At 41.3% G+C, this 58,183-nt stretch overlaps 9 protein-coding genes and 1 long non-coding RNA gene across 11 annotated transcripts; 8 read left to right on the top strand and 2 right to left on the bottom strand.

The window, feature by feature from the left end:
• The first annotated feature begins 2,195 nt into the window (after window positions 1-2,195).
• Window positions 2,196-9,036, top strand: LOC309700752 (protein boule-like). 2 transcript variants are annotated; one of them, XM_082524545.1, is made up of 11 exons: window positions 2,196-2,440; window positions 4,300-4,428; window positions 4,520-4,611; window positions 4,767-4,821; window positions 4,925-5,000; window positions 5,188-5,348; window positions 5,731-5,802; window positions 5,910-5,945; window positions 6,028-6,144; window positions 6,390-6,482; window positions 7,782-9,036. In XM_082524545.1, exons 1-11 carry the CDS (start codon window positions 2,414-2,416, stop codon window positions 7,926-7,928), a joined length of 1,005 nt encoding a protein of 334 aa, XP_082380671.1. In that variant the 5' UTR covers window positions 2,196-2,413; the 3' UTR covers window positions 7,929-9,036. The 2 variants fall into 2 exon arrangements, with proteins under 2 accessions (XP_082380671.1, XP_082380672.1); XM_082524546.1 differs by lacking the exon at window positions 6,028-6,144 and having other exon boundaries at window positions 2,202-2,440.
• A 657-nt stretch (window positions 9,037-9,693) lies between these two features.
• LOC309700760 (gamma-crystallin M2-like) lies at window positions 9,694-12,336 on the top strand. The gene is made up of 4 exons (XM_082524561.1): window positions 9,694-9,726; window positions 11,080-11,160; window positions 11,283-11,525; window positions 12,039-12,336. Exons 2-4 carry the CDS (start codon window positions 11,152-11,154, stop codon window positions 12,312-12,314), a joined length of 528 nt encoding a protein of 175 aa, XP_082380687.1. The 5' UTR covers window positions 9,694-9,726; window positions 11,080-11,151; the 3' UTR covers window positions 12,315-12,336.
• A 288-nt stretch (window positions 12,337-12,624) lies between these two features.
• On the bottom strand, window positions 12,625-13,473 carry LOC309700765 (gamma-crystallin M2-like). Its single transcript, XM_082524566.1, has 3 exons — window positions 13,463-13,473; window positions 13,031-13,273; window positions 12,625-12,954 (listed from the first exon to the last, which is right to left on the bottom strand). Exons 2-3 carry the CDS (start codon window positions 13,151-13,153, stop codon window positions 12,685-12,687), a joined length of 393 nt encoding a protein of 130 aa, XP_082380692.1. The 5' UTR covers window positions 13,154-13,273; window positions 13,463-13,473; the 3' UTR covers window positions 12,625-12,684.
• Window positions 13,474-15,064: 1,591 nt separating this feature from the next.
• On the bottom strand, window positions 15,065-20,106 carry LOC309701274 (uncharacterized protein; the record flags this gene model as incomplete). Its single annotated transcript, XM_082525366.1, has 5 exons — window positions 15,065-15,534; window positions 16,212-16,454; window positions 18,291-18,318; window positions 19,350-19,621; window positions 19,774-20,106. The coding sequence occupies 5 exons, from the start codon at window positions 20,104-20,106 to the stop codon at window positions 15,262-15,264; spliced, it is 1,149 nt and encodes a 382-aa protein (XP_082381492.1). The 3' UTR covers window positions 15,065-15,261.
• A 523-nt stretch (window positions 20,107-20,629) lies between these two features.
• On the top strand, window positions 20,630-21,979 carry LOC309700762 (gamma-crystallin M3-like). The gene is made up of 3 exons (XM_082524563.1): window positions 20,630-20,678; window positions 20,812-21,060; window positions 21,664-21,979. Exons 1-3 carry the CDS (start codon window positions 20,664-20,666, stop codon window positions 21,937-21,939), a joined length of 540 nt encoding a protein of 179 aa, XP_082380689.1. The 5' UTR covers window positions 20,630-20,663; the 3' UTR covers window positions 21,940-21,979.
• Window positions 21,980-23,519: 1,540 nt separating this feature from the next.
• LOC309700764 (gamma-crystallin M2-like) lies at window positions 23,520-24,769 on the top strand. Its single transcript, XM_082524565.1, has 3 exons — window positions 23,520-23,558; window positions 23,642-23,884; window positions 24,438-24,769. Exons 1-3 carry the CDS (start codon window positions 23,550-23,552, stop codon window positions 24,711-24,713), a joined length of 528 nt encoding a protein of 175 aa, XP_082380691.1. The 5' UTR covers window positions 23,520-23,549; the 3' UTR covers window positions 24,714-24,769.
• Window positions 24,770-26,074: 1,305 nt separating this feature from the next.
• On the top strand, window positions 26,075-26,968 carry LOC309700761 (gamma-crystallin S-1-like). Its single transcript, XM_082524562.1, has 3 exons — window positions 26,075-26,164; window positions 26,322-26,564; window positions 26,667-26,968. The coding sequence occupies exons 1-3, from the start codon at window positions 26,120-26,122 to the stop codon at window positions 26,937-26,939; spliced, it is 561 nt and encodes a 186-aa protein (XP_082380688.1). The 5' UTR covers window positions 26,075-26,119; the 3' UTR covers window positions 26,940-26,968.
• A 1,191-nt stretch (window positions 26,969-28,159) lies between these two features.
• LOC309700763 (gamma-crystallin M2-like) lies at window positions 28,160-29,612 on the top strand. The gene is made up of 3 exons (XM_082524564.1): window positions 28,160-28,300; window positions 28,745-28,987; window positions 29,179-29,612. Exons 1-3 carry the CDS (start codon window positions 28,283-28,285, stop codon window positions 29,449-29,451), a joined length of 534 nt encoding a protein of 177 aa, XP_082380690.1. The 5' UTR covers window positions 28,160-28,282; the 3' UTR covers window positions 29,452-29,612.
• Window positions 29,613-31,737: 2,125 nt separating this feature from the next.
• LOC309701294 lies at window positions 31,738-36,739 on the top strand. Its single transcript, XR_014274936.1, has 2 exons — window positions 31,738-31,890; window positions 36,174-36,739. It is a non-coding gene; the product is annotated as an uncharacterized lncRNA (long non-coding RNA).
• A 12,556-nt stretch (window positions 36,740-49,295) lies between these two features.
• LOC309700745 (ETS translocation variant 5-like) lies at window positions 49,296-57,885 on the top strand. The gene is made up of 13 exons (XM_082524532.1): window positions 49,296-49,410; window positions 51,388-51,453; window positions 51,545-51,629; window positions 51,935-51,982; window positions 52,065-52,115; window positions 53,877-53,985; window positions 54,095-54,355; window positions 54,478-54,755; window positions 54,925-54,987; window positions 55,063-55,131; window positions 55,473-55,624; window positions 55,740-55,841; window positions 56,386-57,885. The coding sequence occupies exons 2-13, from the start codon at window positions 51,406-51,408 to the stop codon at window positions 56,617-56,619; spliced, it is 1,500 nt and encodes a 499-aa protein (XP_082380658.1). The 5' UTR covers window positions 49,296-49,410; window positions 51,388-51,405; the 3' UTR covers window positions 56,620-57,885.
• The last annotated feature ends 298 nt before the right edge of the window (window positions 57,886-58,183 follow it).

The following is a 58,183-nucleotide window of genomic DNA, read 5'->3' as shown; positions in this document are numbered from 1 at the left end:
ATGGCATGCAAATAACTCATGTTCAGTCCAGCAGTGCAATATAACGTCCCAATCTAACTGAGTATGTATATATATATCTATATATCTATCTATATATATATAGATAGATAGATAGATAGATAGATAGATAGATAGATAGATAGATAGATAGATAGATAGATAGATAGATAGATATGGGTGTATGTATGAGCAGATATATATGTGGGTATGTATGTGTATATATGTATATATATTTATTTATGTTATTCAAGTCCTTTTTTGGAACCCTGTGTTGGAGAATTGTCCTAATTTGTCGGTCTGATGACAATAAAAAGTCTTGAATCTTGAAACGCAGTGATAGAAAGGCTTCTGACGCACAACATTCCCTATCAATGACAGGGTGGGGGGAAAAATAATGTATAACATGGAAAATTTATATTAAGAGGAAATGAAGGTAGTCAATACAAAGCGACAAACTAAAACAGTCAAAGAATAAAACCTTCACTCTCCTTTGTTTCCAGAGAAAACTCAAACAGCCAGGCGAGTTGCCCTGACAGCACTTGTGTCTTAAATGATCTTTGTGGAGTATAAAAGGACTTTTAGCTCGTAAATTGCTGTAATTATCAAACATGCCCTTCTCATTTTGCACAGTCAGACTTCGTTGGCAAATTCACCCCAGCAATTAAGGAAAGCTGGAAATGAATGACAAGTAATGGTGTGGCCCACATTACTCAGATGAGGGCAAGCAATCCAGAGACAGAAGGGTGTAATGGTGGGAAATGTGCAACACAGACTGAGAAGAATTACACACTGAGTGGATTATAAACTGTGTTTGCACATTTATTCATAATAATATGGATGTGTTCAAGGCAAATCCTGTTCCTGCTTGTGTGTTTTTCATTCACTATTAGTATTACTAGGTATGAATTGGTTGCCCCCCCCCCCCTCCCCCACACCACCACCACCCTCCAGCTCTTGAAGACTTTGTGCAGTGTTCAGTGTCACTTTGTTGTGGTCCCAGGGAGGAGCATAAAAAGGTGGTGGTGGGGGGGCACGAGATGCAAATGATGGCGTTTCAGAACACTTTGCAGCCAATCATAGACAAATTATGGCTCCGTGAGGATTTTGCTCAACATCTGAAGTGGCTCCTGAAGCATCAAGAGAGGAAAGAAATGTGGAAATGTGGAAAAGTCACTCTATTCTAGTTTTTCCTGCAGCTCTTAATGGCGAGGAACATAATATTAAAACACATTAAAACAAAAACAAAAAAAGATTTTTAAGTGGAAATATAAGCTGTGTGTGTTTAATCAGCACAAAGGGATTCAGTCAGTGATGAGATATTTGTGAACTTTGTAGACAGATTTCTTTGGCAATATTTCACATTTAACAAAATTTTCACTTTCATAGTTCAAATAGAAAGAAAAGAGAAGAACATGCTTGATTCCGATGCGCCCTGGGTCTCTGTGACTACCTATGCCTTTTTTAGCAACAGAGAAATGGCGCCTCTATGTGGCCACGTTTTAGTACTGTACTTTTTAATACAACAAACGTGGACTGAAGTAGGACAGCAAAATTGTTCCATGCCCATTATTTTATTTTATTTTTTTTAAATCAGGAAAGGATTCAGCAGTTAAGCACATTTTAGGTTTAAAATGAGCACATTTCCCCACCTAAAACCAAACAGGACATTGTGGCTATTCTTTCTCTATAAAAGGTGAGAAAGAAGCCGGGAAAGGATTTCTTTTATTATTATGAAAATTATATTGTCTGGAATTATTAAGACGTAAAAGAAAAATTAAAACTTGTTTTAACGTCTCTTTTTTTAAATTAAATTATATGACTTATTATTGTAGTTAAAATAAGAGCGTACATTAGAGGTGGGCGTATCATTATCATTAAATATCGATACCAGTGTCGATATTGGTACTAGATTTGACTGATAGTAGCACAACAGGATGTGGGTTTCTAAGTTCAGTATGTAGCCCACTGAATTCTGTTAATGCTTTTTTTTTCTTAACCTTTTTGTGTTGACTGTTTCAAAATACATGAAAATTTGATACCTTGAAATTTTGAGTTATTAAGTGGTTTTTTTTTTAGATAATATCCCACAATGTTGACTTAAGACAAAAATAAATAAATAATTAAATAAAAAATAATAATCTGTGGTGAAAACACGCCTTCATACATAGTTTAATGGGAGACAATAAAAAAAACTTTTAGAGTAAGTAATAAAAATGTTACGTATTCACCCGTTGCTTTCCGAGATACACAAACCAACTGATGAGGTCATAGTTCGTGTGAGTGGTGAAGGCTAACCTAACCTAACGGTCGGAGGGGAGCAATGAAGCTGTGTAACAACCATTAGCCAAATCGTGAATAGGCCACCGTTAATCAGAGCAGTAACGTGCATTTATCTTTTTAGCTTCAGAATAATATGGCTATGGAAGCGGAGAGCCAAAAGGTGAGTGCACTGCCAAGTTTGCCCTTGCCGCTTTGCGAGCAATTATTTTAGCTAACAGCTAACGGAGCTAAGGTAAGTAAGTAATGCTGGGTTATGTTATGTGATATAAACTTTATCACAGTTAGTTTTCGATACTTTTGAGCTACTTTATTTCCAATAAATTGTTGGTTATAATCTTAGTTTACGTGAAAAATACATTAAGAAAAATGCTAATTAACTTGGAATTAACTTGTGCAATATATATAACTTGGCAACATGCTAGCTAAATAGGTTAGTTCAAAGTAGCTAAGACGTTAACTACACTTTAATGGGGCATGCTGTTTACACGATTTAAACCATTTTTACCTGAGAAATATTAATGCTCGTTGAAGATAATTTTAAAAAGTTCGTGTTGTTTGAGTAACTTTTTTTTCTCAATTTGCACACAATCCTTTAAACTATAGGGAAATATACTGATTAAGTTAATTGCTAATCATTTTTCACTGTGTTGTATCTTCCTGACAATTTTTCTCCATATTCTTTGGACATTTGAAGTGAATCTTTAAAGGAATTGAATTGTTACCCAGCCCAGAGGCTGTTTCTTGTATATAAAGGTTGAAGGTACATCTACTTTGGTTTAAGAACCTGCTGTTTAATTATTTATTTTGTTAGTTTTGATTAAGTGTTAAGTTTTAGAGCAGAATTTCCTTGTGAACATGGCTACATTCATTTTACGAGTCAGGTTGTGTAAATAGAAGTGGGATTCATAATCTCTGGCCACTTTAAGTAAAGCTAGTTACCTATTCCTTAAGACACATATGTAATCAGCCAATCACAGAGCAAGTAAGTGACTCAAAGTCACTGAACAAGTAATCCTGTTGCTGTACCTCTTGGTCTCAGTGTGTCAGAAACTGCTAATCTTCTGGGATTTTCCCACAAAACCATGTTTAGGATTTAGAGAAAATGGTCTGGAAAAGATAAAATATTCTGTGAGGGGGAATCTCTGAGTGAAAATGCCTTTTTGAGGTGAGGGGACATAGGAGAATGAGCAGACTGCTTTGAGCCGAGAGAAGGCAACAGTAACTCAAATAAACACTCGTTATAAGCAAAGTATACAGAAGATCAGCTCTGAAGGAGCACCACTTTGAGCCTTAAAGCAGATGAGGTTCAGAAGCAGAAGACCACACACGGTGACACTCTTGTCTGCTGAGAACAGGAAGCTGAGGTTGCAGTGTGCAGGGGCTCAAGAAAACTGGAAAACCTTTGCCTGGGCTGAGGACTGTCCCAATGCCTTTCTCTTGACACTTCAGGTCCCTTAGTACCAGGTGACCATTGTTTAAACACCACAGCCTGCCTGACTCAATACTATAATGATCTCCACACTCACCATATCTCAATCTAAAAGAGCATCTTTGGGATGTTGTGGAATGAGAGAATCACATCATGGATGTGTGTGATGCTGTCATGTCAATATGGACCATAACCTCTGAGGAGTGTTTCCAGCACTTTGTCGAATCTGTGCCATGAATGCAAAAAGGGGCCCAACCCAGTACTGGCAAGGTGTACCTAATAAACTGTCCAGTAAGTGTAGCACTTAAGTTTTAATACTCATAATCTTGACTACTTTCTGGGAAAGAAATTAAAAAATCAGGCCAACCTCATTACGTGTAAAGCTTCTTACTGGCCCAGAGTAAGACCAGTACACGCTGTCTTTGGGCCTGAGTGAACAGAGATATGTATTTTCCACTTTACATTTGCACAATAATGTACACATAAATACAGAAATTTTGGTAGGAGAAATAAAATAATTGCTCTTGGCTTGAAAGCTGGACATGAAACTTTTCACACAAAATTATATTTGGTGTTTGTTTTTTTCCCAGAGCGGGGGCAGTTCCTCCCTAAGTGATGTGCTACTTCCAGATGATTATGCTGACAGCCTGACAGACCACAGCACCACCTTTGGCAACGTGATCCCTAACAGGATTTTTGTTGGGGGACTTGACTACAGGGTGAGGGCTGCTGAAATAATGTAGAGCAAATGATTCAGACCATGATTTAAAAGCTCTTTTGCAATGATGAACCAAACTAATGTGTTTCAAGGTCAATGAGCGTGACCTGCGGCACATTTTTTCTCAACACGGCACAGTGAAAGAGGTGAAGATTGTCTTAGATCATTCAGGAGTGTCGAGGGGGTGAGTTCATTGTCTTTTTCCTCTCATACACAGAGTGCGACTGAATGATAAAGTATGCACAGCTGATTTTCTCAGCTTTGACTTTAAGAGTTATAAGCGTTATTTACACATTTACTGTCACAGTAAAACACGCTCTGCCTTTTGTTTTTTAACAGATATGGGTTTGTTACATTTGAAACCCAAGAAAATGCTCTGAAAATCATCAACAATGTAAGTAGTTTAGTGTCTTGCTTTGGAATATTTCATGCATATAATCATGCAAGTAATCTGACTAGAATTTGTTGTCTGTACGTTTGTTTATGTGCTGTTACAGACTAATGGAGTCACTTTCAAAGACAAGAAACTCAGTGTTGGTCCGGCTTTTCGAAAGCATCAACCTTCAAGTCAAAGTAGGTTGACGGTCCAGTAGTGCAGGTGTTTGAACATGTAGATTAATTGTTATCAGCAGTTCTAAAATAATTGTGATAACTGGAGTACTAAATTTCAGGCTTACGGTCGGTCCAGCTTTTACAGGCACATTTCTTGTGATGGCTAAAGACACCAGATCATGGTTCTGTGGTTTCATTCTTTTCTCAGCAAAGAGCACCTCTACAGCCAGCCTTGAACCTGCCATGTCTCAGCAAACATCCTATGGGACCTTCTACCTGACCACATCCACAGGCTCTCCCTACACTTACCATAATGGAGTTGCCTACTTCCACTGCTCCAACATAAATACTCCTTCCTACCAGTGGCTTGTAAGTGCTCATATAACACCCATTTAACACTTTCAGTACTATGCAGAAGGCTTGATTTTATGCTCAGTTTGCCTCAGCTGGTAGTAGTTTGTGGTGTAGCTCCCTCTAGTGGCCAAACTAAGCAATGCAAAACTAACAACATAATAACATACACCACCACCACCCTAATCAGCTGTTATAAATGCCAATTTGGTTTTAACCAGTTTATCCAAGGGAGCTGGTCTAATAAGAGCTCATGCGTTTGTGGTGTCTTTTCTAAAAGAGACAAATTTATACCCACAAAGACCAAACTTGCATCTCCAGTTATAGTTGCAGTAACGCAGATGAATCAGAAGCTCTTTTCTAACTTTAAATATTTGCATGATTGATGACTTTCTTCCAGCCGCCATCTTCGCCAATGGGCCCCCATCCTTATCAGCCTGTGTATGAGCAACTATCCAGTCACCACTACCAGGTCAGCTCAGCCTTTCAGGGATCCAATCATTTCTCCCATTGGTGCCATTTAACAAGCACAGCAAGTTATTTAACAGCAAACTTTCTTTCTGCCTACTCTCACTGCAGTGCATGCCAAACCAGTATCAGTGGAATACACCCCAGGTAGGCAAAATGCAGCTTGACTTTAGCTTCAGTTCAGGAGCGTTTGGCCAGTTTTGACCTGTTCTTGATGTCTGTTCTCCAGTGGCAGATGCCATCCTATGCAGTCTTGTACCCCCAGCAGTCACAATATGTTTACCTGCCTGCTGATGGAGTTTCTGTTCAGCCACCTGTGTTGTTCATGGAGGACTCCACAGTGGAGGTGCAGATTCATCAAGGAAGACCAAAATGTTGCACATTTATTTAACTGTATCTATTCCCTTGAGTATGTTTTATTTTGTTAGATAAGACATGATACATGACTGTAAAATGCCTTCGATCTTTCTGCTATATTTGTAGCTTGTGTGCAAAATGAAGTAACGTACCATATTATAATTCTGTCATGACTATTGAGGAAACATGCTGTTCAGGAGGCACTTACTCTGTCCTTTTCTTCTACGCTTGCAGTTTCTTGAGCCAACAGTGCAGCATGTTTACCCAGTGTATCCTCAGAGAGCAGAAGAAATGGCACCTGCTGTTCTGCAGCATGACCCTGGAAAGGTAAGAAATGGATATCCCTCCTGTAAGCCAGCTCATAAATAAAAGGTCCTCGCAGCAGGTGGGTAGAGCGTCTGTGCTCTCGTTGACATCATAAAGAGCCAAGAGGCAAAAAAAAACCCCTGCACAACCAGTATTTAGACCAGTCTGAAGCCTTAGCATCTGGTTCAGAGGGTTTAACTTGTATACTAACATGATTATTTTAAACTTTGGCCATGTTTAATGTGAACATCCATCATTACAGCAAATTATATATGACAGTAAGTAAAGAAAATAATAATAGGTCTCTGTGTCTGAGTAGGGGAGGGCTCAGGTGCAGGTGATAAGTAAGAGTGTCTTTATAGCTAGCACTCTTATATATCACCAGATTGCTTTCTCTGTATGGTGTTTCTTGGATGGTCCCAAGTTATAAAGATGCCAAAGTTAACATCTGCAGGAAGCTCCTGAGGATGTTTTACCAGTCGGTGGTTGCTGGAGTACTTTTCTATGCTGTGGTGTGCTGGGGGAGCAGCACAGCAAAGACGGACTCATCCAGGCTGGAGAAACTGATCAGGGGGGCTAGCTCTGTGGTCGGCATGAAGCTGGACACTCTGGTGACAGTGGCAGAGAAAAGGACATTAAAGAAACTGATGGACATTATGGACAATGCCAGGCATCCTCTGCACACGGCCATTAACAACCAGAAGAGTCTGTTCAGTGACAGGTTGCTTCTCCCAAAGACAAGAACTAACAGACTTAAAAACTCCTTTGTCCCACACGCCATCAAACTGTTTAACTCCTCTCTGGAGGGGAGAGGGAGGGGAAACAGGAGGACAAAGGAGGGAACAACTAAGCTGTAGTGCCTCTTCACCTCACTGTGCAATACCTTTTGTGCAATACTTTTGTAAATAGTCAACAGTGCAATAGACTCAATACTTGAAATGTGCAATTCACTTGTATTTTTATTTTTATTCCTATTTATTCTATTTATCCCCTTCGTATATTTTATTTATATTGTCTCTGTATTTATATATATGTGTGTGTGTATAACTCTGTAACTTCTGTCGGTGCTGTGCTTTTTTGGAAATCGAATTTCCCAGAGGAACCCACCCGAGGGATTAATAAAGTTCTATCTTATCTTATCTTATCTTATCTTAAGTAAGAGTACAAGTTAGATAGATGGAGTCTAAATGAGGAAATTATTTTCTTGCACACCCAGTGTCAGACTGTACCACTGCTTCTCCTCTGACTCTGTCATGGTTAGTGTAATAGTGTTCACTGAGTCATAGTGTGTTATTTTTATTTTTTTTCCTCCCTCTGCAGAATCTAAAGTTTTCACCCTCGTGGGTCCATCACAAGCCAAGACACCGCCGCCACATCCACCACAAGGAATACCACCATCTGCCAGAATCAATAGAGCCTCCAGACGCCTCCATGTTTCACACTCCCCAAATGTCAAATGTAGGCTAAATCCACCGAGGGCTTTACAAGAGAAACGAGTTACACATCTAATTTTAGTCACTTCCTTTTTGCCCTATGGGTAGCTGATAAACCTCAGCCTTACAACACAATAAAGGTAAGCTTTCATCTAGTTGTGCAGTCAGATGACTGAGATTTACTGTTACAGTGGGGTTCTTTTCTTACGCTGTATTGTTTGTTGTTGTTTTTTTGTTTTTTTTACATTTAGGCACAAATAGTAGCAGTGGTGAAGTATCCCAGTAACAAGTATTTACTTTAGTGTGAAAACACATAAGTATTCATAGCATATCTTGACTTGATCAAAATAAAAGCTGAAGATGTTCATGTGCAGTAATAAGTTGTACCCTCAAGATTACAGTCATTACAGTCCAGTCATGACCTTCATGGACTGAAATTTGGACTTCAACTTAAATATGAATTATATCAAATCTAACAGTCAATTTTATAGTAATTTGTTCAATTCCAGCTATTTGTGCTTAGTCATTTAAAATAGACAAATTAGTTTTTATACATTTAAAATTGTCTGTGTGGTTTTATGACGTTGCTGATCGTCTTTGTTCATTTTCTTTGCTTTTGTTCTGTATTTTGCTTGAGGTTTTCAAGCTTAAAGCAAACTGTAAAACTGAGAAATAATAAAAAAAAATAGCTCTGTAATGTCACATGACCACCAAAGCTTGTTTTGTTCTCACATAATTTTAAGTTCTTCAGTGGTAATAAATGTTTCCTGTGGTGTAGTCGCCATGTTGTTTCCATTTGTAGGCAGCGATTCTGAAGTGGTGCCTGAAAGGATGGAAAATGGGAATATTTAACAGTTTAAAATAACAGCATGTTTTAAATGTGCAGATTTAAAGTAAATGGGTCAAAAAATCAAGTAAAGCCAGACTGATTTATCGGTAGATTAATGTTATTGGCTTGTAATCGCTATTTGCATATATGTATCTGTGTCAGGATTTAGAACAGCCAATAAGTGAAAATGATAAAAGTAAAGAAGAGTTGGGGGGGGAAACACCCTTCAACTGTGTTATCATTGCTGACATTGCACAGTTTGTCCACAAGAGGGCACTCTGTAACTTCCCTGTTTGCCACAAACAAAACAACCAGTTGCTCCAAGCAGTCAGGCAAAGTGTACTTAAAGTGTAAATAAACAACTACACATAACAAATGTGGGACATGTTTTTTATATTTTAAGAAGCAAGAAGAAAAAATATCAGACAAAGTTTCAGATTATCTGGTCTTAAAAATCCTTTATTGGGTCTGTGATTTGAAATGTACAATATCAAATTAAAATGTTTTGAAGTTGTAGATGACTTAATATTAATTTTCCATTTCTAAAGCAATGATCACAGTGCAAAGGATTTGTGCCTTTTAGAGCAAATCTTTCAAATTGAGTGTGTAACACAGGATTTGCATTATGAATATGAAATCTGCATACATCAGTTTAGCACAGATGGGATGAATATAGTTTTTTAAATGCTCGGAAGGATTTGTAAACTCTAGACATTATATGTGTGGCCACCGTATGGGATAATTGCAGCTGAATAAGTCTGGCACTGATGAATCAGGGATTTTATGTGTATGAATGGGATAAAGGCCTTGGCAGAGTGGCAAAGCCAACAAAATGCCAGCTTATTAGAATAACAAGAGATGGAGTCTCGTGAACTTAGGTTGAAGTTTTTAAAAAAAAAAAAAAAGTTGTGTGTCTATGCATAAGTAGCATTATACTGTTTTTATGTCATTTTCAGAGTTTTTCCAGTTTTCAAGATCTGCTTTACCTGCTGTAAAACTGAAAGTAAGCTTTCACATATGTGTAATACACATATTACAACACATTAAAATAGATTCTGTGACCCAGAAGTGGCAAACAGCATCATATTTAAGGTCTCCTGTTCAAGCTTAGTGTAAGGGAGCAAACTACACTACACAGTCTCCCAGGCTCTTAATCAATAATTATTATTTTTTTAACTGCTTCATACTTTATAATGTCACTTTTAGGCCTTACATGGACAATAGTGAAATTGGCATACTGAAGCTTTGGCTTGGATTTCCCTCCATTATATAGATAAATAAACAATGTAAACAAACTGTTGTCAATACTGTGTATCATGTGTATATACAATGCTGTAATCTTTATTAATAATATCAACTGACAAATAATACTGGATGAATAACAGGTTTACATGAAAAAAATGTCAAATGTCAATAGAAAATACAGGCAGTAATGTAAATTTCTGCTTTACTGAAGTTTTCTTTCTAAAGCTGCCCCAACACGAACCATTTCATGGAAACGGAGTGGGACCCATACCATAAAAATGCTAGGATTTGGATTTAGTGTTTCTGTTATCATCACGTACAGGCATGCGTTATCATAGGCCCTAAATGGGGGTGTACACGGCAGCGCTTACTTTGCGAAGCCTCCATTCAAAAACCCACAGTAAACATCAGCAAACCTAAAAATTGAATAATTAATTCAACAACAGTGTAGCCTGTTTCCATAAATGATTGAAATATATGCAAAGATGACATAATGTCCAAGCTAAACACTATACTTGGGCACTGTAGCAATGCTGATGTCAATACAAACACAAATACTGATGTTCACAATTTCAGTAGAGGCTTTAGTGTATCTATATTTGCTATTTAGCTCTAACATTTGTTACATTACACTCAGGGCCACAGCAGTTCTGTGATTATGGCTAGATAAAAAAAAAAATCAATTAAAAAACGGTAAAGGTAGATTTAATTATCCCTTAAACAAGTTTATGACAAGATTTAATCATTTTTCGTTGTAGAAATTATTGATTATCCAAAACAGCCTGAGGTACAAACAAAAAACTGTAGCCTTCAGCCCCTCAAAGCCGTCCAGGATCCCTGAATGACAAAATTCAGGAAAAATACTTGCTCCGACCCTGGCATTTGTACAGTTAGGAATCTATTTGAATGAGAAGGACGCAGTTGTTTTGCACATAATGTGATCACTGACCCGTGGGGCACTAGCAAACTATGGTGTTTTGATCAATAGTGATGAACGTGTGAAAAGTGGACAACAATAACTCATCATCACACTGTGCGTCGCTATACATAACCAGATTTGTTTTATAAAACCTATTTGGATGACAATACTTTATGCTGTGCCATCACACAGCTACTTTATATAAAAGGACAGCAGCACAGAGGGCATCTATTGAGCATCAGTCGGGCCCCCACTAAAATAACAATGGGAAAGGTAAGTTTATTATGTTACTGAAAATACAGAATTAAAAACCAAAGCAAAACATTAACCTTGAGCTAGGAGCTTGAATGAAAAAGGAGCTAAAAATTTGCGAATGCTGTGAAATACATTTGCAGATCATATTCTACGAGGACAGAAATTTCCAGGGTCGGCACCATGAGTGCATGAGCGACTGTGCTGACCTGCACCCCTATTTCAACCGCTGCAACTCCATCCGGGTGGAGAGCGGCTGTTTCATGGTTTATGACAGACCTCACTATCTTGGCCACCAGTACTTCCTGCGCAGGGGGGAGTACTCCGACAACCAGCGCATGATCGGAATCAATGACTGCATTCGCTCCTGTCGCATGATTCCCATGGTAAGCATAAGATTGTATTAAAGATGCAATGAGTTAATATTATTTAGAAGTGGGCATGTTGAATTGTTGAATTATTGGAGTACAAAGCAAGGTCAAAGAAAGAAGACATGTATGTGCTCAATAAATTATTAATAAAACTCAAAGTAACAAAATGAAGAAGCTAAAGTAAAATAAAGGCTGACTTGGATCAACAGGTAGAAACTCTAACACAAACTTTGTAAAGGAACTGTCATTATTATTAGACAACTTGGAATAAAATTGATATAAATTTAGTTTTGGGGAACATTTCAGAATATAAATCCTTGACAGCTAATGTTTGACCAAAACCTTCATCATATTTGGTTCCCCACATCCAGTTGGCTCAGATGCTGGGACCATCTGGTCGTCCCTGCTCCACAAAAGAAACATAAACTGAAGAAGAACTTTTTGGTTAAGGATGTTTTTCCATTAGATTGTCTTAGATGGACTGTTTTACTCTTCCATAGTGTCTGACTAATAAACATTGTTCTGCAGCACCGGGGCTCCTACAAAATCAAGTTGTATGAGCGTCCAGATATGGCCGGCCAAATGCAGGAGGTGAGCGACGATTGCCCCAACGTCCAGGACCGCTTCCGTATGTCTGACATTAACTCGTGCAATGTGGTAGACGGCCACTGGCTGCTGTACGACCAGCCCAACTACAGGGGGAGGACCTACTACCTGAGACCTGGCGAATACCGCAGATACAGTGACTGGGGCGGTGCGAGTCCAAGGATCGGCTCTCTCAGGCGAATCACCGACTTTAATTAAAACCTTCTGAACCTTGTTCCTTTGTCTCTTCTCAATAAATATGCTGGGCTTAAACTGCTTGTGTTTATGTCTTTATCCAAAAGAAGACAGCCTTGATGTTTAAACATTTTTTTGCTGTAACATTTAAACTTCTTGTAAAACAATAGTTTGTTAGACAAGAAATGTTTGTGTTGACTTAGACCATTTCATGCCGCTTTCTTCAGAGGTAACGAGAAGCAATCAGTCCTTAAATATTCCAGACAACTCTAAAAAGTTTAAGCAACCAGGAAAAAAACAAACAAAAAGCAGCTGACACCACTCTGGTCTTTTGTTTGGTTTATTGGTAGTACTTTTTAAAATATTTCACATGAAATATCTCACATCGGCATTCTCACATAATGATGCGTCTGATGGATCCAACCCTGGGACTCATGCCTCCCCACTCATGAAACCTCCTGTATTCACCAGGATGTATCAGGTACTGCCGTCCCCTGTAGTGAGGATGCTCGTAGAAGATCCAGTAGCCATCCATTACGTTGCAGGAGTAGATGTCATTGAAATGGAAGCGTTCATACAGGGAGGGGCAGTCATCTGTCAGCTCCATCATCTGTCCTCCAAGTTCTGGGCGCTCGTAGATCATCAGTCTGTGAGTGCCTTGGTGCTGCAGAAATGATGATTACAATCATCAGTGTAGATCAGTGAAACCTTTAATACAAAAATGCCCAACTGAGACTTACCATAGGGATCATACGGCAGGATCTCACGCAGTCGTTGAATCCCATCCAGCGCTGGTAGTCTGGATATTCGCCCTTCCTCAGGAAGTACTGGTAGCCCATGTAGTTGGGTCTCTCATAGACCATCCAGTTACCACTGTCCACTCTGATGGAGTTGCAGCGACTAAAGTGGGAATGTAGGTCAGCGCACTCGCTGCTGCACTCATAAGAGCGACCATCGAAGTTCCTGTCCTCGTAGAAAATGATCTGAAAGAAGTTTATTCAGGGATTTTCGGTAAATTGGATGCATGCTTGATTAAATTAAAGACATTTTGCTAAAAATACCACACGTGAAGTGGTTCTGCATCACTGGTTTTCGATGAATAGTCCATGCAGGTATGCAGAAGCACAAAAGGAACAGGATTTTTTTTTTTTAAAAAGGTATCCTTACCTTACCCATTGTGTCGGCTAACTTTTGTCACACTGTAGCAGCAGCCGTGGGCTCCAGGCTGCCTTTATAACCCATGGATGACCTGTGTCATTGTGATTGAGAACAATGACTGGGCTGGTCAGCTTTTTCACACAGAACATATTTTTTTCTTGTGCTTTGTTTGGTGAGGTCTGCAGTGCAAATCAGCTGTTTTTTTTTCTGAGCCGAAGCTGCCCCTTGCATTTGTTTAATGGCCTACACATAAAATCCACAACTAAACTAAAAATACCAACAACTATTGTCAACAAATCCCTAAACATATACAGTATTTACACTGGAATGGTGAAAGATGGTATATAGACATATCACCAAATTACATTCACGTGTGTTAGGGTACACATTTTACACATTGCGTATAATTAAATGTATTAATGTTAATGCTAATAGCAAAGATGATGCATTTGTAAAAGTGATAAAAGCTGCAGTGAACATCTTTCACATGGTACTGCTTTCAGCTGCCACTGCTGCACCCTTGTGCAAAGTGGCAGCAGCCTTTTATAGGTCCAACAATTCAACCGCTTTTTTTATGTCAGCAAACAAGTTGTTTTAAATAACCTCTTGTCTGTTGTGCTTTAGTTTGGTTCTTATCAGCTTTTTCTGATACGATGTTTAATACACTCTGTGATTATTTAATGCAATGGAGATACAGCAAGTATAACGTGCTATTATTAATGCATCAATACATTTCAATCTGTATTGTTAGGATTATTTGATTTCTTTGCTTGTCATATGACAATTAAATCATTACTAATTTATTTACATATGAATCAGTGTCGATACTGTGGATTAGGAGCATCGTGTCAAAGTAGTATTGCCTAATTTAAAGCATGATTATAGTCTTAATCATGATTATAGTCATCTATAAATATATATATGGTGTACAGCATGCATTTTAACTGCAAGAGGCTTATTGTGACATTGTAATTATTCATATCTCAGAACCTTGCAAAGTTGTAAAGTCTATAAAACATATTTCTGTAAAGTTTTATTGCAGTAAAAACCCACATTTGCCAGAAGTGCAACACTTGATCTTTTTCATACAGGGGTTAGCTTGTTCAGGCAGTTTGTTTTACTATACTAATATTACTGGTGTAACTTAGTCAGTGAACAATGGGTCTATCAGAATTCAACCCTTATAAAATACTTTCCCTTCTATCAAACAAAAACTTAAGGACATTAAGAAGAACCATTCATGTAATCCTAATACAGTTATCCAGTATAGTGAAAACTGAAAAATAGATGATAGATGGTTAATAAAGTAGGGAATGTAAGTATTGTATGTAAAGTTGTATATTATGCAAATGAGAGCAATTGTTCTACCGGAAATATCAAAAAAGATTGCCAAAATGTGTTAGTTACTGATTATTCAAAATATAAAACTGGTTTGCCCTTGTTTTTAGCAAAGTTGTGTTAAATAAAAAAAATATAGAAAATTATAATGTATTTATTTAAGTGGGTTTAAAGATTTAGAACCATCAATATGTGAACTGTGAATATACATATATGATTGGGTAAATCAGCTATTTATTTTGATTGAGGACTGAGTTGAAAAACAACTTACCCAGATCTGTGTCCAGTCTATTTATTATGTGCACCACACAATAAAAGTAAATTATACATTACAGCTGAAACTACATTCAAACAATGCACAAATCACAGTTTCAGGATAAAACAAAGCTTTCTCTTTTTGCCTTTGACAATTTGTTAATATTAATACAACAAACCATCTGCAAAACCTTTTAGCCAAATAAAAGTCATGGGACAGTTAAGATTCTGTGATGCGTCTGAGGGAATTGAATTTCATGTCATTACTGCCGACTCCTTTGAAGTCCCTGTACTCTCCTGGCTTCAGAAAAAACATCCGGCCCTCATAATTTGGTTGTTCAAACATCAACCAGTAGCCCTCCATCACCTTGCAGGACTGCATGCTCGACATGTGATAGTTATCCTGGATGGAGTTGCAGTCATCTGTCAGTTCGTGCATCTGGCCTTCAAAGTTTGGTCTTTCATAGATCCTCATATTAAAAAGTCCCTTGTGCTGTAAAAGTTATAAAAAGTATATATTTTAAAGGAATGAAATCATAGTTTTGCAGTTGAAAACAAATGTACCCAGCTAATGCTAATGCAGAGGTACCGAAAAATTGCTTTAGGCCTGGAAAGGAAATGGGAATAAGCTATATGCTAACTTTTGTTGAAGAATGTGTGTGCTGCTGTGTCACGTGGGAATCTTAATAGTAGTTCTGGAAAGTTGTCTTTTGAAAAATGTAAGTCCTTAAGCTCTTGCTAGGTAGCATGCTAACAGGTAGCAGATCTTATAGGCTAGATATATAAGATCTATACATAAAACAGCTTTGATACAAAATGTTCATTCATGACTAATAAGTGTAACAAGAACGATCAATTTTTTAGCTCAAGTTTAGACTGTTTGGTTACTTTATGCACTTTTTCTATGGTTTTAAGGACTGTGGTAGGCTACATTCACATTTGTGGCAAATTGCTTTATAGAAACATAAATTATGTTTCTGGAAAGAGAGATAAAAAAAGAGATAAAAATGCGTGATAGAAGCTATATGCTGGACATATATAGAACACATATCCTCTGCTTCAGACAACGAAGTTGAGCTTCTCATCTAATGGGTTACACATGAATTCAACAAACTGATCCTTTACATTGCTGACTGTCCTCGTCTTTACAAATGATTATATTATATTTACCGCAGGGACAATGCGGCAGGACTGAATGCAGTCGTTGAAGCCAAAGGTATTCGTGCATTCGGGATATTCTCCCCTGGTCAGGAGGTACTGCTGGCCCATGAAGTCGGGCTGGTTATAGACTATGAATGTCCCGCTCTCCACCCTGCAGGAGTTGCATTGGCTCAAGTGAGAGGCAATCTCAGAGCAGTCGCTGACGCACTCAAAAGAGCGGCCTTGGAAGTTACTCTCCTCGAAGAAGATGATCTAGAGAAAAAGACACAAATTGTGTTTGTGTGAGACTATTTCCAGAGAAAGTGTTCAGAGTGTCTGAGATTATCGTAAGAGTAAGTCATATCAGACAGTGCTGCACGGCAGAAGTTACAGAATAAAAATACTATTGAGTTTGACACAGTATATATAGAGTTCAATGTCCTACACCAGCTGCTGCAGGGATCTGTACCCTGCATTACCTTTCCACTCATGGTCGCACGATTTGATTTCTGTTGTTTTTCTCACTGGCGCGCTGCCTTTTATGCATCATGTGACATCCAAAGAATCTGCCTCAATTGTACGGAATGACTGAGTCAGCTCATCAGTATGGAAGTCTCTACTGTACTACACATCAAACTGTGAACACTGCAATTACTGAGATTTAACTTGTGCAGATTTAATGGCGGCAAAGCAAACATCTTTTTCATTATAGGACACATTTATATTTGTAGAGCATTGAATAATAGTGTTTAAAGATGAAAAAAAGCTTTGATTTTCGGATAAATATACAATATTTGAAAGACGAAATGGTGCAGTTCTCAACTCACTTGACGCTGCATTTTTTAATTTCTTTTTTTTCCACACCATAAACAGGACAGACTTTGCATTTAGTTTTATGGCAAGACTGAAACAATAGAATCCATCCACTCTTTTAACTGCCTATTCAATCCAGGGTGACTGTTCACTGAAAGTGTGAGCACTTATGCAAAAGCAGAGATTTTGATAGGTCGCTGGTCTGGAGCATTCAGGTGTGTGTTAACACAATGCCACCGTTTCCCAGGAGTGGACCCAAATTCACCCCCAGGTCAGACCGTGCAATGCTCAGAGAAACTGCAAAAAGCCAAGCAGCTACATCTCAGACTCTACAGGCTTCGGTTAGCATGTCAAATGTAAAGTTCAATTAGACAAACGCTGAACAAGTATGGCTTAAGCATCTCCCAAAGTGGAAATGTTTAAGCCATAATGCACACATGTGACAAAAACCAAACATAGTATATCAGCACAAACATCTCAAACCAACAGTCAAGATTTGGGTGTTTTGCAGCTACAGGAACTGGCCAACTTGCAGTCACTGAATTGAAAGCATTTCAGTCAAAGGTGAGCTCATGTGTCTGACAGCTAAAACTGTCAAAGTTCATTAGCCTTCATGTATTAACAGTGCATATGCACAGGTGTGAGTGTAAATCATCAGTGATTTATCAGGACTGAACCTTTTTAATTTAAATATCTGGTATTCTTTATCTAATTTTATCTTTATTAAAAATAGCGTCTATCATTACTGGATGCATCTCTTACCCTTGTATTTCTTACAACATCTGACTGATGTTGGCAAATCTGATTTTTTTTTTTTTGTCTCTGCAACTGACAGCTCACATGCTCACGTGCTCTCCCTCCTCCTCCTTTCTTCTTATTTTTCTTGTAAATTATTTTGTCTTTATTCATGTTAACTTTGAATCCAAAGGTTTTTCATTTTTTCATTGTTGTATGTTTTCACTTGAGCCACGTTGACTGTCTCAGGGAAACAATCATCACCATCCCTGCTATTTCAACCCAAACCCAATGTTTTCTATTTATTCATAAATGATCATCACTCCTATGGAAACACTTTGGAAAGATTTCCCATTTCTGTATTACTCATTGGACCTCTGAACCATTGGACCATTGGACACTAATATTTTAGGTTTCTCTCCCTTCCCTCCTACATCATAGTCACCACTCTCTTCACTTCATCTCCAGGTAAACTCATAGTCACCAGTGCATATGTGTCCTAAATCTGACAGTAATTTTACATGGAAACTCTTTTTTGCACAGGATTTAACATATTAGTACACGAGGACCAGCGATCTGAAGCACACCCCTAAATGTACAAAGGAATGACTGAAAAAGAAAAGAATGCAGGTGTTGCAAGACCCAAAGTTCAGACCTTAACCTGATGAAAATGTTGTGGTGTGACACTGAGAGAACGATGCGTAACCAAATGCATAAACAAAGGAACTAAAGCAACACTAAAAAGAAGAGTGGGCCACAATTCCTCCACAATGATGCCAGAGACTGATAAAGTCATACATTAATTACTTCAAGTTATTGCCGCTGAATCATGGGGTGTACTTCATTTTTAAAATGATTGTATAGAGTCCTGTGGAACGTTTATTTTTCTCATAGCTGTAATAATATTTTGATTGATATGTTGATTATAGCCAATACGGAGCATTAAAGTAGCTCGGTGATGCTGTGATGTGCTGTATTACAAATGGCGTTTACATTAGACCATCATGGTCATTTTTGTATGTTATCTTTGTGTCCATGTCAATTATCTATAACTGAGATAACAACAGAGCAACAGCGGCGCTTTGCTACATAAGTATTTAAGTAGAAACTGTTTAAGTGATGATGCTGAATCGAGGGATCCAACCTCTAACTCAGGGGTGTTGAACTCCAGGTCTCGAGGGCCGGTGTCCTGCAGGTTTTAGATGTGATCCATCACAGCTGATTTAAATGACTAAATTACCTCCTCAACATGTCCTGAAGTTCTCCAGAGACCTGGTAATGAACTAATCATTTGATTCAGGTGTGTTGACCCAGGGTGAGATCTAAAACCTGCAGGACACCGGCCCTCGAGGCCTGGAGTTCGACACCCCTGCTCTAACACAGCTGGTGTGAAAGTTGTGATGGCATTTAGTATTTTGTTGAATGTGCACAAATGCCATGGGAAATATTCCTGATTAAGGCTGTAAGGTTATGATAAACTTAGAAGTTTATCTTAAAGGATATAAAGCATGACGTTTGCATCTTTGACTCCACACATGAAGCGAAAGAGATACTTCAAAAATATTTCATTTTTTTTATTTTTCTCCCAGAGTTTCTTGTGAACGGACAGACAATCAGCACATTTCCATGATGCGTCTGATGGAGCTGATTTTCATTATGTTGCTCACTCCCATGTCTCTGAGGTTCCTGTACTCTCCTGGCCTCACGTATATCATGCGCCCTCTGAAATTGGGCTGTTCGAACATCAGCCAGTGGCCGTCCAGCACGTTGCAGGACTGGCAGTCAGACATATAAAATTGTTCCTGGAGGGACTCGCAGTCATCCATCAGCTCGTGCATCTGGCCTCCAAAGTTCTCTCTTTCATAGATCCTCATCCTGAACTGTCCCCTGTGCTAATGGAGCGGGGGGGAAAGACACGAATCATGAGAAATGCAGTCTGTCCCAGGTCCAGCTGACCTAGCAGCTACCTCTTTGGACTTTGGAGTGTCTGTGCAATCCCCACATGAAATGGTACAGACCATCTACAACCACCAAAATGTCTTACCATGGGGATCATGCGACAGGAGCGAATGGTATCCATCATCGTCATGCCTCCCATGCGCTGGAAATCAGAGTACTCTCCTCTCCTCAAGAAGACCTGATTACCCATGAAGTTGGGGTTGTCGTACACCACAAAGCACCCACTGTCCACTCTGCAGGAGTTGCAGCGGTTCAGGTGCATGTGGATGTCGGAGCAGTCACTGCTGCACTCATAGGAGCGACCCTGGAAGTTCCTCTCCTCATAAAAAATGATCTGCAAAAAATAAACAGGAAAGAGGTGGTAAGCTGACAGCGCCACAGAGTAGTGATTTAATATTTGGATGGACTTGCTTTGCATTTCTAACCCTCTTGCGATGTTTCCACAAGTCTTAATTGTTCAGTATTGTCAGATTTTTCTTTAGCACTATACAAGCAAATGAGAAGTATTACCCTGCCCATGGTGACGGTTTGGTTTTTTTTCCAACTGATGCCAACCCGTGCCACTTTTATATACAGTATGAGCCCGAGACCACCTTCCTCACCTTTGTGTGAAACAATCCTGACTCATCATGAGGTTCACGTGGCACAGCATTCACATTTCACAGTATACCTCAATAGAGTTTGTTTAATACTGTTATTGTTACCACAACATTCAGTCTCATCTACAGATCTGATGTTCATACTACATAGATTTTTACAGAAGAGAGATGAATGCAATAGTAGAAGTTGCTGGAAGGGAGCATAAATCCCAAATTTCTATCACAATACCTATTTGCAGAATCGGACATGCAGTCTGCCACGCTATAGTGCTGCTGTGCCACAATATAGAGTGATGACTCAAAGGTTTCAGCACAAGCTGTGCAATGTATAAAAAGGGAAAAGGGTCGATGTTGATGAGATGTATCTGAGATAACCATGACCATGGGGAGGGTAAGTGAAACTTAGCCAATAACAGTAGGAAGTTTTAAAGTTAAACTTCACAAGTTCATAATAACAAATATGCAAAATAGCTGTTTACAGGTTGCTTATTTATATATACTTCACTTGTTTTTCTCTTTTGCAGATCATTTTCTATGAAGACCGGAACTTCCAGGGTCGCTCCTATGAAACCAGCAGTGACTGCTCAGAGCTGACGTCCTACCTTAGCAGGTGTAACTCCTGCAGGGTGGAGAGTGGCCTCTTCATGGTCTATGAGAAGTCCAACTTCATGGGCCATCAGATGCTGGTGAGGAGAGGAGAATACCCAGACAACCAGCGCCTGATGGGAATGAGCATGAGCGACTGCATAAGATCCAGTCGCATAATCCCCACGGTAGGTGGATGACATTGAGCTGCATTCGGGGCCCAGCCACAACAGAATGGACAAGACAGAGACCTTTTAAATATGTAGATGTAGAAGGCCAGTGACAATAAAAGCTAAAAAGAAACAGCCATCTGGTCAACATTTGTCTGAGCACAAAGGCTGCCCTCCTGCATGCAGGAGAAAAATTGTAATTAATTGTGAAATATATTGAAATAAAAATTGAGCCTAGCTGTTCAGTCCTATCTTTCTGCATGTATAATATTTTAAATTTAGGATTCGCTCACTAGAAGTCATCCATATCTCCCAGCCTTCTTTAACCATCCTCTGGTGTAATCACCTGTCCTAAATGAAAGAGAACAAAACCTCCAGATCCCATGGATATGGCGATATAAAATGAAGCAGCAAAAGTTTTCATAAACGTGGAAGAAGATGAATGGAGGGAAACATTAAAATATAGTTTTAAAAATTCTATTTATGCTAATTTTATATTTAATTTTTTTAATAATATTGCTACTTTATGTTGTCCAAGATGTAGTTTTAGATTTACATTCTCAGCTAAAGATAAGTTTTATAGACTTACAGGCCACAGTCATTCTGCTTCTTCATCCACAGCACCGAGGCCCCTTCCGAATGAGGATCTACGAGAGGGAGAACTTCGGAGGCCAGATGTACGAGCTGAGCGACGACTGCGACAACATAATGGATCGTTTTCACATGTCTGACTGTCAGTCCTGCAACGTGATGGACGGTCACTGGCTGATGTTCGAGCAGCCCGGCTTCAGAGGCAGGATGCTGTACCTCAGGCCAGGAGAGTACAGGAACCTCAGAGAGATGGGGAGCAACATCACAAAGTTCAGCTCCATCAGGCGCATTATGGACTCCTGTTAACTCAAAATGACACACTCCAAATGTACTGTGAATAATAATAAAGCAAGCTGAAATCCCATCCAGACACACCCCTGGTTTTTCTAATGTAAATACTGATAAGTCAAAATTCAGTTGTAAGTAATATGTTAGAAAGTTTCGAAGATTAACTGCATTTACAGATGCTTCAAAGTTCTGTATTTGAGAGAGGATTTACTATTAGGAAATACATCCCAAACAGAAATAATAAGGAATTCTGAATACTGAGAGAGTTCGGTTTTATTTTATCAGTAAATTTCAGAACTAGAAGCTCATAAGACTTCTATTTGTATCTAAAACTCAAAGACTTTAGGAAGAAGGGAAACTGTAAAGCATAAGTAAGTGAAGTTTATTTATATAGCACTATTCACAGACATTAAAGTCACAAAGTGCTGTGTATAAATTAAAAGACGATATGAACAGAGAACCGTGTTGAAACAATCAAAAGATGTGAAAGTGTAGTGGGTTTGTAATGAGCAAACCATGCTGAATGCCAAACAAGAACGAACAAAACTTCCCCCCAAGCTTATACCAAGACTGAGAACCCAAGAAGAAGAAAAATAAAAAACAATCCAAGGAGATAAAATCAAAAGGACTCATTCGGTGGACTTTTAAGGATTCACCTCTTTATTTTTAGACGGTTTAGGAAAAGAAAGATGAAGGACATCAGTTGTTTGAAAAGGTTGTCACCCTCTTTTATGCCCGTGTGATCCATTAAGTGTGTGCCTTAAAACTGAAGCACTTGGAGTAAATAGAAAGTAGAAACAATATGAGGCACAAGTGCTCATATTGTGTATTTTGGAGGTGACATGGCCAAATTGGCTAAGGCCACTTGTGGAGTGCAGAGTCCCCCCCTGTGTCCATCTTAAATATTTATTGAGTAGATTGTACATTATAGTATAGTATAGTTGATCAATTTCTTGCATGTATTGATGTTTAATTACTTTAAAGCTGTTACATATATAGTCTGAAGGTTCCTAATGGACTTAACCAAATCATCACTAAATAAAAGGTCTATCCTGTTTAATGAAACTAGACAGAAAGATGTAATATTCTACAGTTTCACATAATGTAAACACTCTAAATTGCACAGAACAGGTCTTAATGTATGCATTTTATATTTGCAACAGTAGTCCAAAAGACATTTTGAGTCTATCTGCATATATTTAAACCAGTAAATACTACATGAGGCGGGGTTTTTGTTTCATGTAGGATCAGAAATAGAAAATAAAAGCCTAAAAATGCCATTTTAGTTACATGTTCACATAGGTTTTTTGCAGTAATACCTCAATTTTCAATAATACCTTCACTTTTTTGTTTTTTGTTTTAAAGGGAGTTACTATTAAACAGTGTTAAATGATTTCTGTCCCTCACAGTCTAACACTGATCCTCTGCCTTCACTGTTCCAGCATGTGTTTGATACAGAGCCATCATCAGGCCAGAACAAAGGCAAATCAAACAGCTCCAAGCTATTTTGCTGATATGTAAATCTACCTCATTTGGGTATCAAAGACTTGCCACACTCTGCACATTTTGTTTATCGTTAAATACTTTGATGGGGCTGCAGCAAAGAATGAGGTCTACAGTGCATCCAAATGGGGAAGGTAAGCTAAGACCTGTTGCGATCAGTGTGCGTTTAAAGACTCTTCCTCCTCTTGGGTTTATTAAAAGTGTACGTTTTCCACAGATCACATTTTTTGAGGAGAAGAAATTCCAGGGTCGCTGCTACAACTGCAGCAGCGACTGCGCTGACCTGCACACATACTTCAACCGCTGCAGCTCCATCCGAGTGGAGAGCGGCGTGTGGGTCATCTATGAGAAACCCAACTACAAGGGTTTCCAGTACGTCCTCAGCCCAGGGGAGTACGCCGACAACCAGCAGTGGATGGCCTTCAACGACAATGTCAAATCCTGCCGTACTGTCAAAAATGTAAGTTCCCCCCTTTTTTTCCCCAAGTTCCTTCAACCACAAAATCCAACAGAGGTTTCACATAGAAATGTGGAAATGTGTTTGTGCAGTCCCTGCAGGACAGCATTGTACAAGGGCACCAGTCCAGGCTGGGTGCTCACTGTTAAGCCAGCAGACTAAACAAGTACAATAGGAAGCACAACTGGCAGCAACTTTTAGCTTTTTCTTAAAGAAAAAAAAAAGATTAATGTATGTAAGAAATGTAATTTCTTTCTGTTTGATGGAACATTTTAGCCTCTTTAAGCTCATTGTTTTGATTTAATCAGTCTGTGCTTTAAACCAGTCTAATTGACAGTGCAATAGCAGCCAAAGACCAGCTTTTGAAGAGATTACATAATAAAAATGTAAGCCCATGTGAGCTGATAGCCTAGAGTGAAACCCTGCACATGTATTTTTTATCTTTGGGAGGAATTTCCAGGATTTTTCATAACACTAGCCATAAAATGAAAACGCTGCTCCAAAGTTGGCAGTGTAAATCTGCACCGAGTACACTGTGCTTTGCTTGTGTTTGCAGGTCTACGGTAGTGCGTGGAAGCTGAGGCTGTACGAGAGGCCGGACTTTGGTGGGCAGATGGTGGAGTGCTCTGATGACTGCCCATCGGTTTATGATACCTACAAGATGCGCGAGGCCTACTCCTGTGTGGTGACAGATGGTGCCTGGGTATTCTACGACCTCCCCAACTACCGTGGGCACCAGTACCTCCTGGAGCGGGGCGAGTACCGGCAGCACGGCGACTGGGGGGCATCTTCACCTGGCGTCGGCTCTTTCCGCAGGATCACAGAGTTTTGATTAACAGTCATAATGAAAAAGTGATGCACATGACAATCAATAAATGACTTATAAATGACTCAAGCAAACTGACTTTGTCCTTGTGGATTTCATCAAATGTGCCTCAAGCTCGATTTGGAAGAATGAATACATTAATAAAAACCAAGTAGAACTATTAAATCACGTTATTTTAAAGATGTGAAGACTTTTTGTGTGGCAGTTTCACAAAGTTCAGGAATCTGCAATAGACTCCTCCTTTGTTAGACCTCTGGTGTAAATACAACACTACAACTCCATGCCATGCCATATATATATGTCATGTACGTGTATGTATATAAATACATATATTATAAAAGAAAACTCTGCACTTGTATTAACGGGCTGAGCATCCTGATCTTAGTTTAAGCAGGAAATCATATCTCTCTCAGGTGGGAAAGAAGCAGGAGAACCGAGCAACTATGACAAAGTACAAAGAAACCAGTAGTTTCACTGCTGAAGGTAATTCAGTACTGATGATTTAATGTTGGATACCTTTAAATGATGAATTGTATCATTACTAGAAGGGCAATACTTAAAACATTGTTATTGTTATTTTAAGAATCTGGATCGTTCTTCAGTAACAACAGCGATCTTGTGGTGGCAGATTTAAAGGTGAAGATCATCGTGTGGGAGTTCACCCTCTGGGGAGCATGAATGTTCATATAAGCTGTGGCAATCTGCTTGTTACATTTAAAAGAAAAATCTGCCTTGATGATTCAATAAAGGAAAGGAAGTTTATCAAAATGACATTTGTTTGTGTGGAAATGACTAAGTGTGGAGTTAAGGTTCTGATTAATAACAGGGTGGGAACAGGAGATCACCTTTTGTTTGTGTTGGTTCCTTTTAAATGCAATCCTGCTTGTTTCCTAAACATTACCTAACCTTCACCACAGTGTCGTGCTGAAGACCATCACTTGTGTCCTCATGCATTGTTTCAAATGGGAGTTTTTCCCTGCATCATGAACAGTGCATGGAATCAGCTTATTTACCATGGAAAGGAACGCTAGGGGTAAATGATCGATCAAATTACTGCTTACTTGTTATAATATGGATTAGTTATAAAATGTGTATAAATATCTCCAGCAGAGTCTCTGGTGCCTTCCTGCTGTGTCACTGACTCAGCTCAAAACGTTTCATATCAAACCAACTGTCCTGCAGTGCCCTTGTTTTTGTCAGCACGCTCTGCTGCATCCAGTGGCTTTGGGATGCTTTGCACTGTGCATTTGCATTGTTTAGGGAAACAGGATTCACTGCTTCAGAACAATGTGATAAGCCTGGATAAATATTTGAATCAGTGATTGAATAATCCAGTTCACAGAAAGCAAGCCATGTGCTTAGTTTTATTGTCCTTGTTCTGTATAAAGTGAATATAGGAGGTGGCTGCTTTAATGTTTTATATCACACCAAACCTGTTGATATCGACAATGGAGAAGGTACTGTATGTTTAAGACAGGCACATGTTTGTGGCAATATGATTCATGCTTATACCGTATTTTGAGATGAATGAGTACAAAATGTGTTTGTTTTACCATAACAGCCACTTCCTAGAGTTCAGTGAGTGCAACGTTTCATCAAAACTTGTTTTCTCAGATCATCTTTTACGAGGACAAAAACTTCCAGGGTCAGTCCCACGAGTGTGACAATGATTGCAGTGACCTGCACACCTACTTCCCCCGCTGCAACTCCATCAGAGTGGAGGGAGGATTCTGGGTAGTCTATGAAAGACCAAACTACATGGGCTACCAGTACGTGCTAAGCCCAGGAGAGTATCCAGACTACCAGTATTGGCTAGGTATCAACGATTCCATCAGGTCCTGTCGAATTATTCGAAATGTAGGTGACTATATATGTGTGTGAATGGTGTATAATCAATTCACAATATAATACAGAAACCAACAATGCAGACATTCCCATTCTTTCATTTGTTCCTTCCAGGTGGGGAATTCATGGAAGCTGAAAGTTTGGGAAAAGCCAAACTTTGAAGGTCAGTCGATGGAGATGGCAGACAACTTGCCTGCCTTCCCCGAGAACTGGAAAAGCAACAATGTCCACTCTTGCAAGGTGTTCGAAGGAGCCTGGATCTTCTTTGAGCACCCAAACTACAGGGGGTGCCAGTACCTGCTTGAGAGGGGCAAATACAGGAGGTACGCTGAGTGGGGGGGCATGCAGCCCAGCGTTGGATCCATCCGCCGGGTTAAAGAGCAGTAGCCACTGACAAATCTTTGAAAAAAATAAAAACAAGGAAAATAACTAAACATGCTTAAAATAAAGTCATGATAGAAAATTAAACATTGGTTGTCATTTATTACCCATGATCCTTTTCACTCATTATCCATATTGTGTTACATTTAATCACAACATTTAAAAAAAATCAAATTAAAGCTTTTTTTAGACTTTAAAACTTAATATATAAATAATAAATATTGATTTAAACTGGACAAATGCAATGTTTAAATAGTGAAAGTCATTTTAAATCATAGTAAAATAACTACAAGAACTTTAGGTTAAAATTTGCACCAGTATATAAACTCACGTGCACGTTATGCATGCACTTGCATTACACAAAAGAAATATATTAGGTTTTTTTTTATATCTAAGCTTTTTATTAATTATATAAATGAGTATATTTATTAAGAAAAACAGGAGAATACACACAAAATTTTATTATTTAATATTTATAAGATGATGTAATGGTCAATGGTTTATATTTATAAATATTTTATATCTAACTCTAGTAGTGAATAGTGTTCAGGTGGGAAGGCTGTGCATGTGACAATAAGAACAGCTATAATAATAAACAAGAGGATAAGTTACAGTTGACTGGGCAAACAAAACAAAAACAGAAAAATAGAAAAAGAGTATATGTGATGTAATGTAATGTAACATGAAATACAAAACACAATAATACATGCTGAAACAATGTTTCCATAAATATTAAGATAATAGCAGCTATATCCTACTGTATATTACTGTATACTTGTATTCTATTGTACATATTGTATATCTTATTCCTCTGCTCCTCTGACTCTCTGGCTGCATTGAGCATATGTATGACAAAAGAATTTCCCTCGGGATAAATAAAGTTCTTCTTATCTTCTTATCTTATATCCTCCTGAGAACCGAGGAAAAAAGAATCTTCCCACTGAACTTTGGAGCTAAAAGAAACCACCCAAACACATGAATATCAATGGAAAGCCCAGGATGTCCTGTATTTAGTACCAAAAATCAATGTCCATTACAGAGGACATAAATGATTAGGCTGGTTCTTTGGAGGATATGGGAGGTGACATGAATGAAGAAGTGATTTTTCAGCAACAATATTTCTATTTTTCTAGAGTTAAACAGCATTCAGCATCAACACATATAAAGGCCATGTGCTAAAACAATTGCAGAATCAGCTAATGTGCCGATGTTAATGGAGAGCTCATTTGAATGACAATGATTCCCCTGGCAATGCAGTTCATCACCCTTTATTTAAAAGTGGACTGCCGGCAATGCAGTGTGTATGAGTGGCTTTAATCTGATTGGGTGAGGAGGAACACGAGGCGATTATGGAGCGCACAGGGAAGGTAAGCGCCACAACTGTGCGACATGATAATGCCGTAATGACCTCACGCTAAGCTGTGGGTGAATTGCTTCTTGCTAAATGGCGTTGAGCTGATGTCCTGTCAAATGTTAGTTTGTTAGTGTGACGAGCGGGCGGGGCTTTTGTCAGATATAACCTGATATAACCTGAAGTGCATGAATGTTCCTGCACAAATAAATAGATGGTAACCCTGACAAAAACCTTAAAGCTGAATTATTTCATTTTTAGCCACTAGGGAGCAGCACAAAAAAGTGAAAGTCCAACATTTGCCCTGCCTTAGTACAACAAACTTATCTATAACTATCTCTAACGTATAATTCAAGTTCTCTGTCAAAAGAGTTATATCAGCGGTGTTGTCCATAGAGATATGGAGAGTTTTAGGGTTTGCTTTACTTGCACAGCTTTTAATTCACACTCTTGCTTGCAGATCTTTTTTTACGAGGACAAGAACTTCCAGGGTCGTTACTTCGAATGCAGCAGTGACTGTCCCGAGCTGAGTTCCCACTTCAGCCGCTGTAACTCTGTTCGGGTGGAGAGTGGAGCCTGGGTCATCTATGAGAGACCCCAGTATATGGGCTACCAGTACGTCCTCTCTAAAGGGGAGTACCCCAACTATCAGAGCTGGAATGGCTTCAATGACACCATTCGCTCCTGTCGCTTCATTAGATATGTAAGTCTCAGGAAGCAACCACAGAACTAGAATACTATGTATACTTTCTTCACTGTAATTTTTTTTGAGAGCAATGCAACGCTGTGAGAAATGTTCTCCTCCTTACAGGATGAACAAATGTGGTCTTAGCTGCTTAAAGTTAAAGGAATTCCTATCAATTATTAACATGTTCTTATTTTTAAATCTTTAAGCCATCCACCAGGCACAGGATCCGCATTTACGAACGTCCAGACTTCAGTGGCCAGATGATAGAGTTTAGCGAAGACATGCCCAACCTGCAGGATCGCTGGCGCTACCGCGACATCCACTCGGCCCACATCCAGGACGGCACCTGGGTCTTCTATGAGCATCCGAGCTACAGGGGGCGCCAGTACCTGCTGGAAAAGGGCGAATACAGACGACACTCGGAGTGGGGAGCTCTTAATCCATCTGTAGGCTCCATTAGACGCGTCGTGGACTTCTAGATCAAAAGCTCACTTGCCTTTTCTTGCTTTCCTCCCGTCGCTTATTCAAATGAGCAAATAAACCCACAGGCATAGACAAACAATGAACTGCTGTGATTTTATTTCTTGTTGTTTTAAACCAACCCAAAAAAACAAAACAAAATAAAACAGGATAAGTTCCACTTTGCGGTGCCCGGCGGGAGTTTTTTTAATTAGCGTGCCAACAGCTGGCGGCTCGTGGTAAAGCCTAGAAATAAAACTGCTGAAAAAAGCCTGCTGGTAATTCAGGAGGGTTCACCAACAGGGGCTAGTGGTATGCCAGCAGCCAGCTATTGTTTATTTGTGCCAGAGGTGGCAGAAATAATACAGCAGAGCAACAATATCCACTGCCCAGCAGGTGCCCAGACAACAACAGCAAAAAACTGTCACCATGTCAGACAGCTATGGTTCGCTGATACACAGTACTGCGGATATGATGCAGGATGCTGATTTTACGATTTATTTAACTTCATCAACATCTGCCTGACCTGGGCTCAAAGTAGTGCCTTTACATTTGATACAGTGCTTTAATCCAACACTGGTAATGGTTTGCATTAATGGCTCTGTTACGCCCGTCTAGGGGTACAGGAACGTAACATAAGAGTTAAAAAAGGAAGTGACCCCGCCCCGGGCCCCAAAACCATACACAGAAAAACCAATTTCTTAGTGAACGGTGGTTTATTTGTCTACACTGAAAATGAAGCTCCGGGGTGAACAAAGGCCAAAATAACAAACAAAACAAGCTAAGTCAGGTGAGGAGGTGCTATCAAAAAACAGTACAAGGAAAAATAATAAGGCAGCTCACCCCTTCTGTTTCAGTGCTATTTACAATGTGCTATTTACAAGTGAAAACTAATGTACACACTATATACAAAGCTCGGTAAGTCACGAGAATCTCAAACAAATGTCACAGGTTTTGGAAGCCAGGGTCAGGTCTGCTGCTGCTGTCAGTGGCTGCCCCGGGACAACTGCTGGTGAGGGATTTTGAAAGCAACCACATGATCAGGGGACCAATCGGCAGCCGTCAGCTTATCCAATCAGGGACCTGCAGAGACTTAAAGACACAGACAGGACAAGAAACAGCCACAAAGACACTAATAATTAGGGCTGGGTATCGTCACTGATTTCTAGAATCGATTCAATTCCGATTCACAAGGTCCCGAATCGATTCGATCCACGATTCGATTTAATTCGATTCGATTCGATTTAAATCTGGGAAATTTTGACAGTCAGAAATATTATAATTCAGATCAGTACATTTACATATTTTTGTATCAATAAAAAGGAAGCTGACACACGCAAGACTTTATCAAAGGTGTGAGCATCACAGCAGATGCCTTTGTGTCAAAGTAGCTGAAGATAAAACACAGAAAAACATGAAGGTGATTTTCCAGGCCTGGGATTTTATAAAAATATTCTGCAGTACATCAAAAACGAAAGAAAACCATTAATCAACATATGAACATTACCTCTGAAGTTACAGAGGTTTTATTAGAGACACGGTTAAGCGTTTTGCATTTTGAATAATTTTAAAAAGTTTAAATTTGTTCAGTATTGAACAGCAGAAATGAGGTTTTCTTTTCGGAAGAATGTAAAAGGGAAAAAAACAGCGGCCGACAGCGCTGTAAACAACGGTAGACTTGTGCGTAACAAGCAAGCGAATAATGAAGAAAGGGAAACTGTTCTTGAAGTACACAGAGAGAGAGAGAGGGCGAGAGAGAGACAGAGAGAGAGAGAGACAGAGAGAGAGAGAGGGCGAGAGAGAGACAGAGAGAGAGAGAGACAGAGAGAGAGAGAGGGCGAGAGAGAGACAGAGAGAGAGAGAGACAGAGAGAGAGAGAGGGCGAGAGAGAGAGACAGAGAGAGAGAGAGGGCGAGAGAGAGAGACAGAGAGACAGAGAGAGAGAGCTGTGCATCGCGGTGGAAGCAAAACAGTAACGGTGTGTTCACACCGAACGCGATGGACGCGAATAAAACGCCCCAAACGCCCCTAATTTGACGCGTGTACATTCGCGTCTCAACGCGTGTCCAAGAAAAATCCATCGCGCGTCAAAATTTGACGCGCGTGAACCGGAAATGTGGGAGGAATGTGGGAGGGAGTTGTGCCAGACCGGTATCTTTGCAAGATGGCAGCTATCGGAAGAGAGAGTCTCCCTTCTCTATGTACTGTGGAGAGCAGAGCAGCAGCGTAAAAGACGTCCTTGCCGTACCTGGGTCCATCAGGTCCTCCAGAGGCATGAGCAGTTTGGTGAGTTTCACCACTTGCTCCAGGAGCTGCGCCTGAATGACGGCCGATTCCAGCGCTATCACCGTCGGCCAGTTTGAGGACCTGCTTTCCCTCATCGGTCCCAGCATCGCCCGCCTAGACACCAACTACAGACGCTCAATCCCACCTGCAGAGCGCCTGTCCGTCTGCCTGAGGTTAGTAAAACTATTTAATACGGTAGTCCTTTATTGATATCTGTGCTAATATGCTAATCCATCCAGTTATACACTGCTAACATGGATGTGCTATGTTAACAGTGAATGCTGTCGGTGTTTACTGAAAGCAAACTGTGGTACAGAGACGACTCTTTATAATATTTCTAGTGATACTCAGAAGGTCTCATCAAGTCCCGATTTAATTTGATTTATGCTGTTATCAGTGTTTGCATGATAGCATGGCTGTGGTGTCACATCAATGTATGCGCTCGGTGTTTGCTGATATCAAACTGTAGCATTAGGACCACTGAGTTAACCTTTGTAGTGATACTCACTCCTTTTTATTTAGACCAGGGGCCCGTTCTTCGTACGTCGCTTACTACATCCAAGATCAAATGACACATCCAAGATCAAATCATCGCGCTAACCGTGAGCTCGCTAATCCGGTTCCCCGAACACACCTGCTGTTGACGATTACTACAGCTGGATGAAGTAATGCGCGATCACTGGGTGCCGTAAAAGGGGCTACGCATCGATAGCAGAAACAGTGATCGGCAAGCCTCTGATTGGTCGGCGAAAATGTCGAAGGAGCGCGCACAGTACTTCACCGCAGCGGAGCAAGAACTCCTGATTGAGGGATTTCAGGAGTACCAGAGTGAAATTAAAACGCAAGGTAACAGTGCGAAGGCTGCAAAAGCAAGGAGAGAGGGCTGGCAGAAAGTTGCTGACAAATTAAACGCGTAAGTAATGCAACATATTACATGGCACCATACCATATCATATTTTATCATATCAAATCATACCACATGATATCCTCTTATACATTAGAGCCACAACCGGACCCACCAGAACATGGGAACAAGTAAGAGTGAAATACAAGAACATACTACAGAATGGTAATATCCAACACTCATATTGCTGTCAGTCACTTGAAAAGACACCCCTGAAACAATCCCTGTGTTTGTGTATAACAGCAACCAAGAAAAGGGCAGAGCAACAAAAGACAGGTGGTGGTCCTGCACCCCCTCGTCACACCCCAGCAGAGGAGCTGGCCCTAAGGTTGAATGCCACCAGACCCATTGTTGAGGGCATCCCTGGGGGCAGCTCTTCCGGAGACCAGAAGCCGGGGTGCAGTAGCAGCAGCACCTACATAACTGGTGAATGGGCTCATGATTCCATGTGCACAATGTCAAATATGTGGTTGTTGCCTAAATGAAAATGCTATTCGAACTGTGACATTCATTCATTGGCACTGTGGGTTTTCTCTGTGTGTAGTGTTACATGACACACCATCACTTTTACCTGTTCCCATGGAAGGGGTGACTGGAACATGCACAGTAAGTTGGGAGATATACATATATCTGTCCCCACCCAATTGTACAGACCTATAGGCTGTACCACACCCCTTAGTAACACCATTGTGTTACCATTGCACAGGACAGTGACGCAACCCTGTCAGATGGCTGTGGTGTGGCGGAAGACCCTGTGAGTACATGCATGAATTGGCCTGAAATACCATCTACTTGTGTACTGCCATGTGTGTCTGACTGCAGTATGATTTGCAGGCCAAGAGGCCGGCAGAGAGGCCTGCTGATGCAGAGGTGGGCAGTGTTGTGATCAATTATACTGCCTATATGACATGTATTCCCCGTTAAATGTTGTCACCACAATTGACACAGGGTGACATACGTCTGCTCTACAAGAGAAGTCTCCAGCAAAAAATGGAGTATACTGAGCTGAAGAAACAAAAGCTCCTAGGTGAGATCGAACTACAAGCCCTAATGAGGCATAAACTACAATTGGAAATCGAGGTGCTTCAAAAGGAACTCCAGAGTAAGTAGGAATACATGTTCATACGGAGCACTATTGCTGACCCTGCGTGACGCAGTATACATGCTCTGTTTTCCCAGGCAACTGATGACTGGCCTGTGTGTGGTGGGACAGACAACGATGCTCAAATAAACGTCAATAGAAAATGTGTCATGTCATGTTTTTATTATGCGAAATTGTGTTGCACAATCCTGTCCCGTGCAGCTCTGCCACTAGGTTGGTCCAGGTGCACTGGCTGGAGGTCATCATCAGGCTGCACCTCCACCACGGGGGTCCTCTCTCTTCTGATGGTGGCAATGTTGTGCAGTACGGCACATGCAACAATAATGTCACATGCCCTGTCAGGTGCAACCCTCAGGCGTTTTAGACACTGGAATCGTTCCTTCAGTTGCCCAAAGGTCATTTCAATGCGTGCCCTTGTCCTGGCTAGGGCTGCATTGTAGCGGGTTTGTGGCCCAGGGTTGGGGTCAGGGAACGGTGTCATGAAGTACTGCCTGCATGCATAACCTCTATCCCCGAGGAGGATCCCATCGTAGGCCCCTGTGTAATGAAGAAATGCTGTTATGTTAGGCCCGACATGAGTATGTAGCATCAACATAAGCCTCTTTTACTTACCACGCTCAAATGATGTGCATAACCCTGACTCTCTGAAGATCCGTGAGTCATGCACTGATCCGGGCCATTTTGCTTCCACATTTGTGAATGGCACATCGAGTCACACACCATCTGTGGGATTCCATTATGTGTGACCACACTCCTCCCATCGTATATTGCCATCTGGAGTGTTAGTATTGCTCACCTGCACATTTATACTGTGGCCCCCCTTTCGGTTGACAAAGTCCCCTTCAGTGGGGCCTGGGGGGGCCTTGATCGCAATGTGTGTGCAGTCTATGGTGCCAATCACATTCGGGAAGCCTGCGGACGTTGGAGCTACAGTTACCGACATAGGTCATGATTGCATCACATTCACTATCCAATTTACTGTACCTGCAATGGCGAAAAAGCCCTGTTTGACGACCTGTGGTCTTAAGTGGCTTGGAAAAACCACAAACACACCCAGGAAATGCTTGAGTGCCAGGTACACTTTGCGAATGGCCCGGCAGACGGCACTTTTCCCAACGTTCTCTGCGTCTCCACAAGTGTACAGGAACGTGCCACTCGCAAAGTAGCGCAAGGCAATGCACACAGTTTGTGCAGTTGTTAATGCCCGACTACGGTGGGTGGTACTCTTAACATGGGGATCCAGCAAGTTGGTTAGGTAGATGATACCCTCACGGGAAAATCGGTATCTCTCTATGAGCACACTGTCGCGCTGTGCTAAAGGATCCTGTCTATCCCGCAATATACGTTGGATTCTGAACACTCTCCTTATCACTCTTGCACCTTCCGCAATGGGTGGCTCGCGTAGAAACGGACAGGACATGGCTGCGACAAACTTCCCACTTCCACCTTCGCTTTTATAGCCGTGGTCTGTCATCTTGATTACACGACGTAATTTGCTATTCCTCTACTGTGGAATGTGTGTTGCATCTGGCGTGATCACCTACATGCCATAGCGTGATTACTCGTACATTTCCCTTTTTTTAGGGACTGACCTGTATGTATCTGTGTGGAATCAATAAAAGGATCAAGTGCTGCATTATCTTTAGTTACATTGATGTTATTTATTTGTGGTGAAACGGTGGCGGAATGTCGCTGTTGCTTTCGTATGATGACGCGGACATACCTGCGTGGCCGCGATCTAATCCTGTTTACATAAAGTAAACCTGCTCCCGAGCAGGTTTACGCTTACGGCTCTGTTGCTATGACAGCAAGTCCCGGATGAGCTTCGGGGAACCGACTGATCCAGGATCACGCGAAATCGTCAACAATCTAATCCGGCTAACCTACTTAGCGAGGTACGAAGAACGGGCCCCTGGTTTAATTCTGGGATAGTTGAATATTTGTATATAATCCCTGCAGCTGTCAGACTCTATAGCAGGGGTCACCAGCCTTTATTAAAACAGAGTTAGATAAAACTGTGAACAGTTTGGTTCATCTCTAGTTACATGGTTCTATCTTGATAAGCTGTCTTATCACAGATTAATTTTTCAAAAATATTAATGATTTAAGCAAGGAAAGGGCTACATGTCAACACACAACTCTTTATTTCTATTAATGTCTCACTTCATTCCTACCTGATTGACATGTTTAGGAATTATGAGTGATTGGCTCACTGTAGTTGTGAAAGTTGCTACCAATCAAATTATGATATGTTAAAGTTAAAACAAAACACAACTGTTTTAGATATTATCTAATATACATTTTGTAATTATCCTTATAATTACAAAATGTTTTATGTAAGATTTAAGTTTTGTGATTTATATCTGACATCACAAAAGTATTTTGGAATTTGAATAATGTATTTTGTAACTGCAGTACACATAATACTGATTTTGAACAATTTTGTCCAGGTTCCTTGTCACCGGGGACTCCTTCACGACCAAGCGTTCAGTTTCAGAGTCGGTGTGTCCACGGTGAGCCAGATCACCCCCCAGGCAGCGACGTCCATCTGGGACTGTCTAGTGGACGACTTCATGGCTGTGCCTTCACCTGGAGACTGGCGGTCCATCACAGAGGGACTCCAGGAGCGCTGGAACTTTCCTCTGTGCTGTGCAGCTCTGGATGGGAAGCACATCCAGACAAAGGCACCCCATATATCATATAGGAGACACACACATTGATATACACTAAATATTCATTTCATTTCTTTTTTGTGGTGCCCAAATTGATGCACCTGCTTGATTTTGTTTAAACAATTATTGCACACTTTCTGTAAATCCAGTAAACTTCTTTTCACTTCTCAAATATCACTGTGTGTGTCTCCTGTATGATATTTAACTGACATTTTTTATTGTAACAACCAACGATTTATACAGGAAAATAATGGCTATTAACAAGGTTGCCCAAACTTCTGCATCCCACTGTATCAGTATATTTTGTCATTAGTATAATATGAAATAAATTCTACATGTGTCAAGTTGTGTGCCAACATTTGCTGTGTAGTAGAACTGAGACATTAGTCATTATAAACATTTATTTGAAATAATATTAAAAGTCTCAAACAGAAAAACATTAAACATAAATATATAAAATATAAGAATTTACAGAGAGACAGGAATAAAAAGGACCCGCTGCTCTCCAGAGCAGGAACAAGGCTGAGGAGGAAATGCTCCATTGGAGACTGGTGTGGCCTCTTCAGGGACTCCAGGATGGCCAGCTCCACCGCCGATGGACCGTCCTGGGACCCGTCCCTCATCTGCCTCGGAGCCATCCTCCTCTGTGGGCCTGTAAAACAGCACAAAACACAAAGAAATGAGAAGGCTGCTACTAGATTTTAATTTCAACATTGAAAAAAAAAAAAACAATAACAGGATATAATCAGATTGGTTGTAGATATTTAGTAAAGGTGATCACAGGCAATCCCACCGACTAAAAAGGTATCAGTGCTTGCTGTACATATCTGGGTGCAGCAGCAGGAGCTCAGGGACTGGGGATGCTCTGCTGCAGAATCAGTTGGTTCTATCAATACAGTATTAAATGTTAACAGGTTGGATATAATAATCGTAGAGTAGACAGTGGTCCCTCATTTATTGCAGGGGTTCTCAGAATAACTAGCCCCTGGTCACAGTTCTCACAATTGATTCTCAAAGTGCAAACCTTTGTAGATTGCAAAACGTAAAAGTATTATTATGCCGCGGTTTGTCTTCATCTGCCCGCCACTTTCGTGCGCCTTTTTCCCTCACGGTGCAGGTGTCTATTTCCGAATGAGGCTCATAGTTATGGGTGTTTTTGTGCTGTTTTTTCTATTGGACGCGATGGTTATCAAAACCAAACGTGATAAATTTGGCAAGCGCAGGAGATTTGTCAATCAGGCTGCAGAATGCAATGCTGTACTGTGCAATAAAAAATCAGCGAAAAAGCAAAGCAGTGACGGATGAACAGCGGGACCACTGTGTGCTGTTTATTAATAAACAATAAAATATATTCCTAAATGATAACATGCATAAAAGCAGAACGGTATTTGTACGTCAGTGGGAAAATAGCGGTGGCTTGCTAGCTTTTGTGCGGCTTCCCCGGGTCAGTGAAAACTTTCAAAAGAGAAATGAATGAACTTACCAGGTTGCCCGATCTCTTCACATATCTTCCTCCAAGCTCGGTCCTTTTTATTCCTGTCTCGGTACTGAAAGCAGCTGGTGTTGTACATAGGGTTGCCAACTCCCTGAAAAATAAATAAGGGACACCTCGTGGCCAGGGCCGGGCGACCCAGTTGTCTTCACCCTTCCCAGTGTGGTGAATTTTCTAGCTCTTTTTTTGTGTGTGAAATTATTTTTTTAACCATTTGACTTGAAGTTGATTTAAGTAGATGCATATTCTATTCTTTGTGATATGAACACATGTGAAACAAATGATCATTTAGCCATTTATTTTTAGCTCAAAATGACAACATTAACACAGTAAAACAGGTCTCTTTCTTAAACAGAAGCCTGTCATGCTTAACTTTTGAGAATATAAGTAAATCTTTCTTTAAAAGCACTCTGTCCTGCTTAACTTAAAATAATAGAAAACAATAGAAAGAAAAATATTCTTGTAACAGTGCACATTTAGTGCATTTAGTACAATTGGCTTCAGTTGAGGTATTATTTCAGCTTTTCTAATGCTAATCAGCTGCTCCTGTTTGTAAACCCGCTTGTTCCCATGATTACGCATCATAACTCATAATCATTATTCATCTATGTATTACTTTTATGTATTAGTCATCTATTTGTTGTAATCATCTATCCTTGCAGTTGTTTATTACACAAAATAAATTATATTATCACACTTCTGGCCACATAGCGCTGATATTCACTGCACATGCCCATATTAACGTTTTCCAGCCAGGTGTTTTCCTTTTCCCATTCTTCCCTTTCTCTGAACAAACATTGCTGCTCTAACGCTGGGCTCACACTGTGCGATTTTTGGCCCATTTTGAGCCGATTTTTGAGTGATCGGACCGATTTTGGCCTTCATCGTGCGTCGTGTAGTATACGTGGGGTAACGAGAAGTGATTAACACCTCACGACCAGCTCCCGATCATCAATCGCTCGTGAGGGTGTCACCACAGGCGCTCACACTGCTCACGCGCAAACGTAAACGTTGGTGAAAAAGATGGAGCAGCACAGCTGTGCAGCGTGTGATCTGGACACAAGCGATGGAGGCACAACTTGTAGAACTTTGGAAAGCTCATCCGAGCCTTTTCGATGTGGCATCACAAAATTATCACGACCATAACAACCGTGAAAATAGCTGGATTTACACTGCTGCTCAATCACAGCTGCCTGATCAATGTTTTTCATTAGCAATTTAGCAAAGTTGATGGTGGTGGTGTGTCTGTGTGAGTGAAAGACAGAGAGAGCGAGCGACAGATTTTCTGTTATAACCTTCATGTTATGGAGGCACAGTGTGAGCACTCAGGTCGCATCAGAGCATCGGGCCGTATAGTGTGAGACCTGCATCGTGACCTACCAACTTCTAACCCCTGCGAGTCAATCGTGCAGTTTGAGCAGGAGCTGAATAACGTGACTGAAAAAAATCGCACAGTGTCTGCCCAGCTTTAGGTGTACTGTCATCCGAGACTTGCACCGCAGTGTCGGCGTTTGTTTCCCTGTTGGCCATGCTTCTTGTTGTGGTCATCTGTTGTCTTCCGGTATTTTCTCCGCAAGCGACCTTTCCTCGACCAATGAGATGAGCGGTAATCTGAATTGTCATACTCGAATTGTCATAAGTGTGCTGTCAGCTCATTGGTCACAAAGCAGGAGAGGGGCTGGGAATTATGTTTTCAAACAAAGCGTTAATTCCATAAACATTTATAGACTACTTTTGATTCTCACTGTATTACGGGACAAAGTGCGTCCCTTATTAGCTCAATACGGGACGTGTACTTTTGTTTCGAAATACGGGACGATTCCGTATTTTAAGGGACGGTTGGCAACCCTAGTTGTACAGCTCCGAGTTGTTTGCTACCGCATTGATTAGCCTTCCCCTCCATTGAAGTATGAAAGGCTTTGGCTGGATCTGCCCCTTTGACCTAGGTAACAGCCACGTCACCAGGCTCCTGATTGGTTGTCGCGGCGCGATTTGACGCTGGAGTTCAGATTTTTCCAACTCGAGCGGTAGACGCGAAACGCGCGTATGCACAAAATGCAACACAAAAACTCACGCGCGTGGTTTTATTCGCGAGTCAAACGCGCCAGACGCGCTACACTGACGCGCGTTTCACGCGTTTTGGCGTTTTCGCGACGCAAATCTGCTTCCGAATTTTCGCGGGACCCGCAATCGCGCGTCATCGCGCCTTTCCATTGACTTTACATGTAAACCTGACGCTCTATTCGCGTCCATCGCGTTCGGTGTGAACACACCGTAAAAGTCAGAGTGAATTCATGACGATGTTTATGTGAATCTTCTTTTGCTGCTGGTTCGGTCAATATTGTTTGGAAAGAGATCAAACTAACAGCTTTAGAATCAGCGCATAAAGGGCGTGAACACAAAGCGCGGACCCGCCGACAGATCAGAATCAGTGAGCTGTCGGCTTTCAGCCCCGACCGTGTCCGTGCCGTCGGGTGAGAAAGGCGACATCTAAATGATTCTGATCCGCGGGTCGTGCTGTGTGTTTAAGTCTTTGTGCAGAATCCGTGTTCCTGCTCTCATTTACTGTCTTAGCTGTTTGGTGGTTCTTGAAATTTTGTGAGATGTCACCAGAGATTCTGGCATTTTGGGCAAAATAAATTTATATTAAAAAAATCGATTCAGGATTTTAATTAATCGATTTTACGTTATCCAAGCCATAATCGATTTTAATCAATGAATCGATTATAAAAACCCACCCCTACTAATAATAGTGAATGATTTACTTATCCTTTATAGTTTAATTATTATCTTTTAATAATAATTAAACGATACCTTTAGGGTTGCCAGGTAGGTTTAGGGTTTGGACAGTTTGTCCCTCTCCAATCTGTATTTTTCATTCTTTTTCACAATGTGTTTTCAGCCTTTTATGGACTTTCTGACCTTTGACTTTCTGGAGAAATGAGCTTGTGTCTAAATCCATTCATTAACATCAGCATATGTACATGATGACGATTAAAACATTTTTTTAAATAAAAAAATAAACAAACACAAGAAACAAAGCTAAATTGTTTCTTGTGTTTTGTAATTGTATTATAATTAACAACTAATTATAATACCAACTAATTAGGCTAATTGACAACAGCTCAGGAACATGATTGGGTATGGCCTCAGGAACACTTCCTTATCACTGTCTTTGAACACAGTTCACTGTGGCATCCACAAACGCAGGTTGAGGTTGTATCATGCAAAAAAGAAGCCACAAACATGATCCAGAAACACTGCCGTCTTCTCTGAACCAAAGCTTGTTTAAAATTGACTAAAAGAAAGTGGAAAACTGTTCTGTGGTCAGATGAATCAGCACTTGAAATTCTTTTTGGAAAAAATGAAATCTGTGTACTCTGGACTAAAGACTAAAGGAACCATTTGCCTTGTTATCAGTGCTCAGGTCAGAAGTTTGTGTCTCTGGTGGTATGGAGGTACATGAGTGCCTGTGGAACTGGCAGCTTGCACATCTGGAAAGACACCTTAACCAGCATATACAGATTTTAGATCAACATTTGCTCCATTCAGATCACATCAAACTCAAAACGAGCTAATATTGCTCTTAAAATTATACAATGTCTCAATTTCAGTGTGTTATTTTCTTTTCAACTGTAATTAAAAGATGGGGTTACGTGACTTATCATTACATTTTTATTTTATTTACACTTTACAGTGTTCTGACCTTTTGAGAAGCGGGTTTGTCTTTGAATTTGTAATCTGTGAATTAATTTATTATTAAAGTGCAAAGTCAATGGTGTCAAAGGTGAGAGCTGCTAATAAGTGGTCAGTGCAGAGCAGCTGGCTTTTAGGGGTTTGTGTGCAAACGTTAGAAAGTTTAGGAGGAGCACAAAACTATGCAGGGAAAAACAATGTGATCTAAGATCTCTGGTTCTATGAGAGCTGAGGTAATTTATCACTCTATGAGGACTAAAGGATGTAGGCATGAGAGCCACCCAGTGGTTTAACAACTGCATTTCACATGACAGGAAATAAGTGTAGTAAAAAAGCTTTAAAACTGTGCGATTTAGTAAAAAAAAAGAAAAAGAATATCCATACATCTCTGTCTTTTTTAATCCTGATATTTTGCCTTGTGATCTGTTTATGTAAAATTGACTAAATATTGTAAATCAGCATAATCCCTGAGAAGTAACTGATCCCATATTTAGAGCTAGTCAAAACAATAATTATTATACGGGTGTAATTTTACTTACAATACTTACCCGTTGCTGTAGGTCAAAATGGGGTGATAATTTATCATATGTGACAACTTCTGTTTCCCTAATAAATATACAGATAAAAAGGGAAAAAAGACATCAACACACAACTGGAACATTTGATAAGAAGCTTTAAGACTGCAGTGTGTAATTTCCTGTTCCAGGATATGTTCAACTATATCACGCTTGTTGATCTGCCAGAACGGAAGAATAAATTTAAAAAAAAATCTGTGATGTGATATTGTGCACAGTCGTAGACGTGCGGTGGCCGAGCAAACAGGAGACACTGCAAATCAGTAACAGAGCTGCTGAGCTCAGCTGATGTTTGAACTGGAACTTTTATCACACGCACAGATCCGTTCTGGCATCTCCCCACGCTGATCGAGCACTTTCTAAGTCGAATGCAAACAGTCGGCGCAGCCCTGCAAAAAAAAAAAAAAAAAAAAAATCCACCTGAAGAGGTCAGTCAGTACGAAGCCATAAAATAAACATTTACACGGATTTTCACTGCTAGCAGATCAACATTAACCCTTTAATGCTGAACAGCTGCTCTTTCCTTCCTGTTGTTTGGATCCATTAATTGTAAAGTCGGTTTTATGTCATCAGCTCTGTCAAGTTCCTTTTTAATAAATACATAATAGATTTGGGACAAAAAGAGCACAGGGGAATAAAAGAATTACTAAATCTATATTCAGTGGGTGATGCAGTCTGCAGAACTTTAAGCAGAAAAATGCACAAACACCTTAGTAATATGCACTGATTTTTCTCCTAGGTAGACAGGAACACTGTATTTGTTTAGAGCAACATGTTGATAACTGCAGGGTTTGCAATGTTGTAGCTTTCCAAGCATTGTAAAGAGCCACCTGTTATTGTGGAGGTACTGTATGAGGGGATTTACCCTGTAATCATGTGGAATTTCTTTGGGTGATCACTCTGCAGCAGCAGGTAATGAAGTGGAATGAGATCAGAGTAGAATTAAAAGTGCAGCAAGGGCTCTGCCACCCACTGAGATGAATACTCTTCAAACAGTCATGTGCGATGCTGGATTAAACCCGTCGAACATTTGACAGTTTCCCAGTTTTTACAGGACTACTTAAATATCCTCAGTGTTACATGCAGTCCAGGTCACGGGAGTCTTTTTGAAGTCTTATCCCCACAAAAACACATATTCTGCGGTAGCTTCCAAAAACTGATGGATGTGCCTTCAAAAAAGAAATAAACTGTAACTGGGGCAATACAGGTAGCTGAGGAGGAACATGTGAAAGAACTGCATTAGGGTTGGGTACAGTTTTCGGTATTCCACAGTCCTGAGTAAGAAATGCTCTAAGTAACAAAGATTTGAAGCTTTTCTAGGGTTAATGGCCCTCAAAGCCAGATTTAACCTTTTCATACATGTTCAAGTGCTTTATCTATCTTGCATTCACACCTATGGACGATTTACAATCACTAGTTAACCTAAAATGCGGATTTTTGGGAGAATCCGGAGTACTGGGAGGAAACCCACATAACCACATGGAGTTTGTGCCGTCTCCACACAGAATGGGATGATAATGAGGCTGGGAGATAGGACCTACTGTACTTGCTGTGAACCAACAAAGCTATAAAGCCTTTTAGGGTCTTATTGTAAAACGACTGTTAGTCTGATAACCTGATGATGCTCCCCTGTGCCTGTGCTCACCTTTATAGTGAGTATAACATTGGTTCATCTTATTCCAGGCTGAAGCTAAGAGACACATTTTTTATTATTTCTTTGACTTTTTTTGTTAAATTATTACATATGCAACTTCCCCCCCAAAAAACCCTTGTAATTGACTGTAAGGTTTAATAACAGTAACACTAAATATAAGATCTACTCAGTGGTGGTTGTCGTTGTAGTTCCAATTGTAACATCATAAGAGAACAATAAAATTAAGGAAATCAATTATTATTACATGGCAAGTATTTCTCTCTCTTCTTGCTATAGTGTTTATTATGATCTGTGGCAGGAAAGATGATCTCATGAATATAACCTAGTTCGGGTGTCACACTCATTTTAAATGGAATTTCAGCAGTTTTTCTACTTGATAATGAAATGATGTTGTAGTCAGTGAAAGAAAATTTGTCAGCGTAACTCTTTGGGCTTAAATTGTGAAAAAATAGTGTAGAATTAAATATAGTAGATTGTGTATTACATTATTACTTTGGTGCAGCATGCATGGTCTAAAGATAAAGATCTCTTTATCTCTGAATTATGCCACATTCAGAAGTTTGCAGACGACACAGCCATCATGGGGTGTATCTGGGATGATCAGGAAGGAGTACAGAAGTCTGGTGAGGAACTTTGTCGCATGGAGTCACACAAACCACCTGCAACTCAACACCTCAAAGACTAAGGAACTGGTTGTGGACTTCGGGAGGTCTAGAGCAGGTCCACTGCCGGTTCAGATAGAGGGGGAGGAGGTGGAGGTGGTCAACAAGTACAAGTACCTCGGGCTGTGGGTGGACAATAAACTGGACTGGTCATGCAACACAGAGCACCTGTATAAAAAAGCCCAAAGCCGACTGTACTTCCTCAGGAGGCTGAGGTCTTTTAACATCTGCAGGAAGCTCCTGAGGATGTTTTACCAGTCGGTGGTTGCTGGAGTACTTTTCTATGCTGTGGTGTGCTGGGGGAGCAGCACAGCAAAGAAGGACTCATCCAGGCTGGAGAAACTGATCAGGAGGGCTAGCTCTGTGGTCGGCATGAAGCTGGACACTCTGGTGACAGTGGCAGAGAAAAGGACATTAAAGAAACTGATGGACATTATGGACAATGCCAGGCATCCTCTGCACACGGCCATTAACCACCAGAAGAGTCTGTTCAGTGACAGGTTGCTTCTCCCCAAGACAAGAACTAACAGACTTAAAAACTCCTTTGTCCCACACGCCATCAGACTGTTTAACTCCTCTCTGGAGGGGAGAGGGAGGGGAAACAGGAGGACAAAGGAGGGGGGAACAACTAAGCTGTAGTGCCTCTTCACCTCACTGTACAATACCTTGTGCAATACTTTTTGTAAATAGTCAACAGTGCAATAGACCTCAATACTTGAAATGTGCAATTCACTTGTATTTTTATTTTTTATTCCTATTTATTGTATTTATCCCCTTTGTATATTTTATTTATATTTGTCTCTGTATTTATATATGTATATATATATATATATATATATATAGCAGCTGGATAGCGTAGTGGTTAAACTACACGCCTTTGGAACAGAGGATCGCAAGTTCGATTCCTGCCTGGGGCGTCTGTATCCAGTAAGGGTCCTAAGGCTAGACCCCCTATGCTAAGCAAGCCTACCGCAGACATGAGCGAGACAGATAAATATGAAGGCATGCCGGCTCGGACGTCGCCCGGATCAACAAGGTCCGCGTCAGGTGTTGAGGAACCAGGGCACCCTGACGAAAAGTGGGCTACTGGAACAAGAAGGCATCGGTGGGCAAGGGACGAAAACAGGGCGTTGTTGGAATGCTACTATGCAAGTAACCCTGGCGGAAGGGGCTACATGAATAGGATGAGGGACCTATGGATTCTTCGATACCCAACATCCACAATGACGGTGAAACAACTAGTAGCTCAGTGTTCCAACATTCGAAAGAAGGGACTGCTCTCACAGCTAGAGATTGACGAGGTACAACACAAATGCTACGGCAAGGAGGAGTCAGGACGCCAGGTCAGGGGGGAGATATCATCACCCCCACCCGAGATTGGGTACATAGCCCTAAGTGCGATAGGAGAAGGATCGTTGAGTGTGAGAGGAACTGACCTGAAAAATAGGATCATGGCCAAGCTTGAAACCTGGATCCCCCGTAGCCGGTTACCAAGATTACGTGAAGTACCCTCAGAAGGTCTGCTAGATGATGTTAATGCAGCACTACGGGCAATACCTACAACCACGATTACCGACACTAACAAGCTGATCTACAATACGGCAGCAGTGATCAGTGAGATGCTTGGCTACAAGTTGAACAGCCACAAGGGGCAGTACCCTCCATGGAGAAGGAGGCTAGAGGGCAAGATCAAAGTAGCACGGCGGGAGGTTAGCCAACTAACAGAGTTGCAGAAAGGTGCGACAAATGAGGTGCCTAAGAAATACAGCAAGCTGTCCATACCTGAGGCCTTGGAAACTGCCAAGCAAAGACTCACAGCCTTGGCCAGCCGCTTGAGGAGGTACACCAGAGAGATAGAAGGCAGGAGAATAAACCAGCTGTTCTCCACAGAACCAGCAAAGGTGTACTCTCAGTGGCAAGGGAACAATAAGAGAACAGCACCACCAAGGCTGGAGACGGAGCAATACTGGAAGAGCATATGGGAGAAGGATGCAACCCATAACGGCAATGCTCAGTGGATCTGAGGGCAGACCACAGCGACCTCCCTGAACAGGGTCCAGTAACCATCACAGTGGCAGATATCCAAGAAAGGGTCTCCAGTATGAAGAGTTGGACAGCACCAGGGCCCGACATGGTTCACGCCTACTGGCTGAAGAAGCTGACTGCACTCCACGAGCGTCTGGCAGCACAAATGAACCAGCTGCTAGTTAACGAGAGACACCCGGAATGGCTAACTGAAGGCCGGACGGTCCTGATCCCCAAGGACCCCAAGAAGGGACCGGTCCCCTCCAACTACCGACCAATAACCTGCCTCAGTACTACATGGAAGCTCCTGTCAGGCATCATATCGGCTAAGATGAACAGGCACATGGGTCAATACATGAGCGGGACACAGAAAGGAATTGGCAAGAATACCAGAGGTGCAAAACACCAGCTACTGGTAGACAGAACAATCAGCCGAGACTGCAAGACCAGACTGACCAACCTGTGCACTGCCTGGATTGATTACAAGAAGGCCTATGACTCAATGCCCCACAGCTGGATACTGGAATGCCTAGAATTGTACAAGATCAATGGGACCCTAAGAGCCTTCATCAGGAACTCAATGGGGATGTGGCGTACAACACTAGAGGCCAACTCCAAGCCCATAGCACAAGTTACCATCAAGTGCGGGATCTACCAAGGAGATGCTCTGTCCCCACTGCTGTTCTGCATAGGCCTGAACCCCCTCAGTGAGATCATTAACAAGACTGGCTACGGATACCGACTACGGAACGGAGCAGTTGTCAGCCACCTCCTGTACATGGATGACATCAAGCTGTATGCCAAGAGTGAACGAGACATCGATTCACTGATCCACACTACCAGGCTATACAGCAATGACATTGGAATGTCGTTCGGACTGGAGAAGTGTAGTCGGATGGTAACAAAGAGAGGGAAGGTAGTCAGAACTGAGGGGATTGAACTACCAGAAGGCAACATTGCAGACATAGAGGACAGTTACAAGTACCTGGGGATCCCGCAGGCAAATGGGAACCATGAAGAGGCCGCTAGAAAGGCTGCAACCACCAAGTACCTGCAGAGGGTCAGGCAAGTCCTGAGGAGTCAGCTGAATGGTAAGAACAAGATCCGGGCCATCAACACATACGCCCTGCCCGTGATCAGGTACCCTGCTGGGGTAATAGGCTGGCCAAAGGAGGAGATAGAAGCCACTGACATAAAGACAAGAAAGCTCCTGACCATGCATGGAGGGTTTCACCCCAAGTCCAGCACCCTGAGGCTGTACGCTAAGCGGAAGGAAGGGGGCCGGGGACTGGTGAGTGTCAGCACCACAGTCCAGGATGAGACAAGGAACATCCAAGAATACATTGGGAAGATGGCCCCAACTGACCGAGTGCTCAGTGAATACCTCAGGCAGCAGAAACCCAAGAAAGAGGAGGGAGACGAGGAACCATCATGGAAGGACAGGCCCCTGCACGGTATGTACCACCGGCAGATAGAGGAGGTGGCTGATATCCAGAAATCCTACCAGTGGCTGGACAAAGCTGGACTGAAAGACAGCACAGAGGCACTAATCATGGCAGCACAAGAACAAGCTCTGAGTACAAGATCCATAGAGGCTGGGGTCTATCACACCAGGCAAGACCCCAGGTGCAGGCTGTGTAAAGATGCCCCAGAGACAATCCAGCACATAACAGCAGGGTGCAAGATGCTAGCAGGCAAGGCATACATGGAACGCCATAACCAAGTGGCCGGCATAGTGTACAGGAACATCTGTGCCGAGTATAACCTGGAAGTCCCGAGGTCAAAATGGGAGATGCCCCCAAGGGTGGTGGAGAATGACCGAGCTAAGATCCTGTGGGACTTCCAGATACAGACGGACAAAATGGTGGTGGCTAACCAACCACCATAGTGGTGGTAGACAAACAGAAGAAGACGGCCGTAGTGATCGATGTAGCGGTTCCGAATGACAGCAATATCAGGAAGAAGGAACACGAGAAGCTGGAGAAATACCAAGGGCTCAGAGAAGAGCTCGAGAGGATGTGGAGGGTGAAGGTAACGGTGGTCCCCGTGGTAATCGGAGCACTAGGTGCGGTGACTCCCAAGCTAGGCGAGTGGCTCCAGCAGATCCCGGGAACAACATCGGAGATCTCTGTCCAGAAGAGCGCAGTCCTGGGAACAGCTAAGATACTGCGCAGGACCCTCAAGCTCCCAGGCCTCTGGTAGAGGACCCGAGCTTGAAGGATAAACCGCCCGCAGGGGCGTGCTGGGTGTTTTTTTTTTTTTTTATATATATATATATATTTATATAATATTCTGTAACTCTGTAACTTCTGTCGGTGCTGTGCTTTTTTGGAAATCGAATTTCCCAGAGGAACCCACCCGAGGGATATGTGTGTGTGTGTGTGTGTGTGTGTGTGTGTGTGTATACGTGTGCATATATGCCCTGCTTCAAATTTTCTAAAGCTGCCAGGCATTATGTTTAACACCCCTGATTTAGTTGAAATCAGTAGGCTATATAATAAACCAGCAAAGGCATGCTTTTAGTGCTATTTTCATCATTATTGTTCCCGTGTAGAAGTTACAGATGACCTTGAATTTGGTTATTTATTTACCTGTTTACTTTATAAGACCTTAATTGCAGCGCTGGCACTTTAAGACAGTCCTGGTTTCATGAATGAAACGCAGCCATTCATAAAAAACAGCGGGGGCCGGGCCACAGAGCAGCCTCGATGACGATTGGCTCGCCTTCTGACTGACTCTGAGTTCCAGCCAATGGCAGGGCAGGAGATCGTTCGTTTTAGCCGCAACTATCAGAGTCCTTCATTGAGAAAAATCCACAGCCGAGTGATTAATCGAGGTGCTGCATGGGATGTAGGGGAGGAAATCTGCGACGAGTTCTGTTTTCACACTGCCAAGAAACTTCACTTACCGAGTGAGTCTTCTTCTTTTTGTTTTTATCTTACCGCTTTAGTAAAAGCTGGCGCCTGCTTGCCTTTAATTACATAAACACCAGATGCATGGTCGCGGGGTTTTTTTTCTTTGCTACAGGCTCCGAGGGGAGCACATAGGCGTTCAGAGGCTAACGCCATTTTCTTAAAAATCTAACTCGTTTATTCCCCGCGACCGTCTGCCTGCCTGCAGTGCGGCATTTCCGTCTGCAGCAGCCTTTTTTTCAGCTTGTTGGCGCCGGGAATCCTTCACTGTTTGTCTGTGGCGAAATTTCTCAATGGTGAGCGGGTGTCTCCCCCCCTCCTCAGCCAGTATCGTGTTTCACTTCATTGAGAAAAACAAGGAGGACTCAACGAGCGTCACGCGAAACTCCATTCACAAATCTTTCACTTTAAGCGAGGATTTGTTGCTAACGTTAGCGGAGTTAGTTGGCGTGATTTCTCCTCGGTGGTGTTTGTAGTCACTGAAGCAAAGCCGAGTGACACACTCACACTCACACACTAAATCGTTTGTGGAGGTTACTTTAACCGAAGACTAGACAAAACGTTACGCAACGTCGGGGGCTGACCTTTTCATCTCTTGAAATAGTTTTTCACTGTTTACTTTTGTCCCATATTTCACGAACTTTAGTTGGACTCTTGAGCAGTTTGAGCCAGGTCAATAACCCCCTTTTTTTTTGTTTGAAGAAACATTAAAAATGTAGAAATTTACAAAGCTTTGAAATCTGGTGTAGTTAAGAGGTGCAAAACATTGTTTAAAATAATGTCTCCCATATCTTTATCGCATATATACGTTTATCGGCTACTTTAGGTACACCAAGAAACCAGTTTGAGGTGATCTGAGCTTTATGACGTTGTGTTGTTCTGCTGGATGGGTACACTACGGTCATAATGGGATGGGTATGGCCAGCAATAAAGCTCAGGTAAAGTGTGGCATTTAACAATGCCCAGCTGGCACAAACTGCAGCACTACAACCAGTTATCTGGTCATCTGAATGTCACAGAAGAAATCAGGCAGCTTTCTCCCCCCCTTGTCTAATTATTGGTTAGCCTGTGCAAATTTTAGCCTGTTTCCTGGTGACAGGAGTGTCACTCGGTGTGGTCTTCTGCTGCTGTTGCCTGTCTGCTTCACGGTTTGAGGTGTTGTGCATTCAGAGATGCTCTTCTGGTTGTACCAAGTGGTTATTTGATTTATTTGTTTCCACCTTATTAGATTGAAGCAGTCTGGTCATTCACCTCTGATCTCTAGCATAAACAGCCTTAGTAAACTCTAGAGGCGATTGTGCGGGGAAACCCAACAGTTCAGCAGTTTCTGATATACTCGCACCAACAACCATGCCACATTCAAAGCCACCTAACTTCCATTTCTTCCCCATTCTAATGCTCACTTTGAACTTCAGCTGGTCACCTTGACTGTGCCTAAATGCACTCAGTTGCAGCAATGTGATTAGGTATTGGCATTATTAGCTGAACAAGTAGTTTGTTTGTTTGTTTTTTAAATGTTTCTTCTTTAATCCTATCTCTTGGCAAGCAAAGCATCAAACCATTTTAATTCCTGTCTTTTCAAACATAGCATTGTCATTCTTTGTACATATGCTTCTCTGTACGTCATTAAAGTTGGCACAGCACAGCCAAAGGAAAAGACGTCATGTTTTATTTGACTATTCAGCTGCTTTCTTTTCATTGCCTCAAATCAGCCTTTGAAGAGCGATTCCTCCCGCAGCTTCACGTCAGTTTATTCATGTCAGATTTGCGTACTGCAGATTGCATAATTCTTTCTGTGACAACGGGGCTTTTATAGCCACTGTAAACAAACATGCCAAGTCATGTGAAAGGGATGATGGTAGTATGGATGGAGGGGCTAGTCCTGTAGGGGGAAAAATAGACTACGATAGACTTGGATTTCTGCTTAATGACTCCAGTATGTTCAAAGTATATCACTTCCTCACTGCTCATCCCAGGGTGAAGACTCCTGCAACATGGAGGCCTTTTATGATCAGCAGGTTCCCTTTGTGGTCCCTGAGAGTGTGAGTTTGAAATGTTATGGTTTTATATTCTTATCTTTTTATTGTCTTGCTGCATGTGTGCTGAGTTTCATTCCTTTGCCCATTTCTGCAGAAATGTCACACACAGGAAGCAGCAAAGTGTCTCAGCGATAGGAAGAGGAAGTTCATGGACACCGAGCTGGCTCAGGACACAGAAGGTACATATAAAACTCAACTGCAGTTTCATAGTCAGTCTAACTTCTTGTGAGTGCCAGGATAACATCTGTCTGCTGGATACAAACAATGTGGGGAGAAATTATATTCATAAATTTGCTAATAGGATTATTTTTTTTTCCCCTCCCCTGTTCTTTCAAGTGCCCCTCGTGGTCTTTGGTATTTCTTTAATAGGTCATGCTTCTCTGACAGTCTTATATAGGCCATTTGTTGTCATTAATTACATGTGAAATGTCAAATAATTGCGCCCACACACATTCTAACAAATGAATGTGAAACCATCTTCCAGATCTATTCCAAGACCTGAGTCGGCTCCAAGAAATATGGATCGCTGAAGGTGAGCATCCCACATTATACAAATGATGTGTGATAGTTGATGAGAGGGGTCCTTAAACGGCATGTCTTTTCCTCCCTCTCAGCTCAAGCTACCGATGACGAGCAGTTTGTCCCGGATTTCCAGTCCAATAACTGTGAGTACCTGCTTCTTCTTGGATGTTTGGAGAGATCACGATTTCAGGTTTTAGCAGTGGTGCGCACTATTTATGCACGAGAGTATTTTTGTGAGAGCTTTATGATGGGTCTGGAACTGAGCGTTGGAAGTTGGTCTTTAACGTGGAGTTGGACATAAGAGGGTTGGCACGTGTGATCACATTGCACTGTCAGCTGTTGGCTCTCATTTAGGATCTGTGCAGCTTCCTGCTCAAATGGATAAACTCCACTGAACTTACCAGATTGTGACTCGTGATCTCAAAGGTCATTGGTGTAAAACCAGTTGTTTACAGTGCTCTCATTCGTTGGTGTTTCCATTCACCTTGGAGCTTTGCCAGTTAAATGATAGTCGTCATGTACCAGAGGAAATGAGGCGAGATAAAAAAATAAAAAAAAAGTACTGTACTTAAAAGTGTTACAGATAACGCGGGCGATGAGGAAATGGTGCGTTTAGTGCTCCTGCCAAACACGTATTGCATATACTTATTGTTGCCGTAATCATAGCTGCTTCAACACAACGACTCCCCGTGCGGACAATAAAGCTGACGGAGACCGTGTCGTGGATGGAAACATTAGCGGCCTGGCGTCATCGGCGCAGCATACTGATGAGAATCTCTACAGATTCCTGGAAAGCTCAGATCAGATAGGGGTAGGTTTCCTTTCTTTCACAGACGCAGGAGTGGGGAGCAAACGCTGAAAGGGACGATAAAGGAAAAACTTTATGCTAAAGCCTGCATTGCAAACTGGAAGAGTGCAACTTAAAGATGTGCAGAGCTTGTCTATTTAATGTGAGGTGTCATTGCTACTAAATTATCAACATGAGCAGATAAGAGTTAGGAGGGAAATATTCAGGGTCTGAAGCGCTGGCGGTAAACTCTAATTTGGATCTGAAGCCGTTCTGCCACACCAGCAGGCAAATGTTTCCACCAAAGCTGCCATTTAATAGGTCTCGAGTGTGTTTTGGTTATGGAAGTGCTGCTTCAACAAACACATTATTTTCCCAACCAGTGTTCCCAGAGGTAATGTTGCGTAATCCTAACTGTCTAACCATTACGCTCACCAGGGATCCAACACTAGGCAGTTGGAGGCAAATTAGGAGTGTGAGACTTGTGTAACTGTGCAAAAGATGAACTGATGATGATGAAGTCAATTAAAATGCCTTGGCATTGAATAGGGACATAACATTCAATTTTACTCATTTGAGACAGCAAAAAACACAGTTTTGAGATAAAGACTGACTGATGTTCATATACTTGTAATACCGGGGGGGGGGAATAAATAAATTTTAGGATATTGGAAGTTAAAGAACTGAAGTAACACAGGTGGGGGAAAATCAACAATTAGATGACCCCTGTGAGCAAGCACTTGGTGACAGTGGGAAGTAGAAACTCTCTTTTAACAGGAAGAAACCTCCAGCAGAATCAAACTTGGGGAGGGGTGGCCATCTGCACTGAGGCATTGGGGTTGAGGGGAGGGCAACAGGACAGACGAGACACTGTGGAAATGCAAAGTGTTGTACAGAGACACTGTGTTGAGTAGAACACTGCATCATGGGAAGCCCTGCGTAGCCTAAGCTTATCACCTGATTCTGCCTGAACTATGAGCTTTATCAGAAAGGAAAGTTGTTTTTTTTTTTTTAAAGACTAATCTTTGAAGCAGTCCACTTGGCCATCTAATGTAAGGGTGTTCATTCCATGCTCTGCAAACATGTATGTATTATTTGCCTGTGTGTTTTTTTGCAGTGATGTTTCATGGACTGGCCGCCAGCAAAGTGAAGCGTGAACCCAGTCCGTCCAAAGACTTCTCTCCCTGCAGAACGCCTCAGGCTGACATGTGCCTTTACAGCTACAGGTAACCATTCATGTTTTTAAACCTGTGTGTGATATACTGCAATACTACCACCACCACACACCTGGCAGACAGAACTTTTGGATGATGTGTTTTTATCTGGTCTCCTTAGTGCCTGTGAGCCCGCTCCGACTCCATCCTCCACACCTGCAGTACAACAACGTGGCTCCATCCACCCTACTGGACCTCCACCTTTACAGAGGCAGTTACAGCCATCTACCCCTCAGCTGACCAACAACTGCTCCCCAAACCACACTCCTGCCCTTAGCCCCTCCCACCTCCGCAACCTTCCACAGGCCAATCAAAGCCAGCAGTTTGCTATGCCACATCCTCCCATCGGCTCTTCCAGTGTGTCGTTCAATGCAGAACAAAGGTAAGCTTTAAAATAAATCTATATATACACACACACACACACACACAAACACACGCGCGCGGTTTAAGCTGGAAGCGAATGAGCTTCAAACCTTTAAACATCCACTTCTTTCCACACTTCAGGTTCCAGCGGCAGTTGTCGGATCCCTGCCTGTCTTTCCTTCCTCCAAAGAAGACCGCAAACACGCCATACCACCCCGCCATCCGTGACGGGAGGCCAATGTATCAGCGCCACCTTTCAGAGCCTCTGGTTCCCCACGCTCCCCGGGGTTTTAAACAAGAACTGGTGGACCCGAGATATCCAGAGCCAGGGCCTCCTACGTCAGGTCTGGCACGTCCTCAGACTGCCTTCAACCATGTCACAATTAAACAAGAGCCAAGGGACTTTGGCTATGACTCGGGTATGTTACCCTTAGTGTGGCGACGGCATCTGAATAAAATGTATTCACGTCTGTTAGGGTAACAGGCAGTCTTGCCATAGGTGAAACATTCAAATAACTACAGGCCTAGGCTCAGACACTTTACATTTGCTTGCAGTTTATGAAGAATTGTGACTTTTGTGCCTTTCAGAGGTTCAAACATGCCAGCCGTCATCCTTTGAGAAGTCTGCTTTGTACCAAAATAACAGTGCAGGTGAGTTTGTGTCCTGGGTTTAAAAATGCCTTTTCATGCTGCCACAGCCTTTTTACTCTATTCTTTGCTCCACAGGATTTGGTCCAGACAGAGAGCAGTGTCTGTACTATGATGACACCTGTGTTGTGCCGGAAAGGCTGGAAGGTAAGACACGGACTTCCAAAACATCCTTGTTAACACTTAGTGTATAAGACAAAGGAGGGAAGGACAATATCATTTAAGGCAGTGTGCTGTGAGTTGGCGGTATTGTGTTCGTTATTGGCATTTGCATACACCAGGTTGAGTATTCTGTTTCTAATGTTGTAACTATGTTCTGTCCAATGAGATGTGATTTAAAAAAAAAAAAAAGCATAATTTATTTATTTATTTTTTTTAAATGAGCAAACGATCAAGAAATTGGTTTTAAAAAAACAAACAAAAAAAAAACAACCAACCAACAAAACAGCACAAAAGCAGGAAAGGTGACTTCTGCGTGTCTTCACCAGGTAAAGTGAAACAGGAGGGTCTGCCGTACCAGCGCCGTGGCTCCCTGCAGCTGTGGCAGTTCCTGCTCACACTCCTGGACAACCCAGCCAATGCACACCTGATCATCTGGACGGGGCGAAACATGGAGTTCAAGCTGATTGACCCCGAAGAGGTCAGCTACTGCATACCTAATGTGGAACTTTGAGAAGCTTAATATTCTTAAGACTGGGGAAAAACAACATTTTAAAGCCATATATTAATTTTTCCCTCCCCCATCATGTTTTTAGGTGGCTCGGCTCTGGGGGATCCAGAAGAATCGACCTGCCATGAACTACGATAAGCTGAGTCGCTCGCTGCGGTACTATTATGAAAAGGGCATTATGCAGAAGGTAAAGGCAGGTCATGTTCCACTTGAGTCTTCCTTTACTCCTATGTTGTTGTAATCACAAACTATTAAAAAAAAAAACTAGCTATTGGGCTCTTACACTGAAGCACTGAGTTTCTGACCTCTTATTTCTAATCTTAGCCTCTAATGAAGCACATCTGGAAGCCATCCAGTTTAATGTTTTGAGTTTTAAAAGACTTGAGGTTATTTTATATATATATATATATATATATATATATATATATATTTTTATAATTTTTATTAAAGGCATTTATTTATTTATTATTTTTTTTGTGTGTGTTGTTGTACCAGGCTATTAAACATCATCAGTGTTGTTTTTTTTCTGCTGTTTTGGTCATTTAAACACTGAAGTCCATGGAGACTGACTCGCTGTTTAAACCAGCCTCAAGTGGCCGTTAGAGAAACTGCAGTTTTCTGTCCTCAACATTTTGTCATCAATTTCCAAATTTTTGAGAGATTACTTTTGTTTGATTATTATTATTTATTTATTTATTTATTTTAAATTTCTCAACTCAAACTCTTTGCAGGTGGCCGGTGAGCGGTACGTCTACAAGTTCGTGTGCAACCCCGAGGCACTTTTCTCCATGGCTTTCCCAGACAATCAGAGGCCAAGTCTCAAGCCTGACCCGGATGCTGTCCTACCTCCCAGCGAGGACGAAGGCTCCCACCTCCCCAGCTATGAAGATGACGGGCCTTATCTGGCTGAAGGAGTGGAGCAGTGCATCCAAAGACTGGGCCTCCCTGACGGCTACCCGTACTAGACTCCACAGCCTGGCAGCTGAATTATTTTTAACACGATGTAACCTATATTTACGGAGCAGTGTTTGAGAATTTTTAGTATGTACCTACGTTATCTGTCACAAAGACGCAGCATTTGAAGAAGTTAATTTCACAAAAAACAAATTATTATTAAGCCAGAAAGCTAACAAAAAAATAACTGATGGTTAAACTCAGAAAATGGGGAAAAAAACTCATCGTAGTTCTGATTTGGTTTCACGTATTATAATATTCTAAAAATACCTGGAATTTTAAGATTAGTTTACATTTGAGCAGTCAATAAGATTACAACATGTATCTAGAAGGAGAAGGCTTTACTTTACTTGGGAGACTTGTGATGGGTAAAATGGTATTGAGTCAGGTTTGTTGGGTGGGATAGGCAGTTGTAGCAAAATGAGGCTGGTTAAATTACAATGACAGTTTTATTTTTTGTAAAAACTGCATCGGTCCTGAAATATTCCAGCTTCTTGTAAAATTGTGATGCTCAATATTTTTTTCCCAAGCTTTTTTTTTTTTTTTTTTTTTCCCCTTCAAAATGCTCCATTTTTATCTTTAAAATTCTTTTTGTTAGTGACAGTGCTCTTGATGCCAGTTGTATTTTTTTGTAGCATGGCCATCTTTGTAGTCCTCTTGCTTGTGAACTCTGGGATTTGTATTACAACCAAAGTATCTCAAAGCCATGGCAGTCCTTTACTGTTTCTGTTTTAAACTGCTTGAAAGGGACTGACTTGTATTTTCAGACCTATGAATTATCCTATAAACATCTGTTTGAAATGTTTTGTGTTCCTCTTCTTGTTTTCAAAGCTGATATTTTTTGGCTTTCTATGGACTCGTAAGTTTTTCCTATTGCTGTTTTTGACAAAGGTACTGCTTCTATTTTTGATTCAGTGATACTCTGATGCGAATAATAAGCATGGACTTTCTTATGAATGCATCAGCAGTTCATGTCCTCGGATAGTTTTCTGCATTTTGTAGAGTTTATTTGCTTCGACATGTAGAAAAAAAGTGTATAATTATATATGGATATATTTTTGCAAAAGGCTGCGATTTGTCCTGTTGAAGTATTTCTTCAGCCTTCCAAGGATTTACCCATGAACTCCTGGAGCTAGATGGTGGATGTAAAGGTATATTTTGCTATCTGATCACATGGTTGTATAACATACTGACACTGGTCTCTCTTCTGCCCTTGGATTCTGTTATTCGTGCCTTCTGTTGATCTTTACTGATAAAATAAACTATTTTACTCTTTTCTCTCGCCTCAGTTCATTATTTCAAAACTACTACCACGTGAAGAAAAGAGAAAGTCTCCCCTGAGAAAGCAGCAGCGCCCTCTGCAGTTTGTTTAGAAGTGCAAAAGCTTTGCAAGACACACTAACCATCCTATTAGAAAATGAGCTAAAAGAGGGCCTCAGATTAGTTTCTATATTTAAACTGTCATTTGTATTATTTCAAAACAAAATACCGAAATATTAAGTGATGTCCTTGTTATCATAGTATTCCTTGATGCTATCTCCACTGAGTGAGCAGCGGCGCCCTCTGCAGTTTGTG

This window comes from Aulonocara stuartgranti (assembly GCF_965226115.1).
Source record: "Aulonocara stuartgranti genome assembly, chromosome: 23".
Taxonomy (NCBI): domain Eukaryota; kingdom Metazoa; phylum Chordata; class Actinopteri; order Cichliformes; family Cichlidae; genus Aulonocara; species Aulonocara stuartgranti.
The sequence above is the reverse complement of the archived record's forward strand: the minus strand, read 5'-3'. Positions and strand labels throughout refer to the sequence as shown.

Excerpts from the sequence above, each read along its gene's own strand:
- LOC309700745 (XM_082524532.1), top strand. The coding sequence starts at position 51,406 with ATGGAGGCCTTTTATGATCAGCAGGTTCCCTTTGTGGTCCCTGAGAGT. Across the intron at positions 52,116-53,876 it reads GGATTTCCAGTCCAATAACT|TGATGTTTCATGGACTGGCC; the intron begins GTGAGTACCTGC and ends GTTTTTTTGCAG. Across the intron at positions 55,842-56,385 it reads AAAAGGGCATTATGCAGAAG|GTGGCCGGTGAGCGGTACGT; the intron begins GTAAAGGCAGGT and ends AACTCTTTGCAG.
- LOC309700761 (XM_082524562.1), top strand. The coding sequence starts at position 26,120 with ATGTTTTATATCACACCAAACCTGTTGATATCGACAATGGAGAAG. Across the intron at positions 26,165-26,321 it reads TGATATCGACAATGGAGAAG|ATCATCTTTTACGAGGACAA; the intron begins GTACTGTATGTT and ends TTGTTTTCTCAG. Across the intron at positions 26,565-26,666 it reads CCTGTCGAATTATTCGAAAT|GTGGGGAATTCATGGAAGCT; the intron begins GTAGGTGACTAT and ends TGTTCCTTCCAG.
- LOC309700764 (XM_082524565.1), top strand. Across the intron at positions 23,885-24,437 it reads CCTGCCGTACTGTCAAAAAT|GTCTACGGTAGTGCGTGGAA; the intron begins GTAAGTTCCCCC and ends TTGTGTTTGCAG.
- LOC309700760 (XM_082524561.1), top strand. Across the intron at positions 11,526-12,038 it reads CCTGTCGCATGATTCCCATG|CACCGGGGCTCCTACAAAAT; the intron begins GTAAGCATAAGA and ends ATTGTTCTGCAG.
- LOC309700752 (XM_082524545.1), top strand. The coding sequence starts at position 2,414 with ATGGCTATGGAAGCGGAGAGCCAAAAG. Across the intron at positions 4,822-4,924 it reads CTCTGAAAATCATCAACAAT|ACTAATGGAGTCACTTTCAA; the intron begins GTAAGTAGTTTA and ends GTGCTGTTACAG. Across the intron at positions 5,349-5,730 it reads CTCCTTCCTACCAGTGGCTT|CCGCCATCTTCGCCAATGGG; the intron begins GTAAGTGCTCAT and ends ACTTTCTTCCAG.
- LOC309700762 (XM_082524563.1), top strand. Across the intron at positions 21,061-21,663 it reads CCAGTCGCATAATCCCCACG|CACCGAGGCCCCTTCCGAAT; the intron begins GTAGGTGGATGA and ends CTTCATCCACAG.
- LOC309700763 (XM_082524564.1), top strand. Across the intron at positions 28,988-29,178 it reads CCTGTCGCTTCATTAGATAT|CCATCCACCAGGCACAGGAT; the intron begins GTAAGTCTCAGG and ends TAAATCTTTAAG.
- LOC309700765 (XM_082524566.1), bottom strand. The coding sequence starts at position 13,153 with ATGGTCTATGAGAGACCCAACTACATGGGCTACCAGTACTTCCTGAGG. Across the intron at positions 12,955-13,030 it reads CCTGCCGTATGATCCCTATG|CACCAAGGCACTCACAGACT; the intron begins GTAAGTCTCAGT and ends TCATTTCTGCAG.